General features: G+C 41.6%; 6 protein-coding genes across 17 annotated transcripts; 4 read left to right on the forward strand and 2 right to left on the reverse strand.

The window, feature by feature from the left end:
• Positions 1–2,882: 2,882 nt before the first annotated feature.
• LOC118385196 (eosinophil peroxidase-like) lies at positions 2,883–9,072 on the forward strand. The gene is made up of 13 exons (XM_035772125.2): positions 2,883–2,945; positions 3,207–3,366; positions 3,564–3,748; positions 3,895–4,027; positions 4,248–4,377; positions 4,504–4,710; positions 5,113–5,476; positions 5,681–5,841; positions 6,047–6,305; positions 6,449–6,619; positions 6,822–7,059; positions 7,152–7,410; positions 7,531–9,072. The coding sequence occupies exons 2-13, from the start codon at positions 3,209–3,211 to the stop codon at positions 7,537–7,539; spliced, it is 2,274 nt and encodes a 757-aa protein (XP_035628018.1). The 5' UTR covers positions 2,883–2,945; positions 3,207–3,208; the 3' UTR covers positions 7,540–9,072.
• Positions 9,073–20,137: 11,065 nt separating this feature from the next.
• Positions 20,138–25,570, forward strand: LOC118385200 (protein-lysine 6-oxidase-like). Its single transcript, XM_035772138.2, has 7 exons — positions 20,138–21,019; positions 21,170–21,278; positions 21,815–21,946; positions 22,665–22,818; positions 23,806–23,901; positions 24,056–24,171; positions 24,444–25,570. Exons 1-7 carry the CDS (start codon positions 20,383–20,385, stop codon positions 24,448–24,450), a joined length of 1,251 nt encoding a protein of 416 aa, XP_035628031.1. The 5' UTR covers positions 20,138–20,382; the 3' UTR covers positions 24,451–25,570.
• Positions 25,571–25,666: 96 nt separating this feature from the next.
• LOC118385201 (sorting nexin-24-like) lies at positions 25,667–29,799 on the forward strand. Its single transcript, XM_035772139.1, has 7 exons — positions 25,667–25,946; positions 26,410–26,493; positions 26,770–26,874; positions 27,021–27,115; positions 27,249–27,278; positions 27,459–27,523; positions 27,980–29,799. Exons 1-7 carry the CDS (start codon positions 25,878–25,880, stop codon positions 28,048–28,050), a joined length of 519 nt encoding a protein of 172 aa, XP_035628032.1. The 5' UTR covers positions 25,667–25,877; the 3' UTR covers positions 28,051–29,799.
• Positions 29,800–29,873: 74 nt separating this feature from the next.
• On the reverse strand, positions 29,874–44,931 carry LOC118385197 (vitamin K-dependent gamma-carboxylase). 6 transcript variants are annotated; one of them, XM_035772129.2, is made up of 17 exons: positions 44,685–44,930; positions 41,666–41,905; positions 41,288–41,446; positions 40,761–40,926; positions 40,563–40,641; positions 40,329–40,435; positions 37,876–38,039; positions 34,233–34,534; positions 33,646–33,777; positions 32,980–33,131; positions 32,712–32,881; positions 32,462–32,592; positions 32,131–32,278; positions 31,830–32,031; positions 31,497–31,652; positions 31,044–31,086; positions 29,874–30,459 (listed from the first exon to the last, which is right to left on the reverse strand). In XM_035772129.2, exons 1-15 carry the CDS (start codon positions 44,716–44,718, stop codon positions 31,499–31,501), a joined length of 2,340 nt encoding a protein of 779 aa, XP_035628022.1. In that variant the 5' UTR covers positions 44,719–44,930; the 3' UTR covers positions 29,874–30,459; positions 31,044–31,086; positions 31,497–31,498. The 6 variants fall into 6 exon arrangements, with proteins under 6 accessions (XP_035628022.1, XP_035628021.1, XP_035628020.1 ...); XM_035772128.2 differs by lacking the exon at positions 31,044–31,086; XM_035772127.2 differs by having other exon boundaries at positions 29,874–31,086.
• On the forward strand, positions 44,196–52,244 carry LOC118385199 (germ cell-less protein-like 1). 7 transcript variants are annotated; one of them, XM_035772136.2, is made up of 15 exons: positions 44,196–44,304; positions 47,136–47,319; positions 47,503–47,626; positions 47,783–47,879; positions 48,100–48,197; positions 48,354–48,466; positions 48,573–48,638; positions 48,756–48,840; positions 48,956–49,046; positions 49,176–49,316; positions 49,414–49,483; positions 49,605–49,680; positions 49,784–49,929; positions 50,927–51,014; positions 51,716–52,244. In XM_035772136.2, exons 2-15 carry the CDS (start codon positions 47,150–47,152, stop codon positions 51,854–51,856), a joined length of 1,506 nt encoding a protein of 501 aa, XP_035628029.1. In that variant the 5' UTR covers positions 44,196–44,304; positions 47,136–47,149; the 3' UTR covers positions 51,857–52,244. The 7 variants fall into 7 exon arrangements, 6 of the variants coding, with proteins under 6 accessions (XP_035628029.1, XP_035628027.1, XP_035628025.1 ...); XM_035772134.2 differs by lacking the exon at positions 44,196–44,304 and adding an exon at positions 45,806–46,299; XM_035772132.1 differs by lacking the exon at positions 44,196–44,304 and adding an exon at positions 46,306–46,712.
• Positions 52,245–56,838: 4,594 nt separating this feature from the next.
• LOC118385202 (protein FAM136A-like) lies at positions 56,839–58,929 on the reverse strand. Its single transcript, XM_035772140.2, has 3 exons — positions 58,619–58,929; positions 58,277–58,417; positions 56,839–58,189 (listed from the first exon to the last, which is right to left on the reverse strand). Exons 1-3 carry the CDS (start codon positions 58,703–58,705, stop codon positions 58,001–58,003), a joined length of 417 nt encoding a protein of 138 aa, XP_035628033.1. The 5' UTR covers positions 58,706–58,929; the 3' UTR covers positions 56,839–58,000.
• Between the last annotated feature and the right edge of the window lie 5,645 nt (positions 58,930–64,574).

Here is a 64,574-nt window from a genome sequence, read left to right on the forward strand (position 1 = left end):
TTCTTGGGCCATACCTTAACTATAGATCAAGGTATTTACATTGATTCTTGATACCACAATCTGTTGACATAGGTGTAAGAAACCTATTATGTTTTGTCCCCCCCATATGGCAGGATTCAGAGAGGACTGGATAGGCCATGGAAGCAATATGGCCTAAGGTGTAGGGGCTAGGGGGCAACTAACTGCTCGACAGTTTGCAAGCCTCCCACCACTGTTGCAATCAAGTGGCTTCTAATTCGTTTTTGCTGTGTCATAGTATTAGCCAACGAGAAACCATGTCTTGGTAAACGTTGCTAAAACCTCAATATAGGGAACTGTCCGGACTGGAGAAACACTTTCCTGTGTGGGCCATGTATCACAGAAGGACTCATAGTTTTCCCAGTGATATTTATGTTAGTGGATCTGTAAAACATGAGTTCTGAGAATCTACAACAGATCAATGCAACGTAGAGACTGGCAGACACGACAGAGCGGCATGCCCCAAGGTACAATATGCACGATGCAACCCTTGTCTTACATGTCTGTCATTGGCCAGGTCCAAGAAATTAGTAATCAACCAGGCAAAGTAAAACTCTGTTTTGGTCTAAGTGTTCGGAAACAGGTAATACTGCAGTATCACTGTCAGACAGGAGACTAAATGCTCATCCAGACACAAACCCTAAACTCGATTAATCATGGAACACACATCATCATCACAGGCAGAATATTACCACAGGCTTTCCTTTTGTCTTTCCTCATTCCACATTCCATAAAGAACAACACAAAAGAACCATATGGTACCACAAATGTCCCTGTGCAAATTCAGTGCATTCGCACATTGTTACTGTACAACACCATTCCCATGATAATATCAATAAAGTGTCACTCCCTGAAACAAGGAAGTATGATGGTAAATATCTGAACAAGGTCCAAAGCATTTATGTGTCTATTTAATGTCAAATTAACTTAGTCATGTTAGGAGATAAATACCTTGCTCTGAAACTTCCTTATTGTGGTCTCTTTCTCAAGTAACAGTTTCCGTGTGGTAACAACACAATTCAAGTTTTGAAAGAGCATGATGACAACATACATGCAACAACAAAAAGCAAAACCTGTGTGAAAAACAGACTATAGCTGACTCTGAGATCTGACCACAACAGACCATTTTTAATTTGAGAAAAGTTGAATTGTGACTTGAGATAAATGCTTTACGATACAATCCACATATTTCAATCACAATGCACAAGTCTGTTGCATTATGTCAATTTCCCTGAATCATTTTGATAATGTATAACTGCACTCCAAACGGGTTCTGCGGCTGTCCTAGTAGTAGAACCCTTTGAAGAACCCTTTCAGATTCCAGGTATAACCCTCTGTGGAAAGGGTTCTACGTGGAACCCAAAAGGGCTCTTCAAAGGGTTCTCCCACAGGGTCAGGCGAAGAACCCTTTTAGGTTCTAGATAAAAAATAAAATAATCTATTAATGTATTCATTAAGACGATACACAAATATCAGACACATAAATGCATTATAATAGTATAGTTTGATTCCCTCTGAACAGGGATGAAAATACAAAATTATACAGATTTGGCAGAGGCATAAGTAGTGGAAGAAAATGGCTGCCTCCAAAAAGGATCTAATTAATTTTGAAGGATCATCATCAGCCGCTTTCGTCCAAGGCAGGGGAGGGAGGAGGGAGACCCCTGGACTGATTAGCATTCACTGCAGGTAGGAGCTGGCTGCTGCTCACCCACTGTGTCACAGCTAAAATGGAATCACTGTTGTGAGTGGCAGTCTGGGCAGCAGAAGTCTGCTTCCCTTAGTCTGCTCCTTTGTGCCCCGATTCACCTCACTTCAACGCTCAGGCAGGTGGATTTACATGTCTAGATTGCAACTGAGACCAGGGAGGAAGTAAATATGCTTGTGTTGTCTAAAACTGGCCCTGTAGAGGCCTTTGTCATCACTTCATCAAGATGGTCTCAATACCATGTAGACGCTTCTTGATCACATGACCCAAATAATCTATTAATGTATTCATTAAGACGATACACAGAAGAAATGCAGCGCAAACAAGAGTGCTGAACTATTTATACATTTTGCTGGTTGGCTGGGAGCCCCTTGCAAAAAAAACTAAAACAGTCAAAGGTCACACATTTGTTTTATTGTGCTGGTTGTAAGTGTGCCTATATCGAGAAGCTCTGAGTATACAGCCCAGAATAAAGTGATTCATGAATTATTCTTTGTCCAGACCATATACCATGAAGATATAGCTAATCATCACAATCACATAACTCATGTTACTGCACAAGAGCTCTAGCAGGAAACAGCTGGCCAGATTATAGACTAAGCAAAGACAAGTCTCATTTTTCATGTTCAATCAAATACCATTTGCCTTGATTGAATCAATATTACCATAGTTGCCCTGTCCTGCAGTCAAACTAACTAGTTGCCTCATTGGTGGAATGTTATGAATACTTTTCACAATTTCATAATTAATAAACATTTCAGCAAACAGTGTTTCTATGTCAAACAGTTTTGTTATATTTCAGTATTATGTGATGTATAGAAAGTGTAGTATTGGAATTTGAAATCTGACATGGTACAGGTGTCTTCTTTTTTTAAGCCCGTTTACCATGTGTGTGAGGTGTATACTTTTGTTTCAAAGTAGATTTGTTTAAGACTACCAAGAAACACTCAGTGTGACCCTTATATTGCCCACTACAGTAAAATGTTAAATAATATTATCAGTCAATGGTTGATTAGGTTAAGCCAAGGGCAGACTTTTTGGAAGAAGTAAGAAGGAACTACATACTGTCAGTCACCCCATCTGAGAAATGACAGATGACAGGGGGCGGGGCTTTGCAACATGGACCATAAATAGAACAGTTAGAGAGCACAACCATACATCTTCAGACAAGAGTTGACCTCATAAAAAAGACTTCACAACAAGAGTTGTTCAAACCAAGGTAACAATTTTATACACTGTTTCTCTTGTCTCGTCTGATAATCAGGTTTTATTCAAATTCTTTCTGTTGTCCATGGTAATTCTGATCCATGCATGATTGTGTTATTAATATTGTGTGCAAAAGCTGTATTTTTTTGAATACTTTAGAGATGTCTCTGTAGTTAACAAGACAAGTTATTAGCAAAAAGATGCACACATTACATTTAAGAAGCAGGATGTTTTTTTAAAGGATGACATCTGATTATCCCTCAATTTTTTTCAGAGATGAAGCCATTTCCTCCCCTCCTGGCATTGGGATGGTGCCTGATGTTCAGCCAGCCAGCCCTGTCTACAGAGGAAAGTTTGGGTGGCCCTTTCATTCAAAGTTCAGTGGAGGAGGCAAAGAGACTTGTAGATGAAGCATACAAGTACTCCCGAGAAAAGTAAGTGAACCTGACAGTTGACCTCTTCAGATGTAGTCGTCAATCTCTGTCTTTGTAAATTGTGCTAGCACAATTTTCTCAGTCAGTCGCAGAGACATGTAATGTAATTTCTAATGATTAGTACACTAAATCTACATGTATACTGATAGGAGCATGTTTCTATTCATAATTCTGTCATCTGCTTATCCATATCCCAGGAGTCTGGAGAGAGTGCGTGGGCAGTCCACCAGGCCCTCTGATGTCATACGTCTCATGAAGCAGCCTGCCAGGGACACACGCTCTGCTGTACGGTCTGCAGACTACCTGGAGAACACCCTGAGACTGATCCATGAGAAAGTCCACAGCACACACAGGCTGCATAAACGCTCGCTCAACGCAACAGGTCAGTCACACACACCGTCACAGATACTCACACATTCACTTTGTGAAAAACTCCCCATACGTAGTCACTCAGACGTAGACACACACAGTCATAATAAGTACACTTTCTTTATTACAAGTCTTCCTTATCGCTCTCTCGTTTCTCAGACCTGCTTACAGCAGAGCAGCTAGACACCATTGTCCGGGTAACTGGCTGTGCAGCTCGTGTCAGCAAACCCTCCTGCCACAGCACACCCAACATGAACAAGTACCGCACAGCCACCAGCGTCTGCAACAACCTGTAAGAGCACCAGGGCATGGCGGGTTTAATATTTTCACTCAACAATTTGATAGCCTTGTGTAATGTGCACAGTCGCTGTATAGGTTGGAATAAAAGGGGAAGAGCAATCAGTGTATGTCTGAGGTCTGGCTACGGAGGCTGCAGTAGATGAGGCCATATCCCTTGAGTTTCTCAAGTGAGGTTTCTCAATTCTGATGTGTATTTTCTTTATGCTTATTAGGAAGTTCCCTCGTCTTGGAGCCTCAAACACCCCCTTCACTCGTTTCCTGCCTGCTCAGTATGACGATGGGGTCTCTCGACCCAAAGGCTGGGAACGAAACACGAGCTTCAACAACTTTGTGCTCCCTCTGGTATGATAACAATAAATATAGTTGGAATAACTGCTTCTATGTTGCCACAAGTTAGATATAAAGTATCATAATTTTATTCATCTTTCTCCCTCTACCCTCCGTCCTTCCTTCCCTCCCTTTGTGCAGGTAAGGGAGGTCTCTAACCGTATCCTGGCAACCAATGACTCTGGTGTAGTGAACGATGGCGAGTTCACACACTTTGTCACCCTCTTTGGCCAGTGGAACGACCATGACCTGACATTCACGCCCTTCTCTCCCAGCATCCGCTCCTTCAGCAACGGCCTGGACTGTAACGAGAAATGTGAGCGCTCTGAGCCCTGCTTCCCTATCCAGGTCAGTCACAGCTCTCACATCACACCACTTACAGCAGGCACTATGACTTCACTCTTAGACTAAAAAAGTGCTGTCTAGAACCTTAAAGGGTTCTTCGGCTGTCCCCATAGGAGAGCCCTTTGAAAAACCCTTTTTGGTTGCATATAGAACCCTTTTGGTTCCAGATAGAACCCCTTTCAGTTCCATGTAGAATCCATTCTACAGAGGGTTCTACATGAAACCCCAAAAGGGTTCTACCTGGAACCAAAAAGGGATATCCTATGGGGACAGCCAAAGAACCCTTTTGGAACCCTTTTTTCTTAGAGTGTATACAGTCATGCCTGTATATATTGGTATTTTCTAACCATGGTCCATGAATTATTAGGTCTTCACCCTCTACCATGTATTTTCCTCCATGCCCAGATTCCTCCCAGAGACCCACGCTTGCCCACTGGCCCAGACAGCTGCATCCCAGTCTTCCGATCAGCGCCCGCATGCGGCACAGGAGAGTCTGCTTTCAATTTCGGTGGCGTGGCCTCGAAGAGGGAGCAGATCAATTCACTGACGGCCTTCCTTGACTTGGGGCAAGTGTACGGCTCTGAGGAGGGGTTGGCACGTGACCTCCGTGACCTCACCAACAATGGGGGCCTGCTGCGTGTCAACAAAAACTTCACAGACAAAGGGCGCGAGTTTCTACCCTTCACTAAATTGAAGGGGAACATGTGTTTCACCCGCAGCAGAGTCACCAATGACACCAATGCCAGAGAGGTGCCCTGCTTCATTGCAGGTTAGCCTTTTAAGTATGTTTGTCTGAGGAGTAGACCAATGTATATATAGGTTAAAGTTGAAGGAACAGAATGATGGCAAAAATAGAAAACTAGAGTCATTCTTTGACTTTCATGTACAATAGTTATCTGGATACAGACACACAATGTGTATGATGTTCATCTCAATCACTATTTGGCCTCACCAGTAAGTCTCTGTTTGCCAGGTGATGCCCGTGTGGATGAGAACATAGCATTAACATCCATTCACACAATGTTCATGCGTGAGCACAACCGTCTGGCCCGTGCCTTGAGTCGTCTCAATCCACAATGGGATGCTGAGACACTCTATCAGGAGGCTCGCAAGATCATGGGCGCCTACACCCAGGTACCACAAGCTGACATATATCACTAATAGCCATGGTGTCAGTTCATTGTCTCCACGAGACATCCAGGGCATAATTTCTAACACACACACTCCTTCCCTCTGCTTCTCCTTCTCACACAAATAACTATTCTTGAATATTCTCACATTGACACAGCTTCCCTATCAAATACACACCTAAAAAATAAATCTACTCTCATCCTCCTAGTTGTTTGTGTTCCGGGACTACCTGCCGCACATCGTGGGCCCAGACGCCATGGCCCGGCAGCTGGGCCGTTACCCTGGATACAACGAGAAGATTGATCCCAGCATTGCCAACGTGTTTGCTACAGCAGCCTACCGCTTTGCCCACCTGTCCATCCAGCCCATTCTGTCCCGCCTGGACAGCAACTACATGGAGAATGCCATGTTCCCCAATGTGCCTCTGTTCAAGGCCTTCTTCACCCCATGGAGGCTAGTTTTTGAGGGTGAGTGGTGGGACACATAGGGATGGATGCTTTGCAGACCTCTTGCCAGTTGTAAGCTAATTCACTCTCTGGATTAATAACAGTATATAACGGGGAAAAGGTTACAAATGTAAACATCCTATTCTCTCTCTGTCCTTCTTTAGGTGGTATCGACCCTCTGATCCGTGGTCTGGTGGGTCGCCCGGCAAAGCTGAACACCCAAGATCACATGTTGGTGGACGCTGTGAGGGAGAGACTCTTCCAGTTTGTAGAACACCTGGCTCTGGATCTGGGCTCCCTCAACATGCAGCGTGGACGTGACCATGGCCTGCCTGGTACACACCTGCCTTATCCTCCATACCACTATACTGACACCACAGATAAACACATCTATACCGTTCTACTTACATATTACAGCTAATGCTTTAGGGTTGTTAACACCAACTCCAAAATGTCAATCATCTCTCTCTCTTCCTCAATATATCTCTACCAATCTGTTCCATGCAGTCATTATTTTCTTTCTCTTCCCTAACCTAGGCTACAATGCTTGGCGTACATTCTGTGGGCTCTCAACGCCTAGGAACGAGGCCGAGCTGGGTGCAGTTCTGAACAACAGAGACCTGGCCCGCAGACTGCTGCAGCTCTACGGCACCCCAGCTAACATTGACGTGTGGATGGGGGGCGTGGCTGAACCATTTGTACGCAGGGGCCGCGTAGGGCCTCTCTTTGCCTGCCTCATCGCCACCCAGTTCCAGAGGATCCGCCAGGGAGACAGGTGTGTGTTTTTGTATGTGGTGTAGTGAGTTGTTCAAGTGTGTTTCATCTGTCAGAGCATGCATGTGTCCTAATCTTGCCTGTTGTCCCCAGGCTGTGGTATGAAAACCCAGGCGTCTTCACTTCGGCACAGAGGGCTAGCCTGAGTCGTGCCTCTCTGGGTCGGATCATCTGTGACAACACTGGCATTTTGACGGTGCCGCGTGACCCCTTCAGAATCCCTGATAATAGGAACAACAGACTCATCAACTGCAGCACTATCCAGCAATTAAACCTCCAATCCTGGAGGGAGAGACCTACAGAGGCCAAACAGCAGAACCAGGAGCAACAACAACAGGACCAGGACAATGAGGTAATTGGTTGAACTTCAGTATAAGTGAATATTTTTGCCCCCGAGTTGGCATTTCACCCATCCATAACCCATTCATCACTCTCTTCTAACGTCACCCTCTTCTTCTGTATTCCTTTCTAGATCCCCTGATTTGAGGCCCGCTTGACCCTCAGGACCCAGCAGCAACCCAACGCTGCAGTTCTCCACTTTCCATGATGTATTGAACTACATTTAGAAGGAAACATTTTATGGTAATGTTTAAAATAGAAATATAAGCAACAAAGCAGAAATACAAAACTAACACACTTATTAAGCTTGATACATATGACTGTATACCCATATTTTTTATGAGCATACAAAAATACATAGTAGCTTTTTATTTTAACAAACTAAGTAGCTGGGGTTCTCAATTTTCTCACACGGAAATATCACATTCTTTAAAGGGGCAGTCAAATAATAACAATAACAAAACGGTCACCCACAACTGTTTTGGTAAATTGCTGGGGGATGTGGGGCTGGAGATCTCAAATCTCCAACAGAGATATGACATTTCTAGATTAATATAATACACTTTGGCAGGAGTGTAGTAAGTCTTATGAATGATCTTCAATTGCAATAATGTATGTCTAAGGTTGTAGGAGCAGGTATGAACCTTTTCACATATCTGTGATCAATAGTTCTCCTCAATTTCTTCCTTCAGATCTGTTTAAATGTTCCTTATAGGTTCTGAACTATCAGGTAGAGTTTCACAATCAACCCTTGATATAATTTGGTAATCAACTTCTTTGGCAGAGCAGCTTCTTTCAGTATTTACTCTATGCTATATGTCTTAGGTTAATCCAAATTCTGTCGAAGTGAATGAATAAGATTTCTTAGTTGTAAGAACTTAAAGAAATTGACCATGATTAACCCACATTTTTCTTGTTATCGATTGAATGACAGTAGAGAGCCATCATAGCACACATGTTAAACATTCACATGCCACTTTGGAACCAGGAGTTGTAATTAAACGCTGGAGGTAATGTGGAGTTGTTCCAAATAGGGGTGCTTGGCAATATAGTTTTCTTTGCATTAAAAAATATATATATTTGCATTCTTCTATCTGATATTTTGTTATGCCATTGTTACTGTGACTTTGTATGTGTTGTTTACTCATTCTGTGTCAACAAATCAAGGAATAGTGTATGCATTTTTTTAATGCATTTATTTGTGCAAAAGGAATGAAAAAGGCGACTTTATTTTAAAAAATCTAAACGTTTACAAATGAAAAAGTAAATTTATAAATAAACAAAAATGAAAACTAGCGCTGAATTCCTCTATATGCATCTACCGTAAATTAGCTAACAATTCTAGTAACATATTTTTTATAATTGTGTAATTAGTTTATTAAAAACAATCTTAACATTGTTCGGTGAGATGTTCAAGTCAGTTATCAACTGTTTTATATATATAATGAAAAAAACAAATATTATACAACAAAACTATAGAAATTAAGATTCTGCACACTTCCTGAACTTGGTGCTTATTTAAATGTGTACTGCACCTGTATCCTTTTTCTCTGTTGCTTTTTATGGTTTATTTCACAAATATTTTATTTTATTGAAACACTGTATTCATGTGTTTTATTGCATAAATATGAACTGCATCAGAAAATAAACATTCTTAACTAAGACGGCAAAATCATTTTCATGGTGTGTACTGTTGACCTAATTTATTCCTTGTTCCAAGTGTTGAGATGAAAAATGCAGATGAACGCCACTCCAACTCGTAATTATAACCAGCAAACTCAGGTATCATCCCTGAACTCTGAACTCTGATGTCAAGCACAACTGAAAATGTCAACAAACATGGCTGTGATTTCAGCTGTTAATGGTGAGAATGGTTCTTGCATTACCCCCAGCACTTCAACACTCCAAGTCGTTCCTCCAAAGCAGACAAGTCATTCTTCAGATCACTCACAACATGAATGTGGCATTCATGTGCTCTTGGGAAGTGGGAAACTGGAAAGTGGAAGGTCGTAAAGCCGACATGATTGTGTTCAAGTGGTTTTGAAGTCGGACCAATTCTTCAACCAATTACATTTTAGCTAGCTTAATAAGCTAGCTAACGTTGCTAATAATAAAGTTAGCTAGCTTGCTTGACATTGACAATATGGTCAAAATTGGTTATCTACATTTTCCACTTTGATAAGTTTGTAATTTAAATTTTTTTTTATTGTTATCTTCTGGTTGAAAATGTAAAAGGTAAGTGGTGAAACGTCACAACTCGGCAACTCGTGCCGCATTCAAAACAACTAGGAACTCGGAACTGGGAACTCGGTGTGTGATTACTGGGGTGGCGTTAAGTGTTGAGGTGGAACAACTGAAATGGAATATTCCCTGTATCTGTGACGCCTGCCGTTTGGTGCGACATAGACGCGGTGGCGAGCGTGGCGGAACAGAGAAGACATTGTCTGTCCTTTTGCATTTTGAAGCAGTCTTTACCTGACAAAGTCATGTTAGGATATGTCAGTTATCTTGTGAAAGCTTTTGTGAAGAACCCACTAAGGTGCAGTGTGTATGAGGGAGATTCCAAGATGTGAGAAATGTGTAGGAGGGCATGAGACAAAGGAATGTGTAGTATCGGTGGAAAAAACAGTGTGTGTCAATTGTGGGGAGGCCCATGTTGCTGGGGATCAGAAGTGCCCAGTGCTAGGGATACAGGTTGAGGTTGCCGGGGTCAGAGTAGAATAGAAGGTGTCATATGCTGAGGCATTGAAGAGGATGATGATGATGGGTCAAGGGTAAGTAGTAGGCCAGTACAGACTGATGTGAATAGGTACTTCAGTAAGGTTTTCTTCTTAACATTCATTGACATGTTTTATTCCAGCAGCATACCACCCTGCATACCACTGCTGGCTTGCTTCTGAAGCTAAGCAGGGTTGGGCCTCGTCAGTTCCTGGATGGGAGACCAGATGGTGCTGGAAGTGGTGCTGGAGGGCCAGTAGGAGGCACTCTTTCCTCTGGTTTAAAAAAAAATATCCCAATACCCAAGGACAGTGATTGGGTACACTGCCCTGTGCTGTCTTTTGGATGGGATGTTAAACGGGTGTCCTGACTTTCTGAGGTCATTAAAGATCCCATGGCAATTATTGTAAGAGTAGGGGGGTTACCCCTGGTGTCCTGGCTAAATTCCCAGTCTGGCCCACAAACCATCATGGTCACCTAATAATCCCCAGTTTACAATTGGCTCATTCATCCCCCTCCTCTCCCCTGTAACTATTCCCCAGGTTGTTGCTGCAAATGAGAAAATATTCTCAGTCAATTTACCTGGAAAGATAACATTTTAATTTAAACAATTTAAAAATCAGTTGTACCTCAGAAATGTAACATAAATCCTAGGCACTGTGCTTCTACATCTGCATTGCTTGCTGTTTGGGGTTTTAGGCTGGGTTTCTGTATATGCACTTTGTGACTTCTGCTCATGTAAAAAGGGTTTTATGAATCAATTTGATTTGAAATCCCAAATATATGTTGTGGTGGCAGCTGCAGAAAAGTACTTGGCTGTACAAGATGTTCCTGCAGAAGAGTTACAACGTGCGTAGAACGAAAGAGGTGTAAGATCAGTTAGGGTCAAAGTACTGGAATGGAGGTATTTTTGTTTGTTATTTGTGTATGTAATAGTGGTATCTAAGTGTAGGGTGAGTTGGTGGTGTCTTTTCCCCCTTCCTTTTTATTTTTGTATCACAAAAGATAACGCGATCGACCACACACTATCGTACGGTAGGTGGCGTGATGCACAAACAAATGTCATGATACCAAAGAAGAAGAAGTAAAGGAAGACGCATGCGCATATTATTTGTGTACAGAGCATGTGGAGCGCAGGCCTGGACTGTGTCTTTACTCATAGTATGTTTTTTTCACACATTCTGATTCTTGGGATAAAAAGTATGAAAGGGAAGGGCAAAGCAAAAGAAAATAATCTCTCTGTCCGTACTGGACTTGTATTCCCAATCGGAAGAATTCACAGACTTTTGCGGGCTGGGAAGTACGCCGAACAGGTCGGGTGTAGAGCTTCCGTGTTTTTGGCTGGCGTGCTGGAGTACTTGGTCAATGAAATCCTCAAACTGGCTGGCGACTCTGCTAGGGAGGCACACTCACCGCACATCAGCCCTCATCACATTCCTGGACTACACAAACGACAAAACTTTCCCCAGAGTCTGTAAAGCTTCTCCAGACTGTTGATACTGATGCAGTTTAGGTTCTCCAGGCAGATCATTCCCTATTCTGATGTGAAAACAGGTTTTCTCTCTGACCTGACATTGAAAGCGGCATTTACGAATCTTGCAGAAGTTATCATATGAATGAATAAGTATTGTCACAGGCTGCAGACAAATTAAGTGGATGCTTGTTTACACCTTCTTTCGGCAGACCTCTTCAATTACGTCATGTGCGTTAACCTTCTATGAAAACAAGGTGCACCCAACTACTAAAGAAACACACATAATAATCTGAACTACCTTGGAATATGTTGTCGTTTTACCTCCATCGTTGGCCATCTCAATTTCAGTGTTTTCCTCTTTGGCCGTTGACTTTTTTTTTCTTTTAATATAAAGGATAGCCTGTCTATGACATATATGCCCTGGACTTGCAGCACATAGATGCATTCATTGTTGATTCAATCCCAGACATACCCTTGAAAGGGAGGGAAATGTGCTATCTCCTACCATGACAGTTTCTGATAAACAGGCTCCTCTGGTCGTTTTGGTTGAAGGGAAAGGCTGTGTTCAAATAGTAGCTGTACAGTGCTGTATGTGCAAATTCACTGGATTTGTTTTAAGGTGAGTGAGAAGGCACTGTGTTTGCAAGACAACCTATGACCGTTAAAGCTACATTGTCTTTTAACATTGTGTCATGGAATGTCATCTCAAAATTGATAAATTGATGCAGTTGCTTGGATGGGCCTCTTGACTGCAAGCCAAGGGTAAGAGGAGAACACTACTGAGGACACATCACATGAATGTAATCCGCACAAACCGATTCTAACCACCCACCCACCGTACAAGGTAGACGACGTTCATAGCGAGTTGGAGACACAAATAATGTTTTGTAGGTCTCTTAAAATACAACTGCTTTGTGAAATGTCCACCAAGATACTTACCACTCTGTTTGGTACCTGCAACTTCTGAGTAAATGTGGCACTGTCTATTCTTCCACAAGTGCGAGTGAATTACACCATGACATTCTGGGGGCTCTAGAAATGGTTGTGTGGTAATAAAGACGTCATTTAAACGGTAAACGTGGATGACCTTTTAATGTGTCATGAACACAACCAGTCATATTTTCATCTGATTGTCAAACAAATCACTTCAAAAAGTAGGCTACCTGTGTATGTGTCCATTCCAAAATAATTCCTGGATCCAAACTGTCTACTTGTGCCATTTGATGAATGGAAGTAGACATCTGTTACAGAGCACCAAGAAGTGTTCCTAATGACATTCAGCTATGGTCATTGATTAGGCCTACATGCTTCTTGCTGACAAATTTACATTTTTTTTGGTCAATTTGTTCACCCTAACACACACGGTCAACTTACTACACTAGGCTACAATGTGTATTAGCATGCCTTCAAATAGGCCTACCGGTAGCCAGTGATGTAGTGGTAAAAAAAAATAGGTGGGTAAACTCTGCTTCTAAAACAAACAAAAAACTCCATATACAGTGAATTGTTCTGAAAAAGTTTGGATAACTGCGTTTACTTGCGTTTACCCTCCACCAGGCCAACACCACTGCCAGTAGCCTACCCTCGTTGCCGAGGCAATTTTACACATGAATACATGCAGAACAGGTAGCCTATATTCAATATAATACATGAGTTGACTCAAAAACATGTTTTACACCCTGGTTCATGAGTTGTCCATAATTCATGAGTTAATGCATGGAGTCTTCACAGATCGTGACAAAACAATACCTTTCTTTCCATATGTTAATGACATTTATGACAGTGTTATTTGTCGTTATTAGGCATATTAACAATTGAATTAAAACGTTGAACTTAAACCCTGTACAAATCATGGATATTGGAGATCTCGGAAAATGCACCGTAAGTGTAACTGTGCCTTCATAACATTTCATTATGTTTCACCGTGGAAACATTCCACACGGGCATACAGATCCAAAAGAATCTGACCGAAAGAATCACCTTATAGGCCTACTGTCATTATCGTGTAGCCAGCCTACTTGTTGGATTGACTGGATGTGTATTGGTGTCTAGCTGTAAGCTAGTTGTCTAGTGATATTGTTGCCCATCATCGGCTGATCCAGGGAAGAAAACAACTATTGTTAAAAAATTATAAAGCTAAATAAATGGTCTACTATACTGAACATAAATATAAACACAACATGTAAAAGTGTTGGTCCCATGTTTCATGAGCTGAAATAAAAGATCCCAGACACTTTCCATATGCACTAAAAGTTTATTTCTTCAAAATTGTGTGCACAAATTTGTTTACATCCCTGTTAGTGAGCATTTCTCTTTGCCAGATAATCCATCCACCTTGACAGGTGGTAAATCAAGAAGCTGATTAAACAGCATGATCATTACACACGTGCACCTGTACCAGACAGATGGCAGACAGTGTGTACTGTATGGCGTCGTGTGGGCGAGCGGTTTGCTGATGTCAACATTGTGAACAGAGTGCCACATGGTGGAGGTGGGGTTATGGTATGGGCAGGCATAAGCTACGAACAACGAACACAATTGCATTTTATCAATGGTAATTTGAATGCACAGAGATACCGTGCATACTCACAAGACGTCACCCATTGAGTATGTTTGGGAAGCTCTGAATGTATACGACAGCATGTTCCAGTTCCCAACAATATCAAGATACTTCGCACAGCGTTTGAAGAGGAGTGCGACAACATTCCACAGGCCACAATCAACAGCCTGATCAACTCTTATGCGAAGGAGAAGTGTCGCGCTGTATTAGGCAAATGGTGGTAACACCAGATATTGACTGGTTTTCTCATCTACGCCCCTACCTTTTTTTAAGGTGTCTGTGACCAACAGATGCATATCTGTATTCCCAGGCATGTGAAATCCATAGATTAGGGCCTAATGAATGTATTTCAATTGACTGATTACCTTATATGAACTGTAACTCAGTAAACTCAGTCAAATCTAGAATTTTTTGCATTTTGTGTTTATATTTTTGTTCACTGTACTTCTGGGCACGGAGAACACCAGTACCCGCGCGTACCTGAAAAACAATACAATGAGTGCTCTAAAACAGCTGGCTGACAAAAGCAAACAATGATAAATCAATGGATAAATCTGATGTGTTGGAATAAAGGCTATTTTTTTTTATCAAGGAGCCATAGCAAACAAATGGCAAAATGAAGACATACAAAGGAAAATCTATGCAGACAGGGGCTCAGCTGAGGCTGAAATCCAGCACTACTGAGTGGACAGTGCCTCCACATAGAAATAAATGGTTTAAACCATGACAGATAGATGGAGGTGTTTATTTATGTACCACTGTAAAACATATTTAACACTACCTTTTTAACAAATAGGGAATGGTTAAATGAGCATTATTTACATGAGCATTTATGGGAGCTAACTTCTCATTCAGTGAACCTGAGCTCCCCCTGGTTTCCCTGTAATTCGCACATTGCCCACTAACTTCAAAACTGAAGGGCCACCACAGCACTGTTTTGCTGTTTGACTGCAATACATTATACGCGCAATAGATGGTGCCAATGTGTTTTTCATATGCTTTGGTGAAGTGAGTTGTTGTGACTTCATTATGACCACCTCAAATACATTTGCTTTGAATTAGACCAATATTTTTAGTCCAAGCTGTTATCAAATCAAATTTTACTGGTCACATACACATATTTAGAAGATGTTATTGCGGGTGTAGGGGAAAATGCTTGTGTTATCATTCTGACCTGGCTTTCTCTTTTATATCACTCTCCCCCTCACATCTCTGTCATTCCTACTTTTACAACATCCCGTACATTTCTTTCCATAGCTGCTTTCATGTTTCCTAGACAATGCACACTGATGATTTTCCAGGGAAAGAAGATAAATTCATTAGACATCATTACATTGTGCGGTTGGTATGTGCAAAGTTCAAACATTCAGAAGTCCAGGGTTCATGCACTTGGAGTCACAGACAATCTCCTCCCATGCATTTCAGATGCCATACTTTCTGAGGTTGAAAAGTACTGATCATTATGGGGTGGGAGTGAAACCAGAAGCTCCAGTGTAGTTGTGGGCCAGGGCAGTACAGTGTGAGAGGCTCCTCCTCCTGGATGCTGTGTATGGGCCTACAAGTATTTGGCAGCCTACGTGCAGAATGCCACGTTGCCTGTGGTGTGTGTATATGTGTGTGCTGCCCAGATTCAGTTCTAGACTCTTAAGTTGAGTAATGGAAACCTGCTGTCTATGAAAGAAAACATTGAAATTGTCTGTCTGGATGTTTATTTGTCTGCAGTGTAGAAATGGCAACCTGGTTTCAAATGTTTGGTGATGGTGGATGTGAAAGTGAAGAATTGATAAATAATTTGACTGAGATTGTAAAGGGGATATAAATGCGGAAATTGTGCCTGGATAGAAGAGTTGAGGGGTTATAAAGGAATAAGCTGTATTGGGGTGAATGTGAGGAAGAGGAGGAGGTCATAGTAGGAGCACCACTATGCCTGCTGCCTCATTTTATACTGCTGACAATGGTTTCTTATCTAAACTTTTTATTTCTTTTTTTAGCTGATTTTGCTCTCCATAAGTGGCAGTCTTTGAATAATTCTTAGTGTGTCCACTAGTCTGTCTGGGCCCAAAGTCAGAAAATGAGAATTCCAGCAACGTGGACAAACGAACTGGGTTAATGGCTTGCAGATGTGGTTCCACTGTCTAGGGAACACTGTGCTGCCCTTAACGGAGAGAGCGGAGGCTGCATGGGAAGTGATTCAATGAGTTACGAGGAAAAACAACAAGTACAGATGGTTCTGTTACGGTGGACCAAGAAGAACCAACCCAAAAACACCTGTGCATCATTTTTACTTTTTGGGGAACTTATGGTATGTTACTTTAGTATGCTGAATCATAAGAGTCTAGTCTCTGCAATCAAATCATGTCCAAAACATAATCAAAATGAATCATTAAAATGTCTTCCCTCTTCTTTCTCTGGAAAGATCGGCCATCTACACAAAATACTCTGTAATGTCAAAGAGGAAGAAAAAGTCAAACATGATTTAAATATGAATAAACGTTAAATAACTAAACAATAGTTGTTGCATAAGTATGCAGCTTCCTTAGTCAATGCATGTTAGAGACACCTTTGGCATCGATTACAGCTGTGAGTCTTCTTGGGTAAGTCTATAAGAGCTTTTCACACCTGAATTGTGCAATATTGGTCCATTATTCTTTAAAAGTTTCTTCAAACCCTGTCAAGATCATGGCTAGACCACAATGTTCAAGTCTTGCCAAAGATTTTGAAGCAGATTTAAGTCAAAACTGTATATTGGCCACTCAGGAACTTCCACTGTCTTCTAGGTAAGCAACTTCAGTGTAGATTTGGCCTTGTGTTGTAGGTTATTGTCCTGCTGAAAGGTGAATCCCTCTCCCAGTCTCTGGTGTAAAGCAGACTGAAGCAAATTTTTCTCTAGGATTTTGCCTGTGCTTAGCTCCATCCCGTTTCTTTTTATCCTGGAAAAACTCCCCAGTATTAGCAGATGTCAAGGATAGCCATACCCATGATGCAGCGACCACCATGCTTGAAAATAAGGAGGCAGTTACTCAGTGTTGTGTTGAATTTGCCCCAAACATAAGTCTTTGAATTCAGGCCCAAAAGTTGATTCCTTTTCTGTTTTTTTTTTGCAGTATTACTTTAGTGCCTTGTTTGCATAGAAGATGCATTTTTTTGAATATTTTAATTCTGTATATTTGTATAATTTCTTTACTGTCATTTAGGTCATTATTGTGGAGTCACTACAATGTTGTTGATCCATCCTCAGTTTTCTCCCATCACAGCCATTGAACTCTGTAGCTGTTTTAAAATCACCAATGGCCTCATGATAACATCCCTGGGCAGTTTAATTCTTGCCCTACAGGTCAGTTCAGAAGGATGAATGTATCTTGGATGTGTCTGGGTGGTTTAATACATCATTCACAGCATAATGAATAACTTGACCATGCTTATAGAGATATTCAATGTCTGATTTGTTATTTTCACACCATCTACCAATCATTGTCCTTTATGAGGCTTTCCAAAACATACCTGGTCTTTGTAGTTGAATCTGTGCTTGAAATTCAATACTTGACTGAGGGACCTTGCAGATGTTGTATGTATGGGGGACAGAGGAAGGAGTAGTCATTCAAAAATCATGTCAACCCCTCTTATTTCACACAGCGAGTCTATGTAATTTATGTGATTTGTTAAGCCAAATTTTATATCCGAACTAATGTAGGCTTTGCTAAACAAAGGGGCTGAATACTTATGCAACAACTATATTTTAGTTATAATTTTAATTTTTTTAAATATACATTTTCTTCCACTGACACACTGTTTTACTCATATCATATGTATATACTGCATTCTACAGTATTCTAGTCAATGCCACTTCAACATTGCTCGTTCCAGTATGTATATATTTCTTCATTCCATTATTTTATCTTTATTGTTGTGAATTGTTAACACTGCACTGTTGATAATACTGCACTGTTGAAGCCTGGAACACAATCATTTCGCCATACCAGCAGTAACATCTGCTAAATATGTTTACGCTACAAATAACATTTAATTTGATGTTCTTTCCGAAGACAGGAAAATATTTTTACTTTTGAGGGCCCTGTAAACGTAAATAGATCATTGTATCCCCGTGGTTGTCATTGTTTCTTATTTGAGATTTAACTGTGTATCTTGATTATATCTGAGGCCGATGGCTACTCCCACCTCACTGGATCAAACGTCTGCTATACATCTCTGTGTCTAAGACAATTCCAAGAGGTTCGGAGGGAGGACACATTCTGGGGGAGATCAAATCATGCCTCTTGGCTCTGATTCGCCTTCAGAGAGCTTACACAAGGAATGATGTCAAGTCATGTGACTCTGGTCTGAAACGTGCAGAGAAGACTATTTTATAATTCAGTACTGACCAGCCAATTCTATAAATGTGGATTTTTCCACAGTGTGTGGTCTGACAAATTCTAAGAAGATTTAGGGACAAAATAAATTATATGGTCATCTATTATAATTATCGGAGGTCATACACAAGTGCTTCTTTCCAGATTCTCATTCAGATTGTCTCTTTGTGTGGTCGATGACAAGGCCTTCGTGGATACATTGATTAGCCAAATACTGTTTAATGAATCATTATTAATAGAAAGTGCCCAGTCCCCAATGGAAAACATTCCTGTTACAAAACTATGGGACAGTAAGAAACCAGATGCATTACTTTAGTTTGCTACAATCTGCCCCCTAGTGTAAAATGTGGGTATGGAAATAAGATCTTAGTGTATATATATATATATTTTTTTTTTTTACATAGTATGCATTTTGATAGTGTCCAGCAGTGTTGACTGTGGATTGAGAGATTAGAATGTATTGCGTTCTGGTGATTTTTAAAATCTGGTACTGCAGTACAGTCGTGGTGACTGTGGTCAGTCATTTAAAAAAGACATTTCCGAGACGACATGACAGAGAAAAATGAAAACCATTGATTTAAGGTAACCCAACTATATATTATGTCCCTAGTGTTAACAACAGGGAAGTGTTTTCTTTGGCATACTGTAAGGGAAGATTAAAAATTCCCGATATGTCCAGGACTTTAGGGATCAACGTGGTCATACTGCAATCTGAGGCAACATTGAAACAGTCCCAAATGAAAGAACAGAGAGACCGCAATGAGTTTATTGCATAGAATAACTGCTGCATAAATTCATATAGCTACGCTTAAAAATAAGAGCAACACATTGCCAAAAAAGGACCAAAGGGAAAGAAGCTGGAATTTTTTGTTCAGTTTTTGCTTATGTGAGTGAACATCGCAATGACATGTTTACATTTTAGAGCTCCTGTGAGAAAGTTGATGTGCAAAGACCATTTTGGCACGATGAGGTTGCACTTTTGTCAGAGGTCATCCAACAAAGTAAGTGCTATTTATCCTAACATTTGCGTTCCTGCTGATCTGGCCAATGAGCTTGTTATTTTCTTATCACATACTATAAGAAATAGGCCTGCTGTTGCAAAATCAGAATTGTTTTAAGTAGTCTGACTTTATAAAATTGTGCGTGCGTGTGTGTGCTCTCTCCCAGATGTATTTCCTGGGTGGGGTAATTGCAGAAAGGCATTGTGACTGTGATTATGTGCTTATACTGTGATGTGCTTTTGCAAGCCCTAAGCAGTCATTAGCAAAGTCCACACATCAGTGATTCTACCTTGATGACCAAGGTGACACAGGGATTATTTTACTAACTGAGGGACCTGTTGAAAATGTTTCATATAGAAATATTTGTAATTTAACTGGTTAGTTAGTTAACATGTTTAGTTTGTAGGCTACACATCTGAAACTCATGTTAATTACACCGCACATGTCTGACAGTTATAATAACGTCAGACAGTGCAAGAAAAACACAACACATGGTTTTATATTATCAAATTCTGGAGTAGACCCATTAAGAGGGTCGGCGTCAAGTAGCCTATCCATCCAGTTGTTACATGAGCACCATGCCATTCTGGGCTTGTCTAACAACGGAATTAGAAACTTCATGTGTTCAACTCCTCCTCCTCCCCACTCTTAGCGCATCTGCTAGACTCTGGACAGAACGACGTGAGGTTGCGTGGAGAACATAGCAATACTGGTGCAGGTTTTTCAGCATTTAATGTAGTGTAAATTAGACTTACTTTGAAAAGTCATTGAATGTACCTTATTTTCAACGGGAAAATGATATACCACATAAAGTAAAATATTAGTAATTATCAGTCATAACCTATTTAGTTGAATTAGTTGTATTATGGGAGTGCGTTCATTTGTCACGCTTTATGCGTGTGCGCACGTATGTTTATTCGTTTGCATACTGCAAACTGTCCAATCTCAGCGGAATCCACCAGAGACAAGGCCAGGAAATAACCAAGCCGCAGGTACATTACGGCAGACAATACAATGGGCGCACAATGGTCAAGTTTTTAGCCTTCTGAGTCACGGCTCGGAATATCGACCACCAAAGCAAAGAGGCGCCGATAAAGAGCAAGTCCAAGAGAGACCTGTCACCATCATTAGCGATGGGGAAGCCAACAAACCCTCTGATTCATCGAAACCGCTTCCCTCATCTATTCACACAGTGTCCGGCGCAGGAGCGCGCCCGCGCTGGATACCACCTCGAGTTTCAAGGCCCCCTAGGGGACAGGGGCACCAGCAACAGGATGCCCATCCAAGTGGCCTTGCAGAAACGAAGGCAAATGGCACGACGAATGGGACACAGGACAAACCGTCCCCATCGCCGAGAAGAGAAGACATGATGGCAGGAGATGATCCTTACAACCCATACAAGACCTCAGATTCAGATAATCCTTACTACAATTACTATGACGTGTACGAGAGTCCCAGGCGCAGAGAGAGACCTGGATATGGCACAAGGTACCATCAGAACGGTAAGAATGGTTGAATTGGTTGGAATTTGAGATGCATTTGGCTGCAGAATTATTTTCCCAGTACATGTAGCTTTAAAAAGAAAAGTTCTGTGTTATTGTTTTTCTTCATATAACATTAACTTGTGATTAAGACAAATACATATCCTTTAGGTCTGCCTGATCTTGTGCCAGATGCATACTACATTCAAGCTTCTGCATATGTCCAGAGAGTTCCTATGTACAACCTCCGATGTGCAAATGAAGAGAACTGCTTGTCAAGGTACTATTGGAACAAACACTACAGATTTAAAGAGAAGGTTATTGTCCAACAACTTCATTTGTGTGAGTCAGATTGTGTGAGTTGTAACTCTTGAGCGTTTGTGGTTTAAGGTTGCCCTAGGTGTTTCTACACCTGCATTGCTTGCTGTTTGGGGTTTTAGGCTGGGTTTCTGTACAGCACTTTGAGATATCAGCTGATGTACGAAGGGCTATATAAATACATTTGATTTGATTTGATTTAAATATAATCCTGCTGCCAGTTGTAAGTGTCGACTGGTAGAATTCAACAAACCGTTTAAACGCTCCTCGGTTTACATGGAGAAATCATCACTAGTCAAACGGGTAAACTCATTATCAAAACTAACGCAAACAACCATATCCTTCTCGAAAGGAATCACTACTCGGCTGTACCAAACCTTTCCCATAAATGTAAGACCAAACACTTTATTTAAAAGAAGGGTTTTGGATTATAAATGCACTCTATTCAATTCTGTGTCCAAAGTGTATTCAGTTTGTGATGTTGTGTTGGTGTGGCAGTTCAGCCTACAGAGCAAGAGACTATGACACCCGCATGCTTCTGAGGTTCCCACAACGTGTGAAGAACCAGGGGACAGCTGACTTCCTGCCAAGCAGACCGCGCTACTCCTGGGAATGGCACAGTTGTCACCAGTGAGTCTCTCCCAGTCTGTCTATATGACTTTCCACCTATGTCCAGATGTGTATGTTTCTCTGTCTCTATCTGCCAGTTACACAAACACTGTATCGTTTGTGCTGTTCTTTCTTTTTCCTTCTCTGTCTTACAGAGTAGATATATGTCCTTCTATTGATCATTAACATACTGATCTCATCAGACTCATTGGTCTGTCAAATATAGCATTGCAACATTTTATGGTAATGTATTTGACTCCAATTTCCACTTCAAAATATTTGACTCCAAAACACAACTTGTACTGCACCTGAGAAATGTGATTCTGGATGTGTAGCCAGAACCTTCAGAGAGAGATGTCTATAACCTGTATACATTCAAAATATGCAAGTTCTCTTGATTCCATAGACGCCTGCATTTCACATTACCTCAGCCCATAGCTATGCTCTGAAGTAAGTCACATAATGTACTAACATCAAGTATGGGGAACATTTGGCAGAGTTCCAGTTAACATATTGACTTACATCCTGTAGTTGGTTTTTGTACAACTGATTTGTAAATCTCAGTCTCATTGACTGGATCTTGACCTGAAACCTTAAAAAATGCATTCCTCAGCATTGGAACAACATGTTTTAATTTTTCTACAGTGCATGTTTGATTGAATGCCAGCCAAAGTGATGACCATGTTATTGAATCAGTTATTTTACACTGATCAACCTCCATTGTCCTGATTCTCTCCAGACATTACCACAGCATGGACGAGTTCAGCCACTATGACCTGCTGGATTCCGGTGGGAGGAGTGTGGCTGAGGGACACAAGGCCAGCTTCTGCCTGGAGGACAGCTCCTGTGACTACGGCTACTACAGACGCTTTGCTTGCACCTCACACACCCAGGTTACCAACACAACCCTTGTGGCTTTATGTCATGTTGACAATCCGACCCCAGGAAGACTAGCTGTCACCATTGCCATCGGCTAATGGGGATCCGAATAAAAAAATAAATCATAAATGTCCAACCATGGATGATTTTCCTGCTTTATCTCATCTCTCAACTAATAACTGGACAGTGCCAATTTTACTCTTCTTGTAAGTCTAGATTGTATAACTAGTTGTTTAGTTCCAGGGTATGATGTCCAGCAAAACACTGAGCCTATGTACAGACTTGCAATGCAATAATACCAGCACAAGTGTATATCAGTTAGGCCTGCTCAGTGCCTGTCAGTTGTCAATTGTGTCTGGACCAAACATGTTCTTGTTTTCTGTGTGTGTGTGTGTGTGTGTGTGTGTGTGTGTGTGTGTGTGTGTGTGTGTGTGTGTGTCTGTCTCTCTATCTGCCTCTCTGTATGTCTGTCTGCCTGTCAGTCTGCATCTATGTGCGTGTTACAAGACTGCCAGTGCCCCTATCATTAATCCTAAATGTGCCTGCCTATCATCATTCATCCTACATGTGTTTGTCTATCATCTTTAATTTACCTAGGATAGGATAAAGTAATCCTTCTCACCCCCCTTAAAAGATTTAGATGCACTATTGTAAAGTGGCTGTTCCACTGGATGTCATAAGGTGAATGCACCAATTTGTAAGTCGCTCTGGATAAGAGCGTCTGCTAAATGACTTAAATGTACATGTAAATGTAAATACTCTGCAGGGTTGGGGTCAATTCCATTTAAGTTCCAGTCAATTCAGAAAGTAAACCAAATTCCAATTCCACATGTTCCTCATTTAAAATAATTTAACATAAATGGAATTGGAATTTCAATGTTCTTCTTGAAATTGACTGGAATTGAAATGGAATTGACCCCTACCCTGATACTCTGTAATGGAATGTAGGTGCTTCTTACTGTTGTCTAATCAGAGGTTTCATGTTGCTCCTTTGGTTATAGGGCCTTAGTCCAGGATGTTATGATACCTATAACGCAGACATCGACTGCCAGTGGATTGATATTACAGATGTGAAACCTGGGAACTATGTCCTGAAGGTTTGTCACAAAAACAGATGACATTATTGGCACTTTGTAGCTGAACACCGTCACACATTCCCATACCATCTCTAAGAAGAATTTCTGTTGTTTTTATGAAACGCTATGAAACATTTGTACTTCTACCCTTTTTTTTGCTCTTTTTGTGTTTTAGATCAGTGTGAACCCCAGCTATCAGGTTCCAGAGTCTGACTACAGCAACAACATTGTGCGCTGTGAGGTCCGCTATACTGGCAACTACGCCTATGTGTCAGGATGTCACGTCTCACAGTGAGTCTCGAAATCCCTTCTCTCATTTTGCATAACATTGTGCATGTTGTTTTTATAGTAGGAGTCGGGAGTAGGAGTAGGTCTAGGAAACCAGCCCAACTTTCAACACATGATTACTCAGCATCTTATTCACTGTAGTGTGCCAGACAGTAATCCTTTATAAACTTATTGTGACCATCTAATAATCAGAACTCACATTACAGGAAATATTATGCTGTGTGTTTTGATGTATGTGCTGTATGTGATGGAATTCTTTATTATTTTCTTCTCAGCTATTAAGAGGGGGATGTCACTCTCCAAACCACTGAGAAGCAATTCTGTGAAAACTCCATAGCAGAAAATGACAGAAAATTTGTGGATAAAGCACACATGGATAACTGCAATTATGTAAAAATGGCCATACTCTTACCAAATTGACAGTTGACCAATTTTTCCGGTTAATGTAAAAAAAAAAACTCTGAGGTACATTTTATTCCTAAATTAAACATGTTTTTGTAAAGCCATTCTGTATGTTCAATGAGGAGGTAATAAAATATGGATCTAATTACTTGATAGGTTTAGAACGAAAAGTATAGCCTCTATATTACATAGCCTATAGTTGGTTTTAAAAGGTCTAAACCAAATACATTGCATTTCAGATGTTAAAACCCCACCAAAATTCGAAATGGCTTGTTTTTTTTTACATATCAATTACAATATTCAGCACCACATTGTATGGAATCCATCTTCAGCTTGCTTAAAAAGCACAAAATGTAGCGCATGGTGAGATACAATTTTGTTTTTAACCATGACATATTTCCCTCATCGTTGTATGTGTTTTACGTCAAACATATCATCACTTTAATCTTTCTATAATTATTCACATTTGCTTGCTATAGCTTGTATGTTTACAACTCAAGTTCAAGGTCACTTTAGATTTTTAAATGACATTAAAGGGTTTGAAAATTGGTATTTATTAGCAGTACACAGATCAGTTTTTTTGTAGGCCCAGGAATCAACTTCCAAAAATGAAATTTAGCATGAAATGAGTTATCAAATGGAAAAATATTCTCTCAGTCCCATTGCAAAATGTGTAGAATTGCAGGAATTTAACTCTAAAATGTATCCTCTGTCAAGAGGTGGGCCACTAAAATGTTTTGCTCACAAGTTGCCCATCCTTGAGTAAAAGTATTTCCCATATAGTACTGGATACTGTACATACTGTGCCTGTGCTCTGAACCAAATATTCAAACAGAATTAGAATTAATTTGTTTTGTGAAATGCTTTTACTTATGGTTAGTCTGCGAGCTATCTCTTTTGTGCTGTTTTGTTTGATATTTATGCAATGAAAAAGCTCATATAACTGCACCGTTTTGATGTATTCCAGGAAATCTACTTGAATAAATCATTGTGACATTCATTGTGATTTTGTTTTCTTATTGAAACCATCGAAATATATTGTAGCTGGTTTTCACACAGTTGATTAATTTGAGATACAAATTATGTTGGTAAATTGATTAATGAGGCTCGCGGTCGTAATACCTCTCCACCCAAGTAGAGAGCAGCAGTGTGACTTTATTGTACGCTACAGTCAAAACAAGAAGAAGAATCCATTTCAACGAAATTTAACTTGCTAGCAAGCTGGCTCCCAAAACCTCCATATGTGTTTGCAAGTTCATATATATCTCGGGGCTTCATGCATTTAGTGTTGGAGTTGTTTTTCCAAAATGCATAACGTCAGGATTTTCATTCCATCGTTCCGTTCAGAGGACAATCCGATTGAGAAAGGGTACACGGTAAGAGATCTTGAATGTCCTCTGCACCAGTAACGTTAAGCCTGTGCAAAAACCGCAGAACCACAATCATAGCATTGCAGGTTTGCTACACATGGTTGAAAACAAACCAAGAGTATCTTAGCTACTTCAATTTGGACAATGTTAGCTACTATCAAGGCAAACATGACGTGCCTAGAGTGGGAGTAAAGAAGACCCCGGTTGAGAGCGATCCATTCTAGGAATTTTGACCAGCGACCTTAAAAATCGATTTTGACTGGTAGTCCTGACAGGGTGTGAAACTCCCGACCGTTTCATTTTGATAACAAAGTCACGAAAGAGCAGTTTTGTCCAACTAGCGTATTGTTTTAAATGGCTATGACTGTCAAATGTGAATTTGTTCAAATCAGGGTCATGTCTTTCAGCCTGTACGTTCACATTTATTTAACATTTCCTAACCATGACTGTGGTTATTTTTCTTCTCCAGGTCTTTAAAATCGACGTGCTAATGAATGGCAGACAGCATACAGTGAAGAAGCGCTACAGTGAATTTCATCATCTCCATAAAATAGTGAGTTTTTGTGTACCATCGATTATTTTCTGTCACGGCCATGCAAAATACTGACTAACTATTCTTGGTGCAAGAACAGAGCCCACTTTACTTTCTAAACATATATTGTATTCTGCAACATCCTGAGCCATCATTGTCAATGATATTGTAAGGCTGGTCTCGGTTTGTGGGGTGATAATTAGTGGAATCGGCTTGAGCTAGGCTTTGAAAGACTCCTCTACCCTCATCCACAGATTGCCCTGTGACCATGCTCAATTTGATATTTGCTTCTTTCAGCTGAAGAAGAGTATGACACCTCCTGAGATACCCTCTAAGCATGTACGGAACTGGATTCCCAAAGTTCTGGAGCAGAGAAGACATGGTCTGGAACTATATCTACAGGTAATGAGAATACAACCACAGGGCTACACTGACTAGATATTTGGAATCCACACACTCTCAATCATTTGTATTAATAGGACCACTGACCTTTTTCCCCTGACTACCATTTGCTTTTGTTTTTGTTTTTCTTGTCTGTTATTCCACAGACTATAATTATGGAGAATGAAGTTCTCCCAAAGATATTCCTGGATTTCCTCAACATCCGCCACTTTCCCTCACTGACAAAAATGGAAAGTTGTGGGTGAGTTTTTATACAATGTGCCCTATAAAAGTGAGGCTACTTTTATAACATCTCATCTGGGAAAGAAAATAGTTCCTCTAGAAAATCCGTTTGGGGATATTATATATCTTGCATTATTTTTCTTTCTTTAAAGGTCATTTGAAACTGAATCTGAAGAGGCAAGGTTTGTTAAGTGATTTTATGTTGATTAGATTTGTAGTAGTGAATGTGTTGTAGGCTAACTTCAAAGTATGATGTCAAAATGCAAGTTCAGATTGCTAACTATTCTGAATAATTTTGTCAGAACATTGGCTTTATTAGACTTGTGAAACTTCTCCTTCTCCTCTCTGGTCTCTCTCTCTAGTAAACTGACCCACCAACCAGCAATGCTCTACCATAGAGACCCCTACATGCTCCCGTCCTCCCACGGTAACATATCTTTACACATCTTCAGGCTGCCCATGAATATACATTCAATATGGTTGCAATATTAAAGATCTATTTTGTCATATTTTAATCAAGTCAAGTTTATTTGTCATATGCACCGGTGGTCCTTCTGTGGCTCAGTTGGTAGAGCATGGCGCTTGTAACGCCAGGGTAGTGGGTTCGATTCCCGGGACCACCCATACGTAGAATGTATGCACACATGACTGTAAGTCGCTTTGGATAAAAGCGTCAGCTAAATGGCATATATATATATATATATACACAATGCTCCCCCTCAATAATGCAACAAATAAGAATATTAAAAAAAATTTAATACAATATGTAAATAGAAGCTCATTCGAATACGAATGTATCTTGTAAATACAATAATAATTTGAAGCGGGAATGTAATATTGTATAGAACAAATCAGTTTTACTTTGCTTTTTTTCTCCCCACAGATACATTTTCAAATGTTGTCATAGAAGGAGTGATACATGGAATATTCTTCCCAGACCTTCAACCAAGGTAGAGTTACTGTATGGCAGCTTGGAGGACTTACTAGTAACTCCATGAAGATTAAGAAATGAACAGCTTGTATGAGTCAATTTTGTAAACATTTAATAGTTGTGTGTTTATGATTATAATATTTTGTGGTTTGTTTCTGTGTTAATGGATATCTTGATAATATTTGAGATGAAACGACTCAAAGAACTGCATTTTCTGAATTATTGTTATTCAAAGATGAACACTGTCATGATGTCATGACAGCATTTAAGATAATGCATATATTCAGCCTCATGGACCCACAGGCTGTATCCATCTACTAATGGTCTTTCACTCAAATTAAGGTGAGACCTTGAAGTTTTACACGGTGAAATAACATCACGAGGTCAAACACTTAACTCTAATATATTAGCTATGAATTAATGAAGGGCAACCGATCAAACATTTCAAACATGTGATTAAAAAGCTGAAATATAAAAAGGGAAACTGAACTTGTACTGTCAGTGTAATAAGATGTCTAATGTTGGTCTGCCTTATCTCAACTTTGTGTGAGTCCCTTTTTTTATTTTAAAGCAGATCAATGTGGTTCATTGTTGCTCTTTTTGAACATGGGACTGCTGCTGTAAACCTACAGGGCCATTTACACGCCAGTCAGTTTTGATCCAATTTAAAGTGACTGACGCCGTACAGATCTGAACTCCTCGTGATGCTGTAGTGTTCCGCATATGGTAATGCTGTGTGTGTAATTGATAAGCCTCATACCCAGCTGATGCTTTTTCGTAGTAAGTCCAGCTTAGTTGGTCTGACATTACTTTGCGCTTGTCATTCATTAGACAATTATGGATGGCTAATAATATAGACACTCTGAAAGACATGAGGATGGTCTGGACTTTCTATTGACTAGAGTTCTCTGCCATCCTTGATATTTCTATCTGATGTGGTCTCTGAATTGAGACCGGGTGAACATTAACACACTTAAAGCTAGGATCCTTTATTAAAACAGTGGTAATCCTGGATCTGTTTCAGTAAAAAGCTGAGGGATGGGGCAGGGGAAATGTTGCCACTCTCAAATTCATAGACAGAGCTATGGATGCAAGGACTGACCATCTTTGATATCAGCATTCGTTTTAACTATATTTTGAGGATAGTTTGTAAATGTAAACAAACATTGGATTAAAATAAGTTTATATTTTGGGTTCTGATGGGTACGGCTGTCAGGCATTTTTAAGTTGTATTTTTCAAGAATGAATTGGTATGTACGGGATAAACGCCAACTTTCAGTACATTACCTTGGAAATAATGGATGATGCAGTCCCTTCGAGGTTCATTCTTGCAGGGTAATGTACAGAACAGAGGCGTTTACTCCACTTATACCACAGTTGCCAAAGAAAACAATACTAAAGCACACATTTTCTAGGTAAAAAATAGCATGTTTGAGTATATTTTCATTTTGATGTGTGATTTCACCTGGTAATAACTAACGATTCTCGCTTTAAAGTAGAGGATTTTCCATTTGTTAAATGAGAAGTAAACTTGGGTTAGTTGGAGTCATGTATAGAACTGTCCACTTCAACTGAGATAAAATCATGCCTGTGTTGACAAATCCAGCCATTTTTGTTTTGGTATCTACTTTGTATATGTATGTCCTGTACAGTATGTATCTTGTGCCATGACACCCGACCAGTAATGATACTGTAGCACTTTAGGCAGAGCACAGTGATCTGTAAAGTATCATGATTAAGACTGATGGCAATAAAGCATGACATTTCCTTCATGGTTTCTTTTTTTTCTCATAATTTCCCCCATGTTTTAAGGTTTACAAAATCTGAAACATGCATGGTCATGAGCTTTTAAGTTCAAACACTGAAAATGCAATTTATTTCATGTGCAGGCTCTTTATTTGAAAAGTATCAACTGCATTTTGGAATGCAAATGGTGACAATGTTTAACAATGTTCATCATTTGGCCTGAAAGTAAAGCTACAGGTAAGAGCCAAAATAATGGAAACTCGAGTAAATGAGCGATACAAAGTATATTGAAAGCAGGGGCTTTCACACAGGTGTGGTTCCTGAGTTAATTAAGCAAAAATTATCCCATGTATCAAAATGCTGGGCAGGCTATTTTGGTTACTGTGGCTATGCCCCGAATGGATGACAATGCCCCCATCCACAGGATATGAGTGATCACCAACTGGTTTGATGAGCATGACATTTATGTAAACCATATTTCATGGCCATCTCAGTCACCAAATCTCAACCCAGTTGAACACTTGAAGATTCTGGAGCAGTGCCAGAGACATTGTTTTCCACCACCATCAACAACTTCTCGAAGAATGGAGTCACCGCCCTCAAACATGAGTTCCAGACGCTTGTAGAATCTATGCCAAGGTGCATTGAATCGGTTCTGGTTCGTGGTTGCCCAACACCCCATTAACCTATAAGAGTCAAAGGATAATTTTGTGATTTGATTTGGCCTTACTGCCATTAGCCCATACAAACACAATGAATAACAGATTCACTACATGGAGCAACTTTCCCAAATAAAACTCTAAAAGGAAGTTTGTTCTGCAGGGTCTATCCTATATCTGAGAGATATAAAAATCAGGAAACATTTTATGGGATGTACTTAACCCCTTATTTGTCACTGAACAGTCTTCATATATACTGCACATCCATATTCTTTCTACTGGTACCGGGGGACCTTCAGATGAGTCTTCTGAGCGACATGTACGTGAGAGTCAACTTAACACAGAGGGGTCATATTAGTGTGTGTAGCCCAAACTAGTCAGACGCCACAGACAGAAGTCCTAAGACTCGTGTGAGAATGTTTCAGGATGTCTCATGGTCTGACAAACACTGCTCTAACGCTGTCACCTGGATGCGGTGGCTTGAGACACCACAACAAAATCTCTAGCTTAAACTGACACATTTTTATGGAGATTTTTTATTATGCTAATTAGATTTCAGCAGGGGCACGTACATCGACCTTAGGGGGTTTTTCCTTTATTTTGGCAGTTACCTGTAGCATATAAAGTTGATCACTTTTCCCAACTGGAGTCAGTCTAAAACAAATGACCTCATTAAAGTTAGGGATAGAAAAAAAACATACATTTTGTGAAGGTACATGTTGGATTTTCAATTATAATACTTATGGCAATATCGAAATAAGACCAAAAAGAACAATGTGATCTTCAACAACCTAGGAATGTATTTTCAGTTAAACTGCAAGATCAGTCATAAGACAAATCAATCAGAAACATGCCCCTGCATAATTTCAAACATATTTTCAAATACAATGCAGCCTTTACCCCACCTCTCCCCAAACAATTAAAGTAATTTCTCTCATATTTCCAAAATGTTAAAAACCATTCAAATTAAAATCCTGTTTGATTTCTGGGTTGGTGTACCCAGTGTAGTAACAGTCTAGCGCCTTCTGTTATTCAAGCATTCACGTAAAAATGATTGTACACACTCCTAGAGCTCATCGTGGCCCACTTCATCCTTGAGGTCCTGGCTGGCCTCAGTCTCTGGTTCCTTCATGTTTGCGAAGGCCACTTCCCTGGTCAGCTGCTCCAGAGGAGGGAGGCCCACCGCCAGGTTACGCATTGCAATGGCTGTCATCAGGAACCTACAACACAGAGCATGATATACTCAAACACGCGTGCCTTATATTTAGTCTATGACATTTACTCCTACAAAGCGAATGTCTACGTTAAACCAAGCCACTGCAGGATACACGTGGAAACCGGAGGAATCACATGGTTGTCATGAGTTTTGGTAGTTGCACTGAAAACACAACACTCACGCTCGACGCAACATGTAGTACTTTTTCACAGTAAACCGGTTCAGCCTTTCGCACACATTGGCTTCTCTGCGCTTCTTTACTTCTTTCATCCTCCGCTGTCGCCGTAGGAATAGTTGAACGACGGGATCCATCACATTGGCTTCTGACCCCTCATTTTCTCCAGTGATGAGCGACTGGAGCTCTGGAGGGAGGGGTTCCGTTTCTGTGGGGCGAAACGCTGTGTTGGCTCATCACTGCCATCAAGTGTGTCGGTTCCTGTTGTATGTGTTAATTCCTGCCATGTGTATATTTAAGACCTGACCTGTTCCGTTGCGGACCCTCTCCTGCAGTTCAAACAGCTTAGTGAAGTTCCTCTGTAGCGCTGCCTCTGTGGTGTTGACGTAGATGTACATGTAGCAGGACGGCCCCTCAGACACTGTGTACACCTTATGGTAGGCCCCAGCAGGAAGCTGCTCTCGCACACACACACACACACAAATGAGTACTCCTAGCCACACCATGGCAACTGGAATGTGAACATTATGTTTAACAGAACGTTTCAGCCCATGATAATGATTATAGTACAGCTGTCATCCAGGTGAAGGGTGTCATTACAGGCTGGCTGAAGCAGGTAGGTTGAAGAGGGATCATACCTGCTTCTGCTCTCCAGGTTGAAGTGTGTAGTTCTTCTTCTCATCCACTATCTCAACATTCAGCTGGCCCTGCAGCACCTGAACACTGGTGTTGCCCAGGTCCTCACTGACATAGTTCTCTAGAAGGAGACCTAAAGGAAAAATTAACAAACACATACACAAGCTAGATTGAAATGGACTTTGAATGATGAATCAGTGATCACCATATGAAATATTCGCAATTGAAGACAATGAGGGAGAGACCCCAAACCTGGGAAGTCTGCGATGAAGACTATCTCTGTCTGGTTGTCCAACGTGCCCTCGATCTCCTGGAACTTGGTCCTCCAGGGAGAGAGGTCCACCAGCAGAGGCATGAGCCAGGGATTTGGACGGAATGGTGACCAGTCTGCCTTCACAATGTTCACACGGGGGTCAAAGATACTAATGGATGGAAAGAGAATTCAAGACCAAACTGTACAGCGAATAACATTTCTATCTATGTGGAGGATGTAAAAGATCACAGAAAGGCTATGTAGTACCGTTGTTGGAAGCGTTCATTGATGGACACCCAGATGTCAAAGTAAATCTCTGGATCAGAGATGTTGTAGTGAGGCAGGTGGCGGCTCAGGCAGGTGGCGTACTGCTTCAGCATGTCCCCATGGTCCTTCCACCGCCGACTCTGAGTGAACACCTACAGGTGCGCCACAGAACAATTTCACTTTGCTTCACCTTTATGGAACCAGTCATACCACCTTTAAAAGTTTTGCAGTATGAGGTACTCAGATCCTCCTTCTCCCAGATATTGTCACAGATAAGTTTATTCAATTATAAGATGTAAATATACAATACATTTTTTCTATTAAAGGTTTGATACATTTTAAGTCAATTAATGAACATTAGGAGCCACCCCCATTCCCAATATGTTAGGTTTTCTGAACAACTATTCCCGGCGTGTTTATATCGCTAATGTCCTACTGTATGTAGGCTTATGATGAAGTTCTGTATGCTGTACTTAATATAAAGTGGGACCAAACACGCTTTTATTGTTTAGTTGGAATGTTGAATGGTTAATATAAACCAACTTGAGCTTACTATCCCTAATGTCACATTCCCCATGTCTCCTAAAGTTCCTCCCTTTTTCCACATGCTTTCTAACCCTTCCTATGAGTCGGATTCTATATTTGATATATTGTTCAATGGCTCACCCCAGGGTTGAGGTATCCGACATCTCCTGTTTTTCCATCTTTGTAGGTGATCTTGACATGCTGGTGGGATCGGGAGTGAACCATCATATCCCAGGAGTACCCATACAGGCCATTGGTCCAGTTGTTATAGCCCTAGGTCAAAAAGAAAAAAGATAAGACATATTTGTAAAAAATAAAAATACATTTTTTAAGGAATATCAAATGTTACAGTATTATATAACTTTTTTTGCCAATCAATCACAAAACTGCATTCCAGATCAGGACAGCAAGATGTATGGACCAGTATTTACTAATGCAAAGCCGCTTTCCACACCCCTCTGCAACCCCCACCGTTCTGCTGACTCAAGCTAGTTTACACTACTGTTTACTGCAGACTGATAGCAGTGTTGACACTGATTGAGCAATTATTCTGGTAATCTGTAGTGTTGGGAAATAACTTTAGCTGACAGCCGTACACCCAGTGACTCACAACTGACATTTAAATCAAGGTATTCAAATCAAATGCTGCTGATTTCTTGATTCAAGACATGGAAAGGATTAGAACAAGTTTGTCACTGTAAACTCATCTTCCATTTCTACAGGAGTACCTGTGTGATGAAGTGCGAGTAAGGCAGGAAGAACTGTTCAGCCAGGTACAGAATGGTGAACAGGGTTGCCAGCTTGTGTTTAAACCGTGTTTTGGAGGCCTTGGGGGCAGGGGACAAGTCCTGTAGTCCCGTAGATGTGTGCTGGGTCACTGGGTAAACACAAGAGGTGCTGGGCTGTGGGGGAGGAGACGTGAGCGGCAGCACGGGCCTGAGGATCTCCGGGAAGCGGGCAAAAAAGTGCCTGGGCCAGTCGGGGTAGCAGAAGAGAGGACTCGTGGCCAGCATAGTGTAGGCAAACATACCTGGAGATAAAATATAGGAAAATAGTAGCATTTGTGATCAATAGGGGGTTATAGATTAACTTAAATAGTGGATCATTATAGAAAAGATTGCTTTGAAAATGCTCTCTGGGCCACAGGAGTCTGCATGCATTATGTTGCCCTCAGTACAAGTGAAAATGAATCTTATTTCCTTATCAATTGAATCCTCTATTGATAATGGGAAAGGAAGATACCTAGTGTGGTGGTTTATTTCTTTACTATCAAATGAGGGAACTTATCACACAAGTCAGAGTTATACTTAAACTAAATCTTTAATCACTTATTAATAAGGAAGCAGGTCAATACAACACACACATTTATTCACTGCTTTAGCACACTCTGCCAACCCGGATGTCCTAGCCTTGTCTTAATTCTCATCACTGTCAAACGCTCCCTAAAACACTTCAGCGAGCAGGAGTTTCTAATCGACCTGGCCCGGGTATCCTGGAAGGATATTGACCTCATTCTGTCGGTAGAAGATTCCTGGTTATTCTCTGAAAGTGATTTCCTCAATCTTAAATAAGCGTGCCCCATTAAAAAAAAAAAATGTAAAACCAGGAACAGATATACCCCTTGGTTCACTTCAGACCCGACTGCCCTTGACCAGCACAAAAACATCCTGTGGCATATGGCATTAGCATCGAACAGCCCCCGCGATATGCAACTTTTCAGGGAAGTTAGGAATCAATACACACAGTTAGGAAAGCAAAGGCTTTCAAACAGAAATGTGCATCCTGCATCAAACTCCAAAAATGTTCTGGGACACTGTAAAGTCCATGGAGAATAAGAGCACCTCCTCCCAGCTGCCCACTGCACTGAGGCTAGGAAACACTGTCACCACCAATAAATCCACAATATTTGAGAATTTCTAAAATAATCTTTCTACGGCTGGCCATGTTTTCCACCTGGCCACCCATACCCTGGTCAACAGCCCTGCACCCCCCACAGCAACACGCCCAAGCCTCCCCATTTCTCCTTCACTCAAATCCAGATAGCTGATGTTCTGAAAGAGCTGCAAAATCTTGACCCCTACAAATCAGCATGGCTAGACAATCTGGACCTTCATATAAAGTTGATCTTTCTCTAAAATTATCAGTCGAAATTGTTGCAACCCCTATTACTAGCCTGTTCAACCTCTCTTTCATATCGTCTGAGATCCCCAAAGATTGGAAAGCTTCCGCAGTCATCCAACTCTTCAAAGGGGGTGACACTCTAGACCCAAACTGCTACAGACCTATATCTATCCTACCTTGCCTTACTAAGATCTTCGAAAGCCAAGTTAACAAACAGATCACCGACCATTTCGAATCCCACCATACCTTCTCGCTACGCAATCTGGCTTCCGAGCTGGTCATGGGTGCACCTCTGCCACGCTCAAGGTCCTAAACGATATCATAACCGCCATCGATAAGAGACAACACTGCAGCTGTATTCATCGACCTGGCCAAGGCTTGTCTCTGTCAATCACCACATTCTTATCGGCAGACTCAACAGCCTTGGTTTCTCAAATGACTGCCTCTCCTGGTTCACCAACTACTTCTCAGACAGAGTTTGGTGTGTCAAATCGGAGGGCCTGTTGTCCGGACCTCTGGCAGTCTCTGTGGGGGTGCCACAGGGTTCAATTCTCAGGCCGACTCTTCTCTGTATACATCAATGATGTTTCTCTTGCTGCTGGTAATTCTCTGATCCACCTCTACGCAAACGATACCATTCTGTATACTTCTGGCCCTTCTTTGGACACTGTTAACTAACCTCCAGACGAGCTTTAATGCCATACAACTCTCCTTCCGTGGCCTCCAACTGCTCTTAAATGCAAGTAAAACTAAATGCATGCTCTTCAACCGATCGCTTCCCGCACATGCCCTCCCATGCAGCATCACTACTCTGGACGGTTCTGACTTAGGTATTTGTAGTTGTCCACAAATTCTAGGTGTCTAACCAGACTGTAAACTGTCATTTACAAAATAGCCTCCAACACTCTACTCAGCAAATTGGATGCAGTCTATCACAGTGCCCCATATACTGCTCCTTTGCACAACTCTACTTGCACATTCATCTTCTGCACATCTATCACTCCAGTGTTTAATTGCTAAATTGTAATTATTTTGCCACTATGGCCTATTTATTGCCTTACCTCCCTTATCTTACCTCATTTGCACACACTGTGTTATTGACTGTATGTTTGTTTATTCCATGTGTAACTCTGTGTTTTTGTTTGTGTCGCACTGCTTTGCTTTATCTTGGCCAGGTCGCCGTTGTAAAATGAGAGCTTGTTCTCAACTAGCCTACCTGGTTAAATAAAGGTGTTCTCAACTAGCCTACCTGGTTAAATAAAGGTGTTCTCAACTAGCCTACCTGGTTAAATAAAGGTGTTCTCAACTAGCCTACCTGGTTAAATAAAGGTGTTCTCAACTAGCCTACCTGGTTAAATAAAGGGATTCTCAACTAGCCTACCTGGTTAAATAAAAGGTCAAATAAAAAACAAATAAATAAAACAAAGTGAATCGATTGAGTGCTCTACGATAATGATGGCTGGTCAACGATTCACGGTGAGAGCCCCGAGACAAAAGTACAAAAAGGTATTTTATAGCCAAGATACACCCCTTTCAACCTACATGACGAACAACAGATATATAGAATGGGTCACAAGGTTAAGATCTGTATGAAAGATACTGTCTGCTATGTATTATAGGTACTGCTGTGTTAACAGTTTTCATTGTATAGACCAGTGTCTGGCCCTCTGACTCCAAACTGGAACCATCTCTCCCTGGTATGGAACAGAAACATTAACTCATGCTCTGGAATGCTCTTTGGTTTTTAAAAGACATCTTAAATCTCCTGTCAGTGTTATCTCCTAGAGGCCCATACTTAGTAGAACACACACCCAATAGTTAACAAAATACTCTATTCTGTTGGATAAAACAAACATTTGATGCAATAAAAGTATTATAACAATCTTGCACTCACACTAGTCAGTTGTACAACAATGCATTCAACTGAAATGTGTCTTCTACATTTAACCCAACCCCTCTGAATCAGAGAGGTGCGGGGGCTGCGTCTTCGGCGCCCGGGACACAGTGGGTTTACGGCTTTGCTCAGGGGCAGAACGACAGATTTTTACCTTGTCAGCTCGGGGATTCAATCCAGTAACCTTTCGGTTACTGGCCCAATGTTCCAACCACTAGGCTACCTGCACCACAATTACAAGCAACTATTCAATCATCCCAGAGTACAATGGACTCTATATACAAAGTGTTGCATTTTGTAGCTTCTGTAATTCAGTAACATTTGATATTCTCATTATGATGACTGAAAAGACTCACCGATGCTGAAGAGTTGAGAGTTCATGCAGTGGAAGTAGCTGACAAAGAAAATGCCAAAAGGGCGTGTGGCATCGAAAAACAGCAGATAGCCGGCAGACAGGTCCAGACAAAGACCACCTCCATGGACCACCAGCAGACTCACCATTTCATTAGGCAGAATCATCCTGTGGGACAGACGCAAAGGGTAAGAAATCCATACAATCCCACATGGGGCAGTTTTATATAAGCTTTTCCAAAATATGAGGGCGCATGGCCCTCAATACATCTGTATTGAAGTCTGACAAATACCATCTGTGTGGTCCAGTGTGGGTCAGCTAGTAGAGCATGGCTAGGGCCAGGCGTTTTAGTTATATTTTGTGAGGGTTTTCTTTGACACTATTTCCCCAGTATTATCCACTAGGTTTGCTGCAGGCAGAAAATCCTTGGAAATTCTCTTTAATTGTCACAAGCTATCTCCAATCAATCATTCAATGTCTGGTTGTGCGTCCTAAACCAGGGGAAGAGTGGCATACGAATCTTAATTGCACAAAGCCTACTATTTGGCAGGGACTACTATTTGTAGATCAGTGATTCTACACCTCACTTTGCTCAAGCTGATCCTCTCTGTTACGTTTCCCAGTTTCTGTGTTGTGGGTTTGTGTATATGTATATTTCAGGGAATGGCTTCCTGGATTCCCCCAAGCAGCTGATTGGTCGGCACCACTGCAGATTGGAGCTCTGACCCCGCCCTCTCGTCAGGAGATACAGCTGTCTGCAATTACCAACTCCTTCTGCAGCTTAAAAAGCCTGTGTTCCATTTAGGAGAAAGAGCTTCTTGGATGTTCTGTGTTGGTTGTTGTTCAGAGACAGTTTTGTTGTAAGTATTTTGTAGCCGCTACTTCTGAGGTATGCGTGTGCCAATAGGACTCAGTGTATTTCATTATTGCAATTGTTCACTTTGTATTTTGGTTACCCCCTTGTATTTTGGTTAGCGCGTTAAGAATAGGTAAGTAGTGGGTAGGTAGGAGAGGGGGCTCTAACTTTCTTTGGGTTCCATCCAGACCCTTTTCCCCACATTACCGTGTTAACGGAAATAAATTCCCTGTAAATGGCAATATTCTCTGTCATCCTTACCCGCACCTACAATCCCATTCCTCTTTCACTCCACAGGGAGTTGAGTTGTAGTGGGGTGTTGCATTCCCTCCACCATGAGGCGTGCATAACAGACTCAATCCCTGATCGGAGGTTATAAAAGTGGGGCAATTAGTACAGCTAAAACGGGGGCTATGAATCCAACCAGAAAGTATAAATTCCATATCAGAATATTGCAAAAAAAATTTTTTTTTAAGTATGCCAATACCCCGCTGGGGCACTCTTTGCAGACAATATATTCTACAAAACCTGCAATTTAAGCATTTGATTAAGAATGCTTCTACCATTGACGGTTGTGGAGGATATAGCGACAGTCTCATCCTTACGTAATAACAAGCCAACATCAATCGACACATTTCACAATGTACTTGTTGTCAGTTCTTAACATATGGGTTTGATAGGGGAAAATGTTGACTATTTTCAGAACAAATGTCTACCCTATTTTTCTATTGTCTAACTTCTCCAACTCTTGAATGCAGTGTATGGAGATACGCTTCTCATACTCTACAAAGCGCATGTGAATGCGCAGTTTCTCAGAATAATATTGACACTTGAATAGTTCAAGTAAATATACTATATTAGCTAGAATAAAGAATGTCTTCATCCAGTTCTCCTTGGAATTAAAAAAAAAAAAAAAAATTGACTTTTATTTAACTAGGCAAGTCAGTTAAGAACAAATTCTTATTTTCAATGACGGCCTAGGAACAGTGGGTTAACTGCCTGTTCAGGGGCAGAACGACAGATTTGTACCTTGTCAGCTCGGGGGTTTGAACTTGCAACCTTCCGGTTACTAGTCCAACGCTCTAACCACTAGGCTACCCTGCCGCCCCCCCCCCTTTATCAGTCTTGTCAGTGGATTCGTCCGTTATTATGGAGATGCTTTGTTTTTTTACCATTCTGTGCCTCCGTTCTTTACGTGTGTTACTGAATGCACACATTTTGGGATTATCTACTTTTTTGAGTGTTGGCGCTTGGAAAAGCCATATCCTCAGCACTTGTTTTTCTATAGTGAATAATAAAAGCAAAACAATTTTAAGTCTACATTTTCTCAAATTAATTGTTAGCTGGTCTATGAATGCACACTTGACAATTTACAGGTTGTGTGACAAGTTGCCTTATTGGCCTCTTGAGGTCAAATGATGGTAATGCAGGGTAGAAAGAGAAAAAACACCTGGAACTAAGCATGGCACTTGCAACACCAGAGTTGTGGGTTAAATTCCCACGAGACACCAGTACGAAAAAATATGCACTCTCTGCTGTAAGTCGCTCTAGATAAAATCATCTGCTAAATTACTAAAATGTCATTAAAAATGTTAACTAACCTGAAAGGGTCAAAAAGCCAATGGTGTGCCAAGTATGACATGGAATAGCCCTCTACCCAGTCTGCATCCAGTTTCTTGATTCCAGCAATGAAGTATACTATAAAAATCTACCAAGGAAAAAGATTAAAGATATATTATAGTAGTGTCCTCAAAGTTTATCAGGCACATGTTAAGGCAGATACCCTCGATATAGTAACATTTCTATGAACTAAATAGAAAGAATTTGGCACAGACCTGAAACCTCAGAAGAGTGTAGTTCCAAAGTGGCACTTGGGAATTCTTTTTTTGGGGATTACGTAATCCATCTATTGACCTGAAAATAATAATATACTGCATGTACTTAGGCGAACACACACACAGATTCAATCAACCAAATATATTATACGTTTAAGAAATTTATAGCAAAGGTTTCATAAAAGTTCTGCAACTCACCAGTATCTGTTGGCATCCATGAATGTGAGCTGGAAGCCAATGAGTCCGTAGAGGTAAGAGTGGTTGTTCCATGCTGTTTTGTCCAAAAAGAAGATGTACCAGTACGTGGATATGAACATGAGACAGGAAAGGCGGTAGAAACAGCCCAACATGATTCCCACAGCACCTATAAAAAGAGGCAATTTAAAAAAATAATGTATTTAACTAGGCAAGTCAGTTAAGAACATAATTCTTATTTACAATGACGGCCTACCCCGGCCAAACCCTAACAACGCTGGACCAGTTGTGCGCCGCCCTATGGGACTCCCAATCATGGCCGGTTGTGATACAGCCTGGAATCTTACTAGGGTCTGTAGTAACACCTCTAACACTGAGGTGCAATGCCTTAGACCACTGTGCCACTCGGTCGAAGGCACTTTTCAGCACACATTGAAAAGATGAAAGCATATTAACACTATCACATAAACCTGCACAAAGGAGACAACATACAGCAGCTGTTCCAATCACTGACTCAGAGCTTGACCTACCAAAGAGCATCACCACATAGACCAGGTACATATAATCAAGAGGCAGCGGCTGCAGGAAGCTGAAGAGAGGGAAGCGGCACACGGGAGCCCCATCCAGGTACTTGTAGTCCAGGTGGCTAAGGCCTCGCTCCTGTGTAATGTCTATAGCCATTATCATGCCTGGGGGACAGAGACAGGGGAAGACACACAGAAGATGAGAACAACGAGAAAGATTGCACAAGACTACACTCACCTGACCGCCAGCAGATGATTTGACTTGCATATGAAACTCAACATCTCAATGCGATTCATTCAATTCTCAGGCACAAATGAAAATGCCAGACCCTGCAGCCATCTTGACCAAGGGTAGCTAATCTTAGTGGAGATGACAGAGCTCACCAAACAGGAAGCGAAAAATGCCCAGAGAAGCAGGGTCAGTGGGGCGGTTTAGGAGACACACCAAGCGATGCCAGGAGGACAGGTCCTCCTTCTCAAACCCAAACAGCCGTTTCATCATGCTCTCAGTCTCCACTGCCCTCTCTGCTGCTGGCACTGTCTCCTTGTCCATGGTGCCTTCTCCCTCATCACTGCTCCCAGACAAGTCTCCCTGTCCTGAGGACTGCTCAATGAAAGGAGCACCTAAGAGAGAATGGGAAAATATGCATACCAATTCACACGTCAGAGAAACACCTTAACCCTACGGTTCACAAGAATGCCATGGGTATGTGTGCAGTATTTATGCCACAGTGTACTATAAGTCATTAGGAACTAGATGTTCCTGATTATATGCTGATGTGTATATTGCAATTCAATCACGGTGATACATTGATTATCGTGAGATGCATTGCATCCATCAGTCTCACGTTTTTATAAACCTAGTCAGCAGATCCAACCCGCTTACTTACAGCTGCACTAGGGTCGGAAAGCATATGCCTGTGTATATTAAGACACCGTGGAGCTGGTGCGAGATATGGTTCGGAAAACGTACCTCAATCCAGAGACTAAAATGTGTTGTACCGCAAATTGTCCCATTATTCTAACTGTTAAACTGAAAAGATTGAACGACTGGGCATTTTAGTCCTCATGCTAGGCAGCAGAAGCCACAGCAGCCATTTTGAATGGCAGTGTCAGCCAATCAAATGATGTCCTGGATTATTGATGTTTTATTTTATTTGATAATTGTGGGGGGGCTTCACCTTTTTTCACCTTTTTTTCACCTTTTTTTCACAGGAATATCCCTGTATTGATGTGTAATATTGTTATTGTTGCAATAAAAAAAATGATGGAAATGTATATACAGTGGGGAGAACAAGTATTTGATACACTGACGATTTTGCAGGTTTTCCTACTTACAACGCATGTAGAGGTCTGTAATTCTTATCATAGGTACACTTCAACTGTGAGAGACGGAATCTAAAACAAAAATTCAGAAAATCACATTGTATGATTTTTAAGTAATTAATTAGCATTTTATTGCATGACACAAGTATTTGATCACCTACCAACCAGTAAGAATTCCAGCTCTCACAGACCTGTTAGTTTTTCTTTAAGAAGCCTTCCTGTTCTCTACTCATTACCTGTATTAACTGCACCTGTTTGAACTCATTACCTGCATAAAAGACTCCTGTCAACACAATCAAACAGACTCCACCTCTCCACAAAGGCCAAGACCAGAGAGGGTGTAAGGACATCAGGGATAAAATTGTAGACCCGCACAAGGCTGGGATGGGCTACATGACAATAGGCAAGCAGCTTGGTGAGAAGGCAACAACTGTTAGCGCAATTATTAGAAAATGGAAGAAGTTCAAGATGACGGGCAATCACCCTTGGTCTGGGGCTCCATGCAAGATCTCACCTCGTGGGGCATCAAAGATCATGAGGAAGGTGAGGGATCAGCCCAGAACTACACGGCAGGACCTGATCAATGACCTGAAGAGAGCTGGGACCACAGTCTCAAAGAAAACCATTAGTAACACACTACGCCGTCATGGATTAAAATCCTGCAGCGCACGCAAGGTCCCCCTGCTCAAGCCAGCGCATGTCCAGGCCCGTCTGAAGTTTGCCAATGACCATCTGGATGATCCAGAGGAGGACTGGGAGAAGGTCATGTGGTCTGAGGACGAAAATAGAGATTTTTGGTCTAAACTCCACTCGCCGTGTTTGGAGGAAGAAGGTTGAGTACAACCCCAAGAACACCATCCCAACCGTGAAGCATGGAGGTGGAAACATCATTCTTTGGGGATGCTTTTCTGTAAAGGGCACAGGACGACTGCACCGTATTGATGGGAGGATGGATGGGGCCGTGTATCGCGAGATCTTGGCCAACAACCTCCTTCCCTCAGTAAGAGCATTGAAGATGGGTCGTGGCTGGGTCTTCCAGCTTGACAATGACCCGAAACGCACAGCCAGGGCAACTAAGGAGTGGCTCCGTAAGAAGCATCAAGGTCCTGGAGTGGCCTAGCCAGTCTCCAGACCTGAACCCAATAGAACATCTTTGGAGGGAGCTGAAAGTCCGTATTGCCCAGCGACAGCTCCGAAACCTGAAGGGTCTGTATAGAGGAGTGGGCCAAAATCCCTGCTGCAGTGTGTGCAAACATGGTCAAGAACTACAGGAAACATAAGATCTGTTATTGCAAACACAGGTTTCTTTACCAAATATTAAGTTCTGCTTTTCTGATGTATCAAATACTTATGTCATGCAATAAAATGCAAATTAATTGCTTAAAAATCATACAATGTGATTTTCTGAATTCTTGTTTTAGATTCCGTCTCTCACAGTTGAAGTGTACCATGATAAAAATGACAGACCTCTACATGCTTTGTAAGTAGGAAACGCTGCCGAGTTTGCAGGTTATCAAATACTTGTTCTCCCCACTGTATATGTTCAACGCAATTTGCCATTCTGGCTGAGGATGCCACTGCTTGCTTGCATAAGAAGGAAAACGGTAGTTTATTTAAAAACGAATAGTTGTTCAATCTTATTGGTGTAACAGTTGGGACAATTCGGAGTACAAGGCATTTCTCATCCCTGGATTGAGGTACGTTCTCTTTTCCAAGCAGGCTCCTTTGTCTTTTTAATTTATTTTATTTCACCTTTTATTTAAGCAGGTAAGGTAGTTGAAGTTTATTTACAATTGCGACCTGGTCAAGATAAAGCAAAGCAGTGCGACAGTTACACATGGCATAAACAAGTTTACAATCAATAACACAATAGAAAAAAAAGTCTCTATACAGTATGTGCAAATGGTGTGAGGAGGTAGACAAATAGTCTTAATATACACAAGAATGCTGTCCGACCCTAGCGCAGCTTGAAAGCAAGCGGTTCGGGTATGCTGACTACTATAAACCGTGTAACAATTTACTGAAAGCAGAGCTGATCAATGGTTACAAAACAACAATGCTGTCCCTTGTTACATACCTGCATTAGCATTGTCGCACGCCCCTGCTTCCATGCTTCCAACTCGGTTATGCAAAAAAATATATATACTATTTGGACAGGGATGTCACCCTAATAGTACAATATCCCCTCCTTGTCCCTACCCCAATGAGATATTCAACACACGGAAACCGTTGGGTACGTGTCAGTCCGTGTACTACTAGCCTAAGGTTGTCTGGAAAATCGACAGGGAACCTGAAACAGTGCTCAGAGTCTATTGGTTGTTTTTTCCACGAGACAAACTACACCTAGTGGCAATCCGGAAATTGTATGCCCCCAGCGGTTGGGATGAGAATAACCTAATGGAGAAGGCATGAAGCTGGTGTACAAAACCGAAAGTATTTATCAAAGAATATATAGATTTACAGTATCAGTCAAGTTTGCTAAACCTACTCATTCAACGGTTTTTCTTAAATTTGTACTATTTTCTACATTGTAGAATAATAGTTTTGATGACTTCACTATTAAATAACTCATGGAATCATGGAATCAAAAAAAGTGTTTATATTTGAGATTCTTCAAAGTAGCCACCCTTTGCCTTGATGACAGCTTTGCACACTCCTTTTATTATATTGAACCTTTATTTAACTAGGCAAGTCGGTTAAGAAAAATCTTTAAAAATGTCCAGCGATGTGGTGGATTGAGACATAACCAATGCAAAAAAACAGATCTCTATTTTCAACTGATATTTTGTTATTTCAATTTCTGCGGGGGCTCGGACATCGACTTTAGGTTGGTTTAGGGTAGGGTAGGGACGTCCCAAGGATCTTTAGTTGGGAAAAACATATTTACCTCCTGAATTGAGGAAGTTATTTTAACCTGAGCCGTGGTGCACCGGTTTCCACTAAAAAGCACAAGCCACAATGTCAAAATGGGCTACATCGTAAAAATGTATGAAAACAAAAACGTGATTTTGGTCTTAATTTAAGATATATTAGCTGTGTGGTTAGGTTTAAAATGAGAGTTTAACAACAACATGTAAAAAGTAGGCGGGGTTAATATTACTTTGTGGCTGTGTTAACTAGTGACGACTCCGTGCCCCGGTTTTTGTCCGCAACGATGGACAGTGAACGGGCAAAAACGGTGAGGGAGGAGCGCCCGTCTCAAATCGAACAGTAATCTGCACCGCTCGGTCATATTGTCAACAAGGCAGCAAAGTGCATCGTTCAAAAACATCTCTTTAACATAAAATATATGTTTGAATTTGTCAAACTAGTTATCATTGGAAAGGCAGATATAGCGTTTTTATAAAAAGCTATTACTTTTGCATGTGAAAACACATAATCCTATTCATTACTCCACGTGCTTAATCTAGCCGAGCCCTAAACTATGTCACTCGGGTTTTTTGTATGCCGATTTCGCCGTGAGTTTTGAACGGGGACCTGGATTATGCCTGAGAGATAAAAAAAATAGCCCGGTTCCAAAACAAATGCAATCACTTTTCACCCAGTGCAAACTACCCACCGGGGTAACCCGGGCCTGATAATCGTATCCCCTCGTTGGATTGTTTCTGGGCGTGGTCACCGACCCATTTTCAAAGATCTATACATCTGGCTAAACAATCAACCAATGCAAACATCCCTACTGTAGTTACCAGGTAGCCTGTCCACGTTGGCATATCGCCACTACTACAGCAGATGACAATAATACGCAGAGGCACATTATAGTTAGCACGCTAGAAGAAGACATGGACCTCGCTAGCCTGTGGACTCTAATCTGCATTGTTGTATGAATATTTAAAAGACAACTTGGAATGTGTTCTTGAGATATCCTTTGAAACATTCATAATGATGCTCCAGCTATTGGTAGATCGGATTTGGCCGGATTCGCGTTAGCGCCGTAATATCTTCTTGTCTTTGTTAAATACTTTTAAACGCAACATAGCTGATAAGGCTTGTTGTTTAATTCTAGTAACTTGTCACTGTTGATCTGGCTAGCAAACTAGGCCACCTAATTGACAACACAACTTGTTAACCGACCAGTTAGCCTTGTGCGTTGTAGATACATCAGGTACGTTTCTGTAATACAATACATTAGCAAGCTATTGCATTCGTTATCTTCCCGGTCACAAGCTATGGGTTGCTACTAGTTGTTGTGTGGGTTGCTGGCTAGTTTAGCTTTCTAGATATCTACCACAGCAACTGTTGCAATCACAACAATGTAATGATAGGTTAGCTGAACACAGTGCCTGCGGTTGTTAGGTTATTGTTGCCAGACCTGAGGACAGGACGTGTGTTCCCGAATTCATGCTTTTGACATGTATGAACAACTGTTACACGAGTGTTCCTTGTCTGAACCTAAATAATAACTTTCAGAAATGGTTACTCAACAACAAAAGTGACCTGCTATTGTATACCCCTGCATAATGAAGTGCATACAAATTACAATAGATCCATCCATTTCATGTTGCAGATGATTTTGTTTTGTGTGTAGTGTGCAGGGGAGAGATGGGCACCCAGGGCAGCCGGTTACATACCTCCTCCCAGGATCCTGAGGAAGCAGTTGAGACTACATGTGCCAGTGGCAAGCATGGATGTGAATGCAGAAAGAGGAAACGGACTGCACACTGCGACTGTGAGCCTGATGAAGAAGACGCCTTATTGGACACACCACGGAGGTGAGAAGAGTCACACACATCACACTGGAAATACACACAATTTCATAAACCAACAGACACAGCAGGCCGGAGTAAGAGACAAACACACTTATAGAACAGGTGAGGTATTCACATATCTTTCATGTCTTTCATATGGCCAGCCTGTGTCTAACCTTGGCCTGTGTTGTTTTGGAACTGTAACAGGAAGAAGCTGAAAAGCACATCGAAGTACATCTATCAGACCTTGTTCCTGAATGGGGAGAACAGTGACATCCGCATCTGTGCCCTGGGGCAGGAGTGGAACCTGCACAAAGTGTACCTGTGCCAGGTTAGTGCATTGTTCTGTGTACACTACACACTTTATTAGGCCGTCATTGTAAATAGGAATTTGTTTTAAACTGACTTGCCTAGTTAAATAAAGGTTAAATAAAAATGATCTACAATGCCTGTGACTCATCCCCCCATGATGTTCTTATTTATGTAGTCAGGGTATTTCTCCAGCATGTTCAGTGGCTCCTGGAAGGAGTCCAACATGATGGTCATTCCATTAGAGATCCCAGACCAGAACATCGACAGAGAGGGTGAGGACTTCAGTCACTGCCAGGAATAAAACACTACAAATTGCTTTGTTTATGTCACTGAACTCCTTTTTTGCAGTTACTATACACATTTATCTTGATTTTCTCTCTCTGTGTGTGTGTGTGTGTGTGTGTGTGTGTGTGTGTGTGTGTGTGTGTGTGTGTGTGTGTGTGTGTGTGTGTGTGTGTGTGTGTGTGTGTGTGTGTGTGTGTGTGTGTGTAGCTCTGCAGGTAGTGTTTGGATCTCTGTACCGGGATGATGTTCTGATCAAGCCCAGCAGGGTCGTCAGTATCCTAGCAGCAGCTTGTATGCTCCAACTGGTCAGTAGATTATCATCATATCACACTACAGGATCTTTACATGGAATGTTGAGATGATGGTGATATGTGTGAGTTGGAAGTTGAACTTGCTGGAATGCAATTTACGGAACGAGAATAGATGATCAAAGGCCATAATATGCCTGTGTGTCTTTGCAGGATGGTCTGATCCAGCAGTGTGATGAGACCATGAAGGAAAACGTTGGTGTCAAAACTGTGTGTGTCTACTACTCCTCTGCCAGCATCTACGGCCTTGACTCTGTCATGAAGAAGTAAGCCCCATCATTACATTCCTATTGAGTAATATTAGTTAATCGAATAATACAGTTGTTCTTGTTCTTATCACTCTACATGCATATGCTTGTGTGTCTCCTGCAGGTGTCTGGAATGGCTCCTCAATAACCTCATGACCCATCAGAATGTTGACCTCATGAAGGAGCTGGGGTGTGTATCTTCAATGTTTTCCTATTTTTCCATAGAATTGATACATACTCATAATAGTCTTAAGTGTTGTGTGGTTGGTGTCAGTGAGCAGTGTGTGTTTCTGTGCTGTATTTGCAGAGTGGATGTGATCGAACTGCTGATCCAGTCGTCTGACCTATTCGTCATGCAGGTGGAGATGGACGTCTACACCGCTCTGAAAAAGGTACTACTGTAACTGCCTTTGGGACAGTTTCTAAAGACTGTTTTTGTAGACCGTTGATCTATCTCCCCTTCCCTTCTCTCTCATTCATACCCTCTCTTTGTAACTCTCTCCCCAGTGGATGTTCCTGCAGCTCAATCCATCCTGGGACGGTCCCATCAAGCAGCTGCTGGCTGATGCCGACGCCTGGCTTTGCAAACGCAGGACTGGTACGTTCTGTTCCACAGGGCATGTCCACAGCTAGCTACACACCCATCTGAACACAGGGCTGTAGAATATACACACAGACACTGACTGACCAGTCTTTTCTAATGGCTCTTATGTGCATGCTGTTGCAGAGATGGGAGAGGAGGAGCCCTTTTTAAAAGCAGAGGACGGCGCCCCCTTTACTCCTGTCTTTAGACATGTGCGCCTTCAATACATCATCAATGATTTGGCTTCCGCACGCATCCTGGAGAGAGACAACATTCTCCCACCCGGTAAGGGTGATGATTTGGATAGTGATTTATGTTTCACATTCACTTGTGACAGTTTTAGTAGTCATTTTTATTTCCTCTGTAAAACTCCTCATACCAGATTGGCTGACCTCCGTGTACAAGAGCCAGTGGTTTGCCATGCTACGGACAGAGCACGACAATGACAATGGGTGAGAACTGGAGCTCCAAACCAGCAACATCACTCCATGACAACATTCATTCTGTGATTTTCAGTGACTGAAGATATATTTTCGCTTGTATAGTAAGGCGTGTGTTGTTGTGTGTCTGTAGCCCACAGGATGCCAACAAGGAGGAGTTTGAGTCAAGTAGCATGCGATGTGGCAGGAAACTGACCAAAGATGGTGATGTGAGTCAGACTATTAGTCTCTGTGTAATAAGGACATCAATCACACTATAAGAACTTCAAACAAAACATCACAAAAGAGAATGTTTTAACTTTATATTCTCAGTACTGTTGGCGTTGGACAGGCTTCAACTTTGGCTTTGACCTGCTGGTGACCTACACCACCCGCTTCATAGTGTTCAAGAGGAATACACTGAGCCAGCCATGTGGGGGAGCTGTGAGTATGCAGCCTCGGAGGCATCTAGCATACCGGTTAGTGTTCCAACGACCTAGGCTGTGGTCAGCACAACACACATAGCTACAGATTTCAAATGTAGGCATTGCATTGTGTGTGGAGTAGTAATGATATAATTATGTTCTGTATAACTGCCATGTTTTATTTTTTTATTTCACCTTTATTTAACCAGGTAGGCTAGTTGAGAACAAGTTCTCATTTGCAACTGCGACCTGGCCAAGATAAAGCAAAGCAGTTCAACACATACAACAACACAGAGTTACACATGGAATAAACAAAACATAGTCAATAATACAGTAGAACAAAATAAAACAAAAAGTCTATATACAGTGAGTGCAAATGAGGTAAGATAAGGGAGTTGAGGCAATAAATAGGCCATGGTGGTGAAGTAATTACAATATAGCAATTAAACACTGGAATGGTAGCTGTGCAGAAGATGAATGTGCAAGTGGAGATAATGGGGTGCAAAGGAGCAAGATAAATACAGTACGGGGATGAGGTAGGTAGATAGATGGGCTGTTTACAGATGGGCTATGTGCAGTGGTCTGTGAGCTGCTCTGACAGTTGGTGCTTAAAGCTAGTGAGGGAGATATGAGTCTCCAGCTTCAGAGATTTTTGCAGTTCGTTCCAGTCATTGGCAGCAGAGAACTGGAAGGAAAGACGACCAAAGGAGGAATTGGCTTTGGGGGTGACCAGTGAGATATACCTGCTGGAGTGCGTGCTACGAGTGGGTGCTGCTATGGTGACCAGTGAGCTGAGATAAGGCGGGGCCTTACCTAGCAGAGACTTGTAGATAACCTTTAGCCAGTTGGTTTGGCGACGAGTATGAAGCGAGAGCCAACCAACGAGAGCGTACAGGTCGCAATGGTGGGTAGTGTATGGGGCTTTGGTGACAAAACGGATGGCACTGTGATAGACTGCATCCAGTTTGTTGAGTATTTGATTTACATGTGTTCTTCCAGGCCTGACTAGCCCCTCACATCTCACTCAATGTTTCTCCCTCGCCCTGTTCAGGTTACGCCTGGCTTCCTTTGATAACAGTGGTAAGCTGGTGTGTAGTCGATCCACTGGTTACCAGCTACTCACCCTGGAGAAAGACCAGGTCAGTCCCAGACTATTCGGTCTGGAGTGTGAAGTTACTGCGTATTAACTCAGCTACTGCGTAGCAACTCAGCGGTGCATAAAAGCCCTGGTCTGCTTTAGAAAGCTTTTGTAAATTACGATCACCAGAACTGCCGTTTTGGGCTCTAAAATTGGTTTATTATGATCAAGTTCAATACCCACTGTGAATTATTTTAAAGTTAACTGAAAATCAAGATATTTAATTAAATAGTGATCCATTGACTACTACATTTGTTGTGCTGACAAATGTAGTGGGCTCCATAGACTTAAGGAGCCCACTTAAGGACTCTCAGGCATGATGAAAACTACTACATCGACCATGATCCTTTGCTAGTTATGGCCATTTTTACCATGATCCTTTGCAATTACATTTTTTGGGGGGGTGGCGTTCAGCCCCATTCAGCAATATTGCGCGTTTCGAATACTTCCGGCTTCATTACGCCATCAGGAGTTTTCCATAGGAAAACGTGGAATGACGTCAGCGCTATCACTATCTACTGGTTTTAATGTCTATTGGTCAGTCAGACCACACGTAATCCACATGTTCTGAAACTTTCCTCCCCTCTTGAAATTAACACATCACTATATAAGTATTGCCTGAATCGGACCATATAACTATTGCTGTACGTTCTGTGCTCCCCCTATTTCTTATTCTCTCTTTTTTTCTTTTCTTCCTACCAGGAATATGTGGTGATGAACCTGGACAGTCGGCTGTTGTCCTTCCCCCTCTACGTGTGCTGTAACTTCCAGTACACATCTCCTCATATGGACCGCTGTCCTGATTCCCCTGAACCAGAGAGCAGTGCCCGCAGTGTATCCTGATGCCAGCTCCACACCCTCAGCCCAGTTCCCACTCCCCTTTATAATATAGGCTAATCCTATCCTTGCCCCACACCCGCATCTTCCATGGCCCCTCTCTGACATCCTGGCCTCAAGCTGTGGCCCACAGCTTCTACCCCCCCAAACACAACCCTGGCATCTGCATGCTCTATAGCTCAGTCTAGTGTGTTTTGGGATACGTTGTTAGTTTAAAAAATATATTTTTAATTCTTTGGCTTTCATTTTATAATATTTTTTTTAATGACATTCATACATTTTTTGTATTATTTATTTCACTTTTTTTTTTTAAAGAAAAAGCGAAGAAAACTTAACCTGCCAATAAATTGTCCACACCAGTGGGCTGTGGTGCTATCAGCAGCATGTGACCTTCTCTTGTCTCTCACAGGAAATGATCTGTTACTATTTCTGTACATCCATTACTATCCTAATTAAGATTAAGTCGGCCACTATAGAGGTGTCCAAATTAGGTTTGAATTTCAAATACCTACGGCTGAAAATTGTGCTGTTTTTGCTAGTGGAAATACATTTTCAAGATTCATGTCTAAACCAATTAAGGATGGGATGAAATGCTAGTGCCTGTAAATACAATGTAAAGTTTGGTACAGATAGCCCTCCTATGTATTTCCTTCTTAACAAACTTGCAAAGGGGGAAAGACGTAGGAGGACTATCCGTACCAAACTTTACATTGTATTTACAGGCACTAGCATTTCATCCCATCCTTAATTGGTTTAGACATGAATCTTCTGCCCCCTGGCTGAGTATAAAGATACAAATTGTGTCTCCTATTGTCCTGGAAGAGGTGGTCTTACTGATACAGCCCTTAAACAATGTAAACTACGCTTTGGTCCTATTATTGCTCACACCATTTCTATTTGGTGGAAAATTTGAATAAAACATTTTGGAATCAAAATGACATGCCCATACTACTCTCAAATTTCGCAATAATGCCTTGTGATCTGGAGGGCAGCCATTTGCAATCACCATTGGTCCAAATGTGGAATCCATACCCTTGCTGATATTATAGACAGTAATGGTTTGAGAACATTCCACGATTTGAAACATAACATTACCAGGCAACTAATTTCCCATATTTACAACTTAGGTCTTCTATGTTGGCCTATAGAGGCCCTTGGGGAAACCCTGCTACCAAACCATCCAATGATGGGATTTACAAATGATCTGGGCTCCCGAAAGGACTGACCTCTATGAACTCAGCAAAAAAAATAAACGTCCTCTCACTGTCAACTGCATTTATTTTCAGCAAACTTAACGTGTAAATATTTGAATTAACATAAGATTCAACTGAGACAAACTGAACAAGTTCCACAGACATGTAACTATCAGAAATGGAATAATGTGTCCCTGAACAAAGGGGGGGGGGGTCAAAATCAAAAGTAACAATCAGTATCTGGCGTGGCCACCAGCTGCATTAAGTACTGCAGTGCATCTCCTCCTCGTGGACTGCACCAGATTTGCCAGTTCTTGCTGTGAGATGTTACCCCACTCTTCCACAAAGGCACCTGCAAGTTCCCAGACATTTCGGGTGGGAATGGCCCTAGCCCTCCGATCCAACAGGTCCCAGACATGCTCAATGGGATTGAGATCCGGGCTCTTCGCTGGCCATGACAGAACACGGACAGTCCTGTCTTGCAGGAAATCAAGCACAGAACGAGCAGTATGGCTGGTCGCATTGTCATGCTGGAGGATCATGTCAGGATGAACCTGCAGGAAGGGTACCACATGAGGGAGGAGGATGTCTTCCCTGTAACGAACAGCGTTGAGATTGCCTGCAATGACAACAAGCTCAGTCAGATGATGTTGTGACATACCGCCCCAGACCATGACGGACCCTCCACCTCCAAATTGATCCTGCTCCAGAGTACAGGCCTCGGTGTAACGGTCATTCCTTCGACGATTAACGCAAATCCGACCATCGCCCCTGGTGAGACAAAACCGCGACTCGTCAGTGAAGAGCACTTTTTACCAGTCCTGTCTGGTCCAGCGACGGTGGGTTTGTGCCCATAGGTGACATTGTTGCCGGTGATGTCTGGTGAGGACCTGCATTACAACAAGCTTACAAGCCCTCAGTCCAGCCTCTCTCAGCCTATTGCGGACAGTCTGAGCACTGATGGAGGGATTGTGTGTTCCAGGTGTGATGTTTGGATCTACCGATCCTGTGCAGGTGTTGTTACACGTGATCTGTCACTGCCAGGACGATCAACTGTCCGTCCTGTAGCTCTGTATTAGGCGTCTCACAGTACGGACATTGCAATTTATTGCCCTGGCCACATCTGCAGTCCTCATGCCTCCTTGCAGCATGCCTACGACGTGTTCACGCAGATGAGCAGAGACCCTGGGCATCTTTCTATTGGTGTTTTTCAGAGTCAGTAGAAAGGGCTCTTAGTGTCCTATGTTTTCATAACTGTGACCTTAATTGCCTACCGTATGTAAAATGTTAGTGTCACAGGTGCATGTTCATTAATTGTTTATGGGTCATTGAACAAGCATGGGAAACAGTGTTTAAACCCTTTACAATGAAGATCTGTGAAGTTATTTGGATTTTTATGAATGATCTTTGAAAGACAGGGTCCTGAAGAAAGGACATTTCTTTTTTGCTGAGTTTATAACTTTAGGAAGCTCATATTCTGAGCGAGCCATTAAAAATAATGGTTCACAGATATAAGTGAATCTGAACAACCCTTTAACTGGAACAGAATATGGAAAAATATGACCTTGGCATCCCGTAATCCGAACCATCAACATTTTAAGATTGTCAAAAGACTATTTTACACCAAAAAAATGTTTTATAATGAAATTGGCCCAAACTGCCAACTGTTCACTGTGTCCCCTAAATCAGGTAGGCACATTCCTTCATATGATGTGGGACTGCCCTGCAGTTAAATGCTTCTGGGACAAAGTTACAAAATGTATTTCGAAGTGCATGAATGTAAATATTCCATGCTTTGCATCTACTATATTACTTAACGATGAATGCCCCTTGAATCTCTCAATCAGAGATGATTACTGGTAGCAGGCAGGCAGCACTGCAGCAAAAAAAAAAATGTTGGCTCTTAGATGGCTGTCACTTCACTCTCTCCCAATTCTCCAGTGGATACAATTACTATTAGAAGTTATAACATGCCCTTTCCATGACATAGACTGACAAGGTGAATCTAGGTTAAAACTATGATCCCTTATTGATGCCACTTGTTAAATACACTTCAATCAGTGTAGATGAAGGGTGGGAGACAGGTAAAGAAGGATTTTCAAGCCTTGAGACAATTGAGATATGGATTGTGTATGTGTGCCATTCAGAGGGTGAATGGGAAAGACAACATATACAAGTGCCTTTGAATGAGGTATGGTAGTAGGTGCCAGGTGCATTGGTTTGTGTCAAGAACTGAAACCTAGTGGGTTTTTCACTCTCAACAGTTTCCCGTGTGTATTAAGAATGGTCCACCCCTTTTGGGTGGTGCATTGGAGTCAACATGGGCCAGAATGCTTGTGGAACTGAACATTCAATTCTCTGGCAACAGCTCTGGTGGACATTCCTGCAGTCAGCATGCCAATTGCATGCTTCTGCAAAACTTGAGACATCTGTTGCATAGTGTTGTGTAACAAAACCACACATTTTAAAGTGTTCTTTGATTTTCCCCAGGACAAGGTATACCTGTGTAATGATCATGCCGTTTAATCAGCTTCTGTCAGGTGGATGGATTATCTTCGCAAAGTAGAAATGCTCATTAACAGGGATGTAAACAAATTTGTGTACAACATTTGAGAGAAATAAGCTTTCAATGCATATGGAACATTTCTGGGATCTGGGATCTTTTATTTCAGCTCATGAGACCAACACTTTACATGTTGTGTTTGTATGTTTGTTTAGTGTACAGTACCAGTCAAAGGTTTGGAGACCGACTCATTCAAGGGTTTTTCTTTATTTTTACTATTTTATACATTGTAGAATAACAGTGAAGACATCACAACTATGAAATAACACACATGGAATAATGTAGTAACCAAAAAAAAGTTTAATCAAAATATATTTTATATTTGAGATTCTTCAAAGTAGCCACCCTTTGCATTGATTACAGCTTTTCCCACTTTGCATTCTCTCAACCATGAGGAAGGCTTTTCCAACTTTGCATTCTCTCAACCATGAGGAAGGCTTTTCCAACAGTCTTGAAGGAGTTCCCACATATGCTGAGCACTTGTTGGCTGCTTTTCCATCACTCTGCGGTCCAACTCATCCCAATTGGGTTGAGGTAGGGTGATTGTGGAGGCCAGGTCATCTGATGCAGCACTCCATCACTCTCCTTCTTGGTCAAATAGCCCTTACACCTCCTGGAGGTGCGTTGGGTCATTGTCCTGTTGAAAAACAAATTATAGTCCCACTAAGTGCAAACCAGATGGGATGGCGTATCACTGCAGAATGCTGTGGTAGCCATGCTGGTGAAGTGTGCCTTGAATTCTAAATAAATCACAACACCATCACACTTCCTCCTCCGTGCTTCACTGTGGGAACCACATGTGTGGAGATCATCTGTTCACCCACTCTACATCTCACAAAGACACAGCGGTTGGAACAAAAAATCTCAAATTTGGACTCATCAGACCAAAGGACAGATTTCCACCCGTCTAATATCCATTGCTCATGTTTCTTGGCCCAATCAAGTCTCTTCTTCTCATTGGTGTCATTTAGTGGTTTGTGCAGCAATTCAAACAGTTGATATTGAGATGTGTCTTTTGACTTTTTTTTACATTGTTTGCTTTCAGGCCCACAGGAAGGGGATGGTTGGGGAGGGTTTTCTCTGGTCGCCAGGAGGGTGAATGTAAAAGCATCCTCAGTTGATAAAAATGTTTAGGGGAGGGGGTAGAAGGGGTAAAAAAAAAAATTCTAACCATAGGTTTAATCTCAATTTTGGATATAATTGTAATAAACATGCCATAATATATTGTAAAGTGAGTTTGACAAATATGTTTATTTTGGAATAGCAGTATTGTAATGATCTACAGTGAAGGCTTACCTTTACACTTGTCTTTTTTTCAACCAGTCAAGTCCGTTAAGAACAAATTCTAATTTACAATTACGGCCTAGGAACAGTGGGTTAACTGCCTTATCCAGGGGCAGAACAGATTTTTACCTTGTCAGCTCGGGGATTCGATCCTCCAACCTTTCAGTTACTGGCCCAATGCTCTAATTACTAGGCTACTCGTCTTTGCAGTCATTCATGATATGCTGTAATAGCCTCACAGATTTACTGTCAATTCATTATTTTTTTTACCATTGGTGTCTGTGCATTTGTACATTATACAGAGATTATTCCACCATGCTTATTGTTATTAAAAGCTGCATTTTCAAAAGCTGGATGTTAATAAGGTGTGTTTGGTGCATTACTATCAAGTTCAACTCTAGTGAAAAAGTGCTGATGAATTGCCAGAAGACACAGCTAGATAAAGGAAAATTCAGGCTAAAAAGGCAATAAAAATGCAATTCCATCCGTTCTCACCATTTGCTTTCATTTTTATATAAAAACTGATATAGTGATGAGGGAAAGAGTCACAGAACATGCATGGTTCCCACAAAACAAACAGCACAGAGATCATGCTAGAGGAGAGAGGAACAGGTTGCAAATATTTAGAGCACCGAGGCAGAATACAGACTCAAATCGTACAACAGCTAGGCTATCAGGACATGTAATAACTACCTTTACACAGTTCACAGACACAGGTATTTTTGATGTTAGACAGTTATGCTGAGTAAGTTCAGCTGGCCTGTAGGTTCAACTAATAAACAGTGAGTGCTACAAAGACACAGAGTCAGTTTGCAGGGGATGTGTAGTTTCTTCAGACTCTGAGCTGAGCTATATCCCCCACCCTCTCCGACAGCATGGACCTGATTAACCTTTTACCAGGACCCAAATCTCATTCCTGCAAGCTGTCACTTTCCCTCACTGAGGTATTGGATCTGCCATTTATAACTCCCTCTTTTTCACTGTGATAATAACGAGCCATCTTTGAGTCTGCTGTTTATACTTCCTCTGTGTTATTTGAGTCAGATGACAGTCACTGTAGTATAGAGTCCAACCTGTCTCATGCATATGAAGTAAGCTGTTCCCTCCTCCTCACTGTGGAATAGAGTCCAGGTTCTCTTTGAGTCTGTGCGTCATGCTGGGAATCAGGTTGATGTGGTCGTCCACACAGCTTCCCACGCAGTTCTCCATCATGGCCCGCACGGCTGGCTCCTTGGCACCAGAGTCAAACAGGTCCCTGGCCTTGTCATTGCAATGCATGGTGCACCTGGTCAGCCGGTCCTGGGCATGAGGGAGACAGAATGTTAATCACAATCAATCACTACAAATTCTATGTATCAAATTCTATGTACACCACGTGAAACTCACCTGAAACTTCTCTAGTTCATTGGTCACTAGTCCTTGGGCCTGCGCCAGAGGAGCGTGGCAGCGTTCAATACAATTGTGCACCTGCGACATGGAGTCTGTGGAGCGCTCACAGCACTCTGCACTGCACTTGAACATGAGTCCCTGGATACATTCACAAGAAAGATTTGAACTGTGCATCTGATATAAGCCTAAGTGTTGACAATAAAAGGTGGCAAATGATCTATGCCTGGAGAAAGAGGGTGATTTGTAAAACCAAAGTTTGTAGATAATGCACCGCACAATATACTGGATTGCATTGTATGTATTGGACATAGCTGAAATTGCATTTCCATAACCACTTACTTGCATCTTGCGGATGTGGTCCCGTTCTAAACTTTGAACCATATCTTCTATGGTTTTCTGTACACGAGCTTGATGCGCCTCTGCCATTTCAAACGTTGCTCTCAGTAGCGTGTGTATTCAAACGGAATTGTTAGAAGATATTGTTAGAAGAAACTGTTAGAAGATACGGTTTGGCTATGTTGCAAAGCTAAATAACAGCCACACCAATGACATACAGTATGCTATTGCAAGATTCGCAAGTCTTGTTACATTACTGTTTCAAACTGTAGGTCACCTCCGTGAAACCATGCCTCTTCCTTCTGGTGGCAATTACATCACATCCGCTCTAGCTTCCGGCATTATCTTGGTAATTTCCGGTTCCAAATAAGGTCGCGATGTGTTAGTTATAATGTCTTTGACCCACTTAGTTTGAAGTCCTAACTTTAAACTTTTACAACACTGCTTATTCTATATATTTTTCTCAACGACTTTGACTAAATTACTAGTAAGATGAGTAAATAGCATGATGCGTTTTAAAGATCCTCTGTAAACTTGTAGTAAAACTTAATCGTGAACTCCTTGAGAATATTTTCCTCTACTGACTTTTGAAATGGTGAGCAGTGCACACTTATCAGTCCTTTCTAATTGTTTGATTTTAGCCAACTAAGTGGGGTGATATAGATGTTTTTAAAATATCACACATTTTCATTTTTTGCCAATAACCATGAAAGACTGCTCCTCAAAGTATCAACTGTGTGCTGCCCTTTGACCCCAGACAGAGATATTTAAATACTTGATAGGTCTCTACTACCCATGTCACCACCAGCAGCAGGCTATGCTATCTGTCCTAAATTGACTCAGCAATTCACACAATCGTATTAAAGTGACATGTTTCTGACTACTGATCAGTTGTGAATGTAGCCTATGTTATTTTTGTCTTTGGATGATGATTTCTTTACTCTCTACTCAGATGCCATTGCTTGGAAATAATTGAAAGGACATGATGATTTCGAAAACCCTGTAATCATGGCACGCCTGTTCTTGGGACTCTAGAGTCAGCTTCAGAACTCAGAAATCCACCCAAGACGATAGGTAAACCAATCCCAGTCCAGACTCCACATTCCATTTTCTTTTTCAATGGCATCCAGTGAGGGAGGTTCAAAAACAACCATGAATTTAGTTCCATTGGTCCAGAGAGTATTTATATTTCAGAAGACCCATATTTATGACACATTTTTTCACTTGTGAATGTATCATTTCACTCCCCTTGGATTTTGAATGACATTGTAGAGCTGTGGTTGGAGCGGGCATCGGTGGCACTGCAACAGCTTGGCTGTTTGAGCCAGGCACTGTGGTGGGGGGGGGGGACTGGCCACCCAGAACATCGGGGGCTATGAGTACGAGACGGGGGGCGCAGTTCTCCAACCCTAAACCTGCACATGAAGCACTTCCTTGAAAAACTAGGTGAGACATGTTAGCCTATCAGAAATACACTTGTTTGTTCCTGAAAGAGTGCTGTACATGTGCACAGATGAACTAATATGACACCCATCTATATTTCTCCCCTGTTTATCTCAGGTCTTTCCCAGAGATGGGATGTCCCATGGAAAGGAGCTTACCTTTGAAGAGAGTGACTGGTTTATTGTGAACTTTCTGCACCTGCTTCAGCAGTACAGGTTCAACTTACTGCTGATGCAAATGTGGGTGGACAGTGTTCCGGACAAGTTCATGAGGTGAGACTTTAGTTTCTGCTACCTGTCTATTTACAGTACAGCAGTCAAAACCTTTAGTATGAAATAAACATGTTATTAATGAGAGAATGCTAATTGTAGGTAGGTGATGTTTTGATTCTTGTTTTTACAGAATCTACCAGCAGTTCAGCTACTCCTTCACCAGTGTGGAGAAGCTCCTGCATGCAATGGGTGGTGACGGTTTCCTCACACTAGCCAATCAGATGCTGGAGGAGGCCATGTTGAGGGGGGACATTTCACAGAGCTTCCTCAACGACGTCGTGGCACCTGTGAATTATGGCCAAAGTGTCCGCACCAGTGTTTTTTCGGGGTGAGTTTTTAACAAAAGACTTAAGTTCGATAAGTGGTTTCGAGTGCTCTTATGTGGGCATCCAATGAAAACTAGTGACAGGAAGTTCGGACCTTTTTACTGACTCAGGTTCTTTCAAAGTTTTGAGTCAAAAGAACGACTCATTTAGTTCATTTGATTCAGTATTGCCCAGAACATGCAGGACCCTCCTGAAACAATAATGATTCTACAAGCCTTGTTCACCATAGCACGGGTTTATTGGAGCTGTCATTTTGGACTAAGACTTATAAAAGTGTGCTTCTAACCATGTAGGCCTACATTTGTGATTGCTAGGCATACACATACAATATTTCTTGATACCTTTGAAATGAAGTCTATAGATGTGTCAGCAACCGGACTAGATTGTGGATGACTCTTGGCAGAATGCAATTGCTTGACTGCCGTGAGGGATTAGTACAATATCGTTCGCTGCAAGCCCCCCAAACAATGATTTGTTCTCGCGTTCAAGCTTGTTGAGCAGAGAGGCAGGCTCTATGTTTTGGTTCTACAAAGTTTTGTCCATCATAACATTCAATAATAAATTAATTGCAGTCATTCTTGCACCATGCAATCAATTATCAGTGTCTTTTATATTCTCTATGCTGCCTGCTGCATTATACATTTTCCTGTGCGCACTGATAGACAGTTGGTGGTCGGAGCACGTCTCTGGAGCCGCTGAGTCGGGGAAGCACTTATTAATCCTGCTGTATTCATTGCAGCCAGCAAGACAAACAAACAACTCAAATGAACGATGAGTCAGTAAAAAGAGTAGTTCCGAAATAACTAATTGTTCACAAACTCACATCACTATTGAAAACATAAGGGAACTGAACTAATCTTGCAAGATGTCTCCAGAGGTGGTGTCACTAGCAGGGGCAGACCCATGCCCCGGTCTGCTAACTGCTAGCTTGTTTAGCCCCGACCTACTAACTGTTAGCGTGTTAGCATCGGTCTGAATTGCCGTGTCCCCAGTCAGCCCAACCACTCACTGGACCCATATGTTCACTTGGCTACGCATGCCTCTCTCTAATATCAATATGCCTCATCCACTGCTGTCCTGTTTAGTGATTACTGTCTTATTTCAGTGTAGAGCCTCTAGCCCTGCTCAATATGCCTTAAACAACCATGTTGTTCCACCTCCGACATATGCGATGACATCACCTGGTTTAAACGTCTCTATAGAGACTATATCTCTCTCATCATTACTCAATGTCTAGGTTTACCTCCAATGTACTCACATCCTACCCTACCTTTGTCTGTACACTATGCCTTGAATCTATGCTATCGTGCCCAGAAACCTGTTCCTTTAACCCTCTGTTCCGAACGTGCTAGACGGCCAGTTCGTATAGCCTTTAGCCGTACCCTTATCCTACTTCTCCTCTGTTCCTCTGGTGATGTAGAGGTTCATCCAGGTCCTGCAGTGCCTAGCTCCACTCCCACTCCCCATGTGCTCTCTGTAACCGAAAAAGCCTTGGTTTCATGCATGTTAACATTAGAAGCCTACTCCCTAAGTTTGTTTTACTCACTGCTTTAGTACACTCTGCCAACCCGGATGTCTTAGCCGTGTCTGAATCCTGGCTTAGGAAAACCACCAAAAACCCTGAAATCTCCATCGCTAACTATAACATTTTCCACCAAGATAGAACTGCCAAAAGGGGCGGTGTTGCAATCTACTGCAAATATAGCATGCAGAGTTCTGTATTACTATCCAAGTCTGTAGCCAAACAATTTGAGCTTCTACTTCTAAAAATTCACCTTTCCAGAAACGAGTCTCTCACTGTTGCCGCTTGCTATAGACCTCCCTCTGCCCCCAGCTGTGCTCTCAATACCATATGTGAATTGATTGCCCCCCATCTATCTTCTGAGCTCGTGCTACTAGGTGACCTAAACTGGGACATGCTTAACACCCCAGCCATCCTACAATCCGTAAACACGGGCACCCTCATAGATGTCAGCCTAACTAACTCGCCCTCCTAATACACCTCTGCTGTTTTCAATCAAGATCTCAGCGATCACTGCCTCATTGCCTGCATCCGTAATGGGTCTGCGACCAAACGACCACCCCTCATCACTGTCAAACGCTCCCGAATAACACTTCTGCGAGCAGGCCTTTCTAATCGACCTGGCCGGGATATCCTGGAATTACATTTACCTCATCCCGTCAGTAGATGATGCCTGGCTTTTCTTTAAAAATGCCTTCCTTACAATCTTAAATAAGCATGCCCTATTGATAAAATGTAGAACTAGGAATAGATATAGTCCTTGGTTCACTCTCAGACCTGTCTGCCTTTGACCAGCACAAAAATGTGTTCTGCATTAGCATCGAATAGCCCCTGTGATGTGCAAATTTTCAGGGAAGTTAGGAACAAATATACACAGGCAGTTAGGAAAGCTAAGGCTAACTTTTTCAAACAAAAATTTGCATCCTGTAGTACTAACTCCAAAAAGTTCTGGGACACTGTAAAGTCCATTGAGAATAAGAGCACCTCCTCCCAGCTGCCCACTGCACTGAGGCCAGGAAACACTGTCACTATAATTGAGAATTTCATCAAGCATTTCTCTACGGCTGGCCATGCTTTCCACCTGGCTACCCCTACCCTGGTCAACTGCCCGGCACCCTCCACAGCAACCCGCCAAAGCCCCCACCATTTTTCCTTCACCCAAATCCAGTTAGCTGATGTTCTGAAAGAGCTGCAAAATGTGGACCCCTACAAATCAGCCGGGCTAGACAATCTGGACCTTCTCTTTCTAAAATTATCTGCCGAAATTGTTGCAACCCCTATTACTAGCCTGTTCAACCTCTCTTTCGTATCGTCTGAGATTCCCAAAGATTGGAAATCTGCCGCCGTCATCCCCCTCTTCAAAGGGGGTGACACTCTAGACCCAAACTGCTACAGACCTACAGTGGGGCAAAAAAGTATTTAGTCAGCCACCAATTGTGCAAGTTCTCCCACTTAAACAGAGAAAGGCCTGTAATTTTCATCATAGGTACACTTCAAATATGACAGACAAAATGAGAAGAAAAAAATCCAGAAAATCACATTGTAGGATTTTTAATGAATTTATTTGCAAATTATGGTGGAAAATAAGTATTTGGTCAATAACAAAAGTTTATCTCAATACTTTGTTATATACCCTTTGTTGGCAATGACAGAGGTCAAACATTTTCTGTAAGTCTTCACAAGGTTTTGGGGCTGTTGCTGGGCAACACGGACTTTCAACTCCCTCCAAAGATTTTCTATGGGGTTGAGATCTGGAGACTGGCTAGGCCACTCCAGGACCTTGAAATGCTATACTACAGGGTAAAAGTAAAATGATTGAAAAGACAAGGCACTTGGGTTTTCAAATATATACAGTAGCTGCTTTAGATACTGCTAACTTTTAGAAATGAGTGTAAAATACATCTGGAAAATGTACCCTGTGACGAGTGAACCATCTAAACAAATTACTGTATGTCTTCCTGCTGTGTCTGAAGCGCTCTACCTCTGGTATAGTGTTGAAAAGATTGTAAAGCAAATTGGTTGGTGAAATTTGTGGTTTTGCAATTTAATTGGCCAACAGATAATTGGAAAAGTTTTGGTGGTGTACAATGATGAAAACAACCATGAAGAACAAACACCTGTACTTTTTCTAGTTTATAATGTTTTCATGTTAGAAATGTAATTAAAGCAATTAGACTGCATATTCACATTGATCATTTGATGTCGTTTGAAAATGTACTGTAGTGTATTTAGATATTTCAAAATTGTGCCTTTGAAATTACTGAGCAATGCTCTTTACATCTGAGAATCAGCCTTTCTACTTGCTTTCAGAAAATATTTAGTCTCCGTTTTTGGAATGTTTTTGTCATGTATGCGATGAGCAAATTGTACCATAAAACGAGTCTTCCATGGGGACC

This window comes from Oncorhynchus keta, chromosome 6, assembly GCF_023373465.1.
Source record: "Oncorhynchus keta strain PuntledgeMale-10-30-2019 chromosome 6, Oket_V2, whole genome shotgun sequence".
NCBI classification, from domain to species: domain Eukaryota; kingdom Metazoa; phylum Chordata; class Actinopteri; order Salmoniformes; family Salmonidae; genus Oncorhynchus; species Oncorhynchus keta.

Bases quoted from the DNA above. Each gene is read 5' to 3' on its own strand.
- LOC118385196 (XM_035772125.2), top strand. From the start codon at position 3,209: ATGAAGCCATTTCCTCCCCTCCTGGCATTGGGATGGTGCCTGATGTTC. The intron at 3,367-3,563 runs GTAAGTGAACCT...TCCATATCCCAG, and splicing joins TACAAGTACTCCCGAGAAAA to GAGTCTGGAGAGAGTGCGTG. The intron at 6,620-6,821 runs GTACACACCTGC...TCCCTAACCTAG, and splicing joins ACGTGACCATGGCCTGCCTG to GCTACAATGCTTGGCGTACA.
- LOC118385201 (XM_035772139.1), top strand. From the start codon at position 25,878: ATGCATAACGTCAGGATTTTCATTCCATCGTTCCGTTCAGAGGACAAT. The intron at 27,116-27,248 runs GTGAGTTTTTAT...CTTTCTTTAAAG, and splicing joins ACAAAAATGGAAAGTTGTGG to GTCATTTGAAACTGAATCTG. The intron at 27,279-27,458 runs GTTTGTTAAGTG...CTCTCTCTCTAG, and splicing joins ACTGAATCTGAAGAGGCAAG to TAAACTGACCCACCAACCAG.
- LOC118385199 (XM_035772131.2), top strand. The intron at 48,198-48,353 runs GTCAGTAGATTA...GTGTCTTTGCAG, and splicing joins CAGCTTGTATGCTCCAACTG to GATGGTCTGATCCAGCAGTG. The intron at 51,015-51,715 runs GTCAGTCCCAGA...TCTTCCTACCAG, and splicing joins TCACCCTGGAGAAAGACCAG to GAATATGTGGTGATGAACCT.
- LOC118385202 (XM_035772140.2), bottom strand. From the start codon at position 58,705: ATGGCAGAGGCGCATCAAGCTCGTGTACAGAAAACCATAGAAGATATG. The intron at 58,418-58,618 runs GTAAGTGGTTAT...GAATGTATCCAG, and splicing joins ACCACATCCGCAAGATGCAA to GGACTCATGTTCAAGTGCAG. The intron at 58,190-58,276 runs GTGAGTTTCACG...CCTCATGCCCAG, and splicing joins ATGAACTAGAGAAGTTTCAG to GACCGGCTGACCAGGTGCAC.
- LOC118385197 (XM_035772128.2), bottom strand. From the start codon at position 44,718: ATGGAAGCAGGGGCGTGCGACAATGCTAATGCAG. The intron at 40,642-40,760 runs GTGAGTTGCAGA...TATTATTTTCAG, and splicing joins ATGGATGCCAACAGATACTG to GTCAATAGATGGATTACGTA. The intron at 32,279-32,461 runs GTATGATCCCTC...GTGCGAGAGCAG, and splicing joins AACCTGGAGAGCAGAAGCAG to CTTCCTGCTGGGGCCTACCA.
- LOC118385200 (XM_035772138.2), top strand. From the start codon at position 20,383: ATGGGAGTGCGTTCATTTGTCACGCTTTATGCGTGTGCGCACGTATGT. The intron at 21,020-21,169 runs GTAAGAATGGTT...CATATCCTTTAG, and splicing joins CACAAGGTACCATCAGAACG to GTCTGCCTGATCTTGTGCCA. The intron at 21,947-22,664 runs GTGAGTCTCTCC...GATTCTCTCCAG, and splicing joins GAATGGCACAGTTGTCACCA to ACATTACCACAGCATGGACG.